Source organism: Strix uralensis, chromosome 13 (assembly GCF_047716275.1).
Source record: "Strix uralensis isolate ZFMK-TIS-50842 chromosome 13, bStrUra1, whole genome shotgun sequence".
Lineage (NCBI taxonomy): Eukaryota > Metazoa > Chordata > Aves > Strigiformes > Strigidae > Strix > Strix uralensis.
The window spans coordinates 10301157-10372952 of NC_133984.1; the positions used below are offsets into that span (position 1 = coordinate 10301157).

The 71796-nt window shown below is 44.0% G+C and overlaps 2 protein-coding genes across 3 annotated transcripts; both read right to left on the minus strand.

Annotated features, from left to right (window-relative positions):
* Positions 1–6985: 6985 nt before the first annotated feature.
* LOC141949166 (protein FAM162B-like) lies at positions 6986–12484 on the minus strand. The gene is made up of 4 exons (XM_074882424.1): positions 12202–12484; positions 10205–10310; positions 8695–8803; positions 6986–8043 (listed from the first exon to the last, which is right to left on the minus strand). Exons 1-4 carry the CDS (start codon positions 12422–12424, stop codon positions 7936–7938), a joined length of 546 nt encoding a protein of 181 aa, XP_074738525.1. The 5' UTR covers positions 12425–12484; the 3' UTR covers positions 6986–7935.
* A 16515-nt stretch (positions 12485–28999) lies between these two features.
* On the minus strand, positions 29000–44822 carry SLC6A14 (solute carrier family 6 member 14). 2 transcript variants are annotated; one of them, XM_074882422.1, is made up of 15 exons: positions 44713–44822; positions 43807–43975; positions 41889–42020; positions 40179–40340; positions 38739–38874; positions 37876–38008; positions 36850–37029; positions 35935–36075; positions 34669–34897; positions 34459–34584; positions 34249–34367; positions 32750–32849; positions 32403–32512; positions 31181–31348; positions 29000–30577 (listed from the first exon to the last, which is right to left on the minus strand). In XM_074882422.1, exons 1-15 carry the CDS (start codon positions 44758–44760, stop codon positions 30428–30430), a joined length of 2103 nt encoding a protein of 700 aa, XP_074738523.1. In that variant the 5' UTR covers positions 44761–44822; the 3' UTR covers positions 29000–30427. The 2 variants fall into 2 exon arrangements, with proteins under 2 accessions (XP_074738523.1, XP_074738524.1); XM_074882423.1 differs by lacking the exon at positions 36850–37029.
* Between the last annotated feature and the right edge of the window lie 26974 nt (positions 44823–71796).

Here is a 71796-nt window from a genome sequence, read left to right on the forward strand (position 1 = left end):
GTGATGAACAGTGCAAACAGTGCCGAACCCTTCCCTACAGGAACCAGGTTTTCCAGGGAAGCTCAGGCTGCAAACAGAGCTCATCTCATGCTCAGCAAAACCTGAACAAATAACAGTGTCAGCCAGCCAAAAACTGCAAGCTGGTGCACCTGAGTCGCCCCAGCCACACAGCATCCAGGGGGATCAGTACTGGGGACTCAGGGACACTAATCGTGGGCTGAAAGCTGGTATACGACACAGCACAGACTCCGGCGAGGGCAGCAAGATGGCAAGTGGGATAATGGAGGATAATAGCTGTACAGTTAGAAATCACAACGGTTCAGCCTACACAGAGGGTCAGTTTCCAAGAGAGCCGTTATCTCAGCTCTGATGCCTGGATGTCAGAGCTCCTATGCCTGTTTTATTGGTTAAGTACACGGTTTTACTGCTGTTTATAGAAGTATGCCCGCATACAGAGTGGCAAGGGAGCACATTAGCCAGGAAGCGCTGAGCTTGCACTGACTGCTGTGTGAGAGCATCCAGACTCCAGCCAAGCCTCCGTGAGAGGGCCGATAAGTTCGTGGCCTTAATTTCCAGGTCATGATTCCTGGCTGATGTGTAAAAGCAACTCAAATCACTTTTCCTTGTTGATGACAATGTTGTTAACAGGGAGAAGGGAATTGGAGGATAGAGGGGGACAGAGCTCCTCCCTTCTCATATGTCATCCCTGGGCTGTTTCCCCATCTCCCCTTCCAGCTTGGTGACTATTTCTGCACTCTGCCACTTTCTATATTAAATATCACCACTCACTGGTGATACCCTTTCTGGTACACTCCTAGGGGAGCCTGACAGGGTCTGGCCACTGCAGCAGGGTCTTGCATAGAGCTCAGCAGCATCTCCAGGCTTCTGGGTGATGGGACAACTCTTTCCAAAACCCCGAACCCCAGCCCTTAAGCTCACTCGTCTTAAGTCCTCTACTCTAAAAGCAAAACAAACCCATAAAAGAATGATACCTATGCCAGCCCGCACTTGGGTTTGCCCCCTCTCAGGGCAGCCCTGCTCCCGGGGATGCAGATTTCCCCATGTCTAAAAGGGATGACATGGCACTGACTGCCTTTGCGGTGTTCTTTGGGAGCTGCTGAGGATGGCAGGGGTTAGATACCCCAGTAGCAGCAGGGAAGTAGAGTCTTGGCTGCCTCTTCTCAGTGCAAAACTTTCAGCTTCTTTCCACAGGGCTGAAAGGAAAATTTGCATCTTTCCTCCTTCAGATGAGACAGCCACACTATTTCACTCTGTCTCAAGGGAAACCTACTTTTGAGATAAAGGTAGGCTGCAGAGATTTTGCTTTCCTTTATGTAAATATATGTGTAAAGGAAAAAACCTGAGGGATACTGCAAATCATTTTCCAGGCTGGTGCATAACTTTCTGCACAGAAGGTGGATCTGGAGATGGGTGACTCAGGCTCACGAGCAGGCACAATTTTGCCAGGATTTTTTAAAATTATTATTATTATTTCTCTCTGGCTAATTGAAGTAAAAAAATATTTGGGCTCAAGCTGCTCTGCTGAACACTCTGTCCTAGTTCTTCCCAAAGAAGACCATCCCTCAGGTAGTCATTGTACATTAAGAACTTCTTAAAAAGAAGGCCAGTATCCCACCTGATGAACACTTCAGATTTCATATGTTGTGGGAAGTCTGGAGGGTGATGAACCACAGCGACTGCCTGTGCTGGTGGCTTGAGTAGAGGAAGGATGTGACAGCAGGGAGGATGCACCACTTCGCTTCCCCCGTAGTTGGCTACCCCGTTCCCAGTCCCATCACCCCATGGGCAGGGACTGCAGCTCTCACCAGTGCTGACTGAGCTGATGCTGCCCTGGGACCCCAGAGCAGCTGGGCTCTCACAGCCTGGCTTTTGGGAGGATGGCACTATCTGCTGCAGAGCACCCAGGTGCCAGGTCAGAGTTTGGCTCCAAGCAAAGGATGCTGCAAGGGAATCAGCCACCTTTGGGGAGCTGTATGAGCGGCTGTCTCTGCTCCTCACCCTGTGCAGTTTCCTCCATGGCTCCCAGAGCCCATCTTGGTAGGACACCTGTGTCCTCCCAGCAGCAGGAAACATTTGCACATCCAGTTGTCACCCATGGAAGTCCACAGACACCTGGACTTCACCTGACATGAGCACAAGATCCCTCCCTGGTGCATTCAGAAAAGGCAACAAAAGGCAACTAGATTAAAAAGTCCTCAAATGCTAAACATCAGCAGCTACAGAGAGGCTGTAGGAACTAGCACATCAGATGCCACAGCTGCACAGTCAGCTCCTTGTCCATTTCTGCAGAGTTTCACTGTGCAGCGCTTGGCAGCCCCATAGCATCCCACTGCCTGTGTGTGGGTTCATGCCACAGCAGTGGGTGCCCAGCAGTCCCCAGCTCACAGCATACCCTGTGCCACCTGCACAATGGCTCTTAGGAAAAGAAAAAAGGAAATGAGTGGGAGAGAACAACATGCAATAGTCATATTTTTGCTTTGCATTAAGGTTTGTTTGTCAAGTAAAATTGCCATCTCATGGGGCTTAGAGCACTGCAATGCTGGGATATTTAACTACCTACCTTTCAAGGTTTACTCCAGCTCCTCAGTACAGTCTGAAACCATTCTGGAGATTGTTCCATCCCCCCTGGAATGGCATTACTTTAATGACATATTTACAGCCCTAATGCATGTCCTTGGTAAAGATTATAGCCCTGCTGTTAGAAATTTGTTGCAGGACAATGCTTAGACAATGATAAAATAGCTACTGGGGAGCTAGGAGTTCAGTGTAACAGTGGTGCAATTCACAGTGCACCACATGAGTTGTTTCCACAGAATGTATGAATGCAAACACAGAAACAGGAACGATTAGGAATGATTATAATTAGCATATGACTAATTCATTGGGCTATTTTGGTTTCCATTTCATTTAGAAAAACTCTTAGGACCATACATCATCTGGGAGAAGTGTATTACAGACCAGCATGCAAATCCCCGAGTTTTCTGGTCTAGTCTCACTGGCAGTTTCTGATAACTCTGTTCATGCTGTAGAGCATACGTAAGCCATGAATGAGCCCAACTCTTTCCTATGAAATCCTGTTCCAGACTGACCTCCTCCTTGTGGCAAGCCCTCACACACGCAGCAGTCTCTGCCCAAATAGCTCAAGGTTTGGGTCCCTTCACTGAGGAACACAGTACTGTAGAGGAAGAGTCAGATCCCAGCTTTAGATTTCCATGTAGAAAGCTGTCTCATGCACTGACAAGGTGCAGAGCTAGTTAGACTAACGTAGTGTTGAGGTTTGTGTCCAGATCTTTCACAGAGCAAAGAAATGAGATGGCCAGGTCCTTTCAGAGCCCTTCAGGAACTACCTACTCATCATATGATTGTCACAGAGGTTTTGCAATAAATCATACAGCACTAACGATCATCAAACGACTTAACCATGGAAAATTTCTTTAATGCTACCTCATGCATTAATGAATGATCCATTAATTAATTCAAATTATTGAACATTGGCCTTGCTTTCCTGCTCAGCTAGAAATGACTTCATGCCAAACCCAAACAGGAGAGTGGTGTTTAAGCCATCTCTGCAATCATGATGGGCATGAGAACCCCAGATACCTGTGGGCCAGCAGCAGCCAGTGCTTACTTGCTGCAATGATGCTGAGCAAAGGAGAAAGCATGAGGCTGTTCCAGGCTGGAAAGATCTTTGTGGTAAGAGGGAGCAGGTCCCTTTACAGATCCAAACCATCATTACATCTCACCCAGAGGAGACCTTCAACCTTGAAGCTCCTTTGAGATGACCCTTGACAGTCCTGGGAACAAAAGCAGATTTTCAACCACTGGCTGGCCCTGCTGCTCCTGCAGGTGCTGATGCCTTCGGCACAGGGGAGAGCAAGTCTCCGATGCATAACCACTGTGCTTTTTAATTTTCCAGGGTAGTCAGTAAAGTCTGGAAAGCTTTTACATCTTTTTTTCAGCAAAAGTACTAGATTATTGATTCTATGCTAAAACAAACAAAAAATCTATTTGGATTGTTGTGAAAAAGCTACTAATGTAATATATTGTTTGATACATGAATAAGTTCACTGTAGTGTCAATCACTTAACTGGTCAGTAAGCCAGTGATACCCACCAAGCAATGGTTAGAGAACTACAGGTGTTTTGAACATAGCAGGAATCAAACTGCAAACAATAGCTGAGGGGCAACTAGTTACAGGAAAGAGTTGAGATGTGATGTTTGATATTCCATATCGAAGACAGCATCCAACGCCTGGAAGCTGAAGCTGGGTGCATTCAGCCTTAAAATAAGCAGCAATTTCCCAGCTTGGTGGGAGACTAAACACTGAAAGAGCAGGGAAACCTTTAAAATGAGATCCTTCCGAATGGCAAGATTTCATCTGCATCCAGAAAAATGTCCTTTACAAGTGCAGGATTGTGTCAGCCTTACTGCATCCCAGGAAAAAAGCTGCACATAGCAGTTGGACAGAAAGAAATTAAGTGTCAGAAAGAGCAGGTCAAAAAGAGAGGTAAAATGAGTAAGTAAGGGGCTGAGATCTGAGCTCAGACTTTCCTATCTCACACCTTTTCTCCAAGGCTCTTGGATGTTCATGATGCAGAGCCTCCCATACGAGTTTGATCTCACCACATTGGCAGAGGAGTGCTCGGTGCACTCAGTTCTGCCCCACAGCAGCCTGCTCCCTAGGGAAGGTGAGCCTCTGGAAATCACTGAAACTTCAAAAAATGGTGGATGATAACCTTAATCCACAGCCAGGAAGAACTGCAGCACTGATTTTAATAGAAGGAGAATTAGATCAACTCCAGCTACTAGGGAAAATCTTCCCCCGTAATTGTCCTTATAATGCAAATCTCTGTGGCACCAACCACCAGCATATTGTTAACCACTTCCATATAGGAGTTCACTAAAATGGCAACAATCCCACAAGGGAGGAAGCATTATTTCCTCCCAGAACAGAGCAGTAAATGAGAAGGTGAGAGTTGAAAGGACTCACCCTTAGTCTTCCTGAGCATCGCAGCAAACGAGCACACTCTCAGCTTCATCCCCTGTCTCGGAAAGGAGTCAGCCCCTTGCATTGTCCTTAGGGCCAGGCTGGGGAAATACAAGGAAGAATAGCTCCTACCTAATAGCAACTCCCATCCCTTTTTTTAAATGACTAGGGGATCAGGTGTGACACCAAAGCAATATAGATGGGAGGGGAAATTAAAAAAAAAAAAACCACCACAAGCGTAAGGTGTTGAAGATTAGCCAATTATACATTCAGGAAGCTGTGTTAATTAGAAGCTTTTCAAGAGAAGAGTCAAAGGACTTTGCAAACACAGATGGAAACCGATTTTAACAAGCGGTGCTAAGTCCCAGTGTTGGAGAGGCATCAGCAACGCAATGTCCTCTGCTGGCATCTCCAGTTACTACAGGGGAGGGCTCCAGCCGAGCCTGTGCTACACCAGGGCCAGCAGCCACCCGCCACTGACCAAGTGCAAGCCAGAGATTAGTTCGATTGATTTTTGGGGGAATATTATGATATTAAAATGATTAATAATGTAGCCGGGACCGGTAAAGGATTATTCCCTACATAACAGTCATAGCTCCTTGTGAGACCTCAAAAGCACCTGGGTCATCTGATCACTCAGAAGTGGCCCATCATCAGTGGCTCAGGGAGGAGGAATTGCTTTTCCCTTTTTCTTAATGACCATATGTAAGGCAGCAGCTTTATGCACTAGTCAATAGAGAACCAGGCAGTTTAAGAGGATTTGATAATAGCTCACACCTGAAGCAGGGTTTTTTTCCGCAGGCAGGGGGAGGTGCAGAGCAGAGAGTGGAACAAGTCACAGATAATTTGCTTGTTCTTTACATATGGTTATAGTAATCTCCTTTCCTGCTTAAGTCAGGGAGGCTCAGAACATGGATGTGGATTTGTTTACGAGTATCAAAATGCGTTCCTTTAAGTGTTACATGTGCCTTCTTGAAAAGGGTACATGGAAACCATTTAAGAATTAAAAAAAAATATATAATCTAAGAGACTGACCAGAGCTGTTTTAGTTTATGGCCAAATGAACGCTAACTTTGAGGTAATTCTTGAGGTTTATTGCACTAACCAAGAAATTATGTAAAATTATGTAAACGATGCAAATGATGTAAAATGAAAGACATCACATGTGCAGGCAAAAGTGCCTTCTCAGCAGAGACTTGTTCACTCTGTAGTTTTCCTAGATCATTATTTTCACTTCCCTGAGATGTGCTTCATGAGGAATACTACAGGGAGAAGACATCACTTTTGGTGAATTGTACTGCACGGGGCTATGAGTTGGAAACAAGGACTACAAACACTGAGCTGTGACAGATGTAACATCCCCCTCACACATGCTCCTCATCCTAAATGGGTATGCAACGTGGAGAAAAGGGCTCCTAAGAAGCATCAGGGGGAAAAAGCTGCCCAACAAACAGGAGATGCAGTCTCAGAGCCCAAGAACTGCTGACCATCTGCCAATGAATGTCCCAGCCTGTCCTTGCCAGCAGCTCATTCATGTAGTTACACACCAGCAATAAGTGGACATGAGTTTTTGACACAATAAACCTCAGAGACCTGAGCAGGAGCTTCCAGACTCCCCTGGAGCACAAGTGCTCTGAGTAATAAACGTTGCAATAAGCCTTGGTGTGATGCTCAGGACACTGCACAGCATTCCCCATCTCCTATGGCAGGCAGGGTGAGATGGCTGCATTTTGTCACTCCATGTCCCTTGGCATCTCATGCAGTACACCCTGCTCCAGCAGCCTGCCTTACGGGTCTTGAAGGGTTATGAATGATACACTGACCATCAGCACCCACAAGTGTGAACTGGGCCCTGTCTTGGAGTTTAATCGCTTCATGAAAATGCAACTTTCAGTATTTCATTAGGATGTCTCCCATCTGTTAAACGTCATCCCAGAGAGTTCTGTGACACTTTAAATGAAGCTGTGAAGAGATGCATTTGTTTTAGATGTAATTGGACAGCTGTTTTATTATGGATTAATGAACTATGATAATTAAAAAGAATCTAATTTTAGCAAACCATATATTAGCAATTACTTCTGACTAAAACCACAACTAAGCAAGTGTTAGAGAACTTTCATGACAATGACTGGAAGCAGAAGATGAAAAAGCAAAACCAGTGAGGTGCATCAGGACAAAAGATGCCTTCAGGCCAGGTTCCGTGCACCAGGCACAGGATCCCCAGGCTGCCCCACAGCAACCAAACCATTCCACGTGCCTATGCTATTACTCCACATCACCACTGTCTCCTCTGGCCCAAAGCTCCTTTTGGTCCATATCAGTCATCAGAGTCTGCTCACAGTCCTCCATCTTCCCAGCCCCTCTTCGTGCTCATGTCCTCACTCTCCCTTGGCCATGGGATCCCAGGAGGGGCTGGGGAGGAAGAGGGGACAGTGATGGCAGCAGGCTCTGAGGCAGAGATAATCAACCTCTTTATGGTTGCAAAACATATTTCAGACTCCTTTTCTCCCTGCCCTGGGTCACTTTGGCCAAGGCTGTTTGCTCTAGAGGCATTGCACAGAATGGAATGCTCTCTGATGTAGGGTTGCATCCTTCCTGGCTGCAAGGAGACAGCCCCATGGCCACACTGAGCACCACAAAAAGCTGATCCTGAGCTGGGGAGTCCTGCATTCATCCTTCCCACACTTTGCAGTTTAGAAGAGGTTTCTGTATTTCAGCAGAACCCAGTGCCAAAGACCAGAGTCCACAGAAAGCAGGTGTTGGAGTTTCCATAGGAGTTTCCCAGTTCATATGGAGCAGTTTTTAAGCAGTGAAGTCCTTGTCCTGAGAGAGTTTCAGTGAAAAAGCTCCAAAGAGTTAAATGAAGACAGGTACATATGCAACGTGTGCAAATCACTTATCTCCTGTTAAAATAAATCTGTTCCCAGTCATTGTGGCTTCTCAACAGCTGCCTCCTGATCTTTTTCCACTTCAGCCCTCCATTTGGCCTTCTTTTCTGTGTTCATCCTCAACAGTGTGTGATCCTTTTTAGCAGCCTTGAAAAGAAATGGTGAAAATCATTGCATGCACACGTTTCCCATCACTAAATTTCCTCACATTTGCACCACTTGCTTTGACACTCTACTGTCCTTTTTGATATTTTGAAGTGACAGAAGTCAATGTGTTTCCTTGTCTTATCAAATTTTCAGCATCTGCAGCTCTGATTAGCAGGAAAATTACACTGTAAATTGTTTACAGGTATGCTGGGACATGCTAGTCAGGCTGGAGACCCTTCTTCCCCACCAGTGGGATGGGAAGAAGCGAGTGTCACAGCTCGTGGTGGCCATGGTGGCACTCAGGACCGCAGGAGCCTTATGACCTGTGGAAACAGGGAAGGACCAGGCACCATTGACATTGTCTGAGCTGCCTCACAACCCTTGGACCGGCCTCTTGCTGAGATACCATGATACAGAGCATTGCATTGCACGAGTTTATTGCAAAGTGGGTCAGAAGTAACACATTAACCAGCAAGTTGTGCTTCCCCATGCCAATCTCTCCTCCAGAGAATGGGGTGATACAGATCCTGTGCAAATATTGCTTATATGGACTTATTCTCAAACCTATCTGTCACCCTCGCACTTGTTTACAAGGAGAGTATACATAGGCCATACATTAAGTAGATCAGTTCACCCAGAAACAATACTCACTTCTTTGCCTGTGATTACCATGGCCAAACAGCCCAGCAAGGTCAGTGCAATCATGATGTAGCAAACCTTTATTCTGACTCTGTTCCTTGCTGCATCAAGGACCTCAGACCTGTGGAGGACAGAACAGAGTTTCCATCCTGAAGCAGCATGTATGAAATGAGATCATGGGGAGCTGGGCAATGGACCCTCAAGTCTTCCAGCAACTGCCTATTGATGTACAATGTGTTTTAACCTTCTCTTTCTGCAAGTGCGTAGACGAGGACTGAAAAAATTAGCCTATGGGGAAAAGATTTAGCCACCCTCCCATGCAGGTGGGGTATTGCTATTCCCAACAGTCATCAGTAACAACAGGAATAACAAGTCCTGCTCTCCCGCCTTCTTTTATTGCATATGAGAGTGAACACTTGAAAAATTACAAGAACAGGAAAGTCTTTCCATTGTGATAATGGAATTATGAGGGGCCCACCTTTGGGTGCTGCTGGGCAGGGCATGGGGTGCTGCACAGCACCAGGAGACACTGGGGTCATGTCATCAGGGCCAGGCAATGCCACCCTCAGTGGAATAAAAGCACATGCATGACATTTTGGCTAAGAGCAATGGAGAGTTTTCACACAGCGAAGAGGCACAGCAAGCGGTGACTGGGTCTGTGGCCACATCCCCATCCCAGCTGCACATGGTGCTTTGCAGCCCTGTCCCTCTGCAGCATGGCCCTCTGCTAGGCAGCTGGCATCAGCATCTGCCCGTGGTGGGAGGCTGAGATGGGTTGGAGCAGATGACCACACCATCCATGCAGACTTGTCTTCCCAAGCAGCTGAACAGCCACAGCCATCGCTGGGAAATCTCCTCCACCTTCCATGGATGACTCATGGCATTTATCCAACAATTCATGCTTGCAAGAGGCTGCAGTGTGGCAATGAGTCATTCATGAAATCGTATCCAGCCATAGATTTACTTACACCTGCAAGGGGAAGGCTGGCTGGAGGAGCCCCCAGGATGTCACAGGTCAGGAAGCTTTAGGTCCCCAAAACGACATGACAATCCTTTAACAAAATACCTCGACAAGGAGGTGAAACCATAGCTCAGATGTGAGGAACTCATTGCAGGTGTCTGTCACCAAACCTGTGTATAGCCCAAACTTCTTTTTAAAATTTATGCAGCATTATTAATTGCTAATCAATAAAAACTAGCAAAGCATGCAAAAATCCAAAGTGGATGATATTTTACCATGGTGACGTCTGAGTTACAAAGCCACTTGTCTTGCAAAAGACACTTCAGCTTAGTCTGTAACTTATGATATCTAAAACAAATGAATCCAGTTTACTCCACAGGACATGACAAAAAGCGTGTGTTCCCTAAAATTCAGATTATTTTTGGACACCAGTAGCAGCAGGCCCTGTCAGCATGGAAGAGCTCTAACCCTCACCATGTAAGCACAGTTCTGGGTAATGCAGACTGGTGTCTCAATCTGTATGTTCACATCCAAAAGCATCATTCACACAGGTCTACTTACGAGATGTACTTGGGAATGTCCTCCTCTTTTTTAAAGCGTCCTGCCCATACTAACACCTTTTTATCAAAATCTGTAGGACTTCTGTCATTTCTGAAAGCTTTGTAACCTGTAAAAGATTTTATAGAAGATGACAATGAGCTAAGCTTAAAGAAGGGAAGAGGAAAAAAGCTGTCATTACAGGGGGAAAAGGATTGAAAGTTCAGATTGGCACTTTACTATTCCATGAGAACCAAATGTTCTTTCTAACGTCAAAAGTACTCAGCATCTGGTGTGAGATGCTTTGTTAAATTTGCAGCTTATTTAATTTGGCTTATTTTTTTTTTCCTTTAGTTTAGGTAGGTTTTAAACTAAAAATCTCTTCTAACCTTCCTCATTAAGGGGGGAAAGGATGCAGGGCTGAAGTTACCCAATTCCACAGCATGCTCTCACCCTTCTAGCATCGTGCTTTTAAATGGCCCAACTAGTGAGTTAAGCAAACTGCCAGCAGCAGTAATAACTCCTTGACAGCATCTCCTTCTAAAAGCACTGATGGAGAGACGAGGTCTGTTAAAATACAGCCTGGTGGGAGACTGGCAGTTGTTCTCATGCAAGCTGGGTGTCACATTACTGTACTCTAATGATGATACATTACACCCCACCAGACTACCACGGTGATGCCATTAGTATGCTGTCACCCTGAGCACAATGAGAAAGGGATTTTGGCTCCTCTTGATGGAAACAAGCCCAATGACAGGCCATGATGAGAGCACTGGCAGGGAGACCCTGCAAAACTAGGGTAAGCAATGGCTAGCTCAAATCCTGGCTTTTGCACTGGCACACCTGTAGATCATCTCAAGGTAGCTGGGACTGCTCACACACCCAGGAAGGTGCACCCAAGATGCTAACCTAATGCTCTGTGCTTGCAAATGTGGGATGGTTTTTAGAAATGCTCCGTGGGTGACCAGGGCCTACAGAAAGGGATGAACATGAAGATGCCCCCAGTCTCGGTGCCCTGCACTCCCTGACTGTTGCAGGATTGCTGGTGCATGGAGGAAATCACTGCCACTACAGCACAGGCCACAGGGAGCACCTCTTCCTGCCTGTGTTGAGATGGTGAAATTACATTAAGTGCCTTTGCCCCATGCCTGCTCATGCATGCCAGGACTTGTGAATGGCTGAAAAATCCCAGGTGTAAATCTTGGCACCCAGTCCCCCAGGTAAACGTAATTTTCTGCTTCTCCTGTTTCTCTTATAGAGTGCTAGTGAGACCAGGAGAGGTACATCTGAAATATCAGCAAGTGCCTGAATCAGATCTGCAGCAAGCAGTAACACGGTTTGCTAAAAGGACAGGCTCCATCCCAGGGAAGACAAGGGCAAAACCCCATGCTGGAGACCCACAGCCATCCCACAGGAGCACAGGCAGCCCCATGCAGCCCAGCCTCACTAATGTAAGGAGCCTGCAAAGGCACTGTCAAGGAGGTGGTGGTGCAGATTCAAAAGAGAAAGTATCTCCATGCCAGGAAGCCTGCCCATGTGGGAGCTGCCCACGCCTGCTGCCTGCCAGATAAACCAGGGCACTGCCTGCTCAAACATGCACAGTTGTGGATGTAATCTGGCAGGGAGTGTCAGGGGGAGCAGAGGGGTGCAAGTCTGCCAGTTGCACCAGCCCTGCACATGCAGGGACGTGCACCGGTCCTCCTCTGGAAACCTGTCAGCTGGGTAGGAGGAGGAACATTTATTTACTTTTTTAATTAACAGATTCACTGACATGGAGTATTGGTTTGTATTTGCTGCCATAGGAGGAGGACTATTTAAAACAAAACTACATCCCTGTGCACTGTGCTGGTCAGAGGTCTCAATTTGCTCCGTGTCTCAGGAGTGTTTGTAACCCAAGGTGAGGCAGCACTGCAGTAGCACAGTCGCAGACAAAAACAAGGAACATTTTCTCACCCTTTCCTTCAGATAACCTTTCCCTCTGTCCTTCAGCACGAAACAGTGACCAAAGCCTTTCTACCCACCTGGATTAGCCAGCTGCAAAGCCTCGTCCTGAGCACCCTTCGCTTTGTCACCCATGGCTCTGGCAGGGCACGGGACCAGCTGAGCCACCCTCCGCCACAGCCTTGGGCTGCGCCCCAGCAGCCGCCCCAGCATCCTGCCCTGGCCAAAGCCTCCCCACCAGCCTGGGAGCACGCAGCAGGACCGGCAGGAGCCCAGAAGGCTGCTTCTAGGAGCTACTAACATAAAACTACCCCTTCCTGTAAGAAGGAAGTAGCATGCATTTCCACCCTGGCTGCCAACAGTTTTCGCTTGCGTCACGATGACTAGTTAAATTTATCGCCCGTGTTTACCAAAATGACACACCTTCCAAGAAAGGCAGGCAGAGATCACCGCTGCGGCAGCTCACGCCCAGCCCAGGCTGTGCCCCAGTCTCTCTCCATCCCAAGGAGCTGCTCAGGAGAGCAATGAGTATCTACGTTATTTTCTCAGTTCTTACTATGGTAGGACTAGAATGGGACAGTGTATTATATTTCCTCAAAGATGGGCTTAGAAACTTAGAATTATCACAGCCAGTTAAGCTGTTAGAGTTCTTGGTTGTTCTCAGCTAAAAAATAATCTTGCGAATCAGTTGCATTAACTTTTTGAAGAGGAGCAGCATTTCCCCTATCTCAGAATAAATGTAGTTTGGCAGAAGGAAACTAAAACCAACGTTTGTGGCTATAAATGCAGATGGGGTGTCCATCTCACATCCAGACTGCAAACTTTTCTGGCAAAGAAATAGATTTCAGATACATTTCAGGTTTAAATCAGTAAGCTAACAAATTTTGTCAAAAACATCAGGTGATGTAGTATTTGTTAGTCAGTAAAATTGTCATTGAAATGTAGCAGTACCTATAAAGTATTTGCCCTCTTTGAATTCAATCTCCACAAAGTCTGGATAGTGCTGGATGTTTTCCATAACATCAGCTATTCTAACCAGAGAATGGACCAAAATCAATGCTATTTTATCATTTTGACATTTCTCTTGCATTTTGCACAAAATTCTCCCTGATGGGTCAGGAAATAGAAATGCAAAATACTTGTCTCATTTGGAGCAGTGGGGTATTTACTCTCCTTAGACAGCCAAGGCTCTAAAGCTGATTTACAACTAGGGAAAAAAAAATCCATTTGAAAGGGAAGAAGCAGTTGCCGAAAGGAAAATTTTCAGAACTATTTAGTAATACTATCAAAGCAATATTGCAGATAATCAAAGTGTGTCTAAGAGCAAGGGGAGGAACTGCAAGGGAATAGAGCTTGGGATGTTGGCAAGGATATTCTTTAAGGGCTGAAAGGATGAAAGATGTGAGACAGATGCAGCTCCAGCCACCCAGCTCCTGGCCCCAAGAAAAAACTCTACCATTTACAGAGATGTTTTATATTTTTTGAGAACACGAAGTTACTGATACTGAGGAAAGAAGACACAGTAATGACAAACATGGTTTTTCCTCTTTCATGAAATCTCCACAATGCATCTGGACATAACACAATGTGTTTAGCTTAATTTGCTTGTAATTTGGTAAAGCAAATTAGATCAATTTCCAGATTAGGAACACATACAGAAAATAAATGGTGGTTTGAGCTTCCAGCTGCAAATGAGACCTGCAAACAAGCAGAAATCAGTGGATGTGATTATGCTGGAAGAAGCAGAAGGGAAACCTGGTAAAGTCACTGATGATATTTGTGTCCTGCTCAGGATTTCTCTGGAGGAAGATGGGAATGAGGAGGAGGAAAGGTACATTCATAGCATGAAGTTCACAAGGCTCAGCACTCCTGAGCATCCCTGCAGGCCCCCTTCTCACCTTGCAGAAATGCTGCTGAGTGGAAAAGAGACAATGTACACCCGGACATCCCTCGCTTCCCAAGCTGGGTGGGCAAGGGGGGCTAGGGGGGCAGTGGATGGGACGTGCTGCCACGATGCTCTTGTGGCACTTGGAGTGGCCAGACCCCTCAGGGCCTCCAGCTGTGCAGAGCATTAGAGCATTTTCCCTTTAACAGGCACTCGCCAAAATGGTTATTGCAGAAGTAATTGTCTTTATGTCATGTCTGATTATGGATTTGAAGAGAAAAATAAAGAACATTTTTATTTTATCTTTTAGTTTCTCAAATGCACAGAAAATCTCAGGTTTTCAGGCCTCCGGTGCTTATCCACCTAGGGGTTGCCAATTGTTTCCTCTAGAAGACAAACTAGATAACAGCTGTATTAATCACATCTGCTGTGAGCAAAAAAGCACTTCAGGATTTATTATGCCAGCATTTAGAAGTCCAAAGACACAGAGGTCCTCATGAAACCACAAAGGCAGTTAGTTGTTCCTGAATTTTATTTGTTTCTTTGGCACTGTGAATGCTTAATGCCGGGGTGAGTTTTACTGCAGTGCATGAAAGCTAATAAAAAGCTATATACACCACTGTGTTAGGAAATCAAACTTTCCCTTGTGCACTGTGGATCTCTCTCTGGCCCAGAGCATCTTGAATCGCTTCCTGAACAGCAGAGAGATGCAGAATGGTCTTGGACCAAGGTAGCCTTATGTGCAGCCTGATGGCCTTAGTCCTCCTTAGAGACGTTTTGTGCCTAGCCCAGTACATGCGCGTCCCTCCCTGCCCAGGTGACAAAACATCCCCGTAAGGCCCATCCATTCACTCCCCGCACCAAGCTATCGCTTGATATACTCATCAGTGACTCATTAGAAGAGTGCAACCATTATTTCATAACCATTAAACTCACAGACTGGGAGTTTATTGTATAGCAGTAACAACTTGTTCAGAGATGCAGAATTAGCAAAACTAGGCTTAAAGCAACATCTTATCCTCCTCCCACGTCCTTCTGCCAGGAGGAGAGCAGGACCCCAGCTCCTCAGTAAGCCCTGGACAGTACAGATAACAGCTCACACACTGACTAAGTGTGCAGACATCCCCCAGGCTTCCTCTGACCCTCGCTGCAAGGGGAGAACACAGATCTGAAGGTTTTCGAGTTACAAAGGAGCAGGCTAGCTCAGAGAGAGCAGAGGATGGTTCGCAGCTGTGGTGGTGCTGCAGACTCTTAACATTTCTGTTTTCTGTGTGAGAGCGACATGTAGTTGTAACACTTGCTGCACACTGGTGCCAACACTGAAGGAGGAAAACAAAACAGAAAACTCACAGAACTCCATTCTGGTTCTGCATCGTCTTCACAGCCTTTCTGCCACCTCGGACTCTGCTCTTGCAGCTGACTCCGCAGTAAGGACTAGCAGCGAGTCATCCTCCCCTCCCTAAATGTACACAAAAACCTTTGCAGAACTGGAACTGAAAGGCCACAATTTAAAGTCAATTGCTCTTTGATTTCTGACTGACTTTATACTGTCATTCCCAGTACCTTAATTCTGATTATTGTCGGCCTATTGCAGCAATAAGAAACTTGGACTCGGGTTCTCTTCACCTGTTCTTTTTCTGCTTTAAACAGCCACAGGAATGAAAGACTTTATTCCTCCAGAAGTCCCAGGTTCCCACACATCTCTTTACATCCCCTCGTTAATTTTCATAAGATCACACAACAATTTTTTTTAGTCATATACACAAAAGAATTCATAGGCGTATTCAATCTAAAGAAGTATTACTCTGTAAAACTGTTTTCATGTGTAGTGTCCTCAAACCCAAATGGCTCTGTTTTGCATGCCATGCAAAATTTTTACACAGGGTCTGTGAGGACAAGCAGAAGGTAATCTTATCTTTGCCTTCCCCCCATCTAATTAAATATGCAGCAGACCTCTGTCTTGGTTCCTAGACAAGATAAACAAGCAATCCTGGATGGGCTTGTGGCTCATGAAATTCTAAGTGAGTCAGGAAATACTCCTCCATGCCACTATGATTTCTACAGCAACACAATTTAACACAGCAAGAGCAGTGAATTGCTTTGAAATGTCTCACTTACCTGCAGATTCCCAGCCCAATAGCCTGTCCCTCCTCTCCAGGGTCCCCAGGAAGCAGCACTCCCAGGGCTTCAGTTCTCTCCAGGTGAGTCACATTCTTCCCCCTATCAGGAAATCGGCTACCCTAAGGAAACTCAAATGCAAATCCCAAAAAACCAAAAGCTCCTTAACTATTTCTCATCAAGGCCAAGTCAAATCAAGGGAACAGTCACAACATCTTACAGCAAAACCAGACTCAGAGGGTTTGTAAAGAGCTCTGAAAACAAGCACCGGTATGAGACTTTATTCACTTCAGGCCACTCAGATTGATTTTTTTATAATCTTGAGTGTTATCAATAAAAGAAAGCATCTGCTAAAAGAGAGCAGTGACAATGAAGGAGTTCTTCCCTTCTCTCTGTGTTAAACTTCAGGTTTGCTTTAAAAAAAATTAGATCAGGATTCCTCTATCCAGTTACTGAAAGGTCCTGCATTTTCTACCAATATTGTTACTATTCCTCCACCAATATTGTTACTATTCCTCCAGATCTGATAGTATCACTACCATCTGAAAAATTTTGCCTAGCAACCATAAATAAGACACGAAACCATAATTACAAAAAAACCAAAAACCAAACCCACAAACTCCCATGACTCTCATAAATCTTGCCTAATTTACACCATATGAGCCTTCTGACATCAGTCTCTTAATAGGGAAGGGTCATTAATGTAACACACATGGTATCTTCTACAACAGGAGCACTTATTTTTGCCAGTTGGAAAAGATCTGAGCTCTTTCTTTATGTCTGACACTAAGACAAGACTTAGTAGGATTTGGCTCTGAGCGTGTCACCTCTCTGCAGAAGTGCCCAACTTGCAAGAATAAGGATCTCGGAATGATCCCTGTCTAGGAAGATTCATCTTCTCTGCCATTAAGCACATTTATTCTTAAGAGAGTTAAACCCCCATTAACATCCTGGATGTTTTGATGCTTAAGGTGTGTTCACCTCTGGAACAGCACAAGAATCCACTCCTACTTCTCCTTATGGTAATTGCAAATGCCTACAAACAAGGGATGTTGCTGTAGCCAAGAAGGCCCATAAGCCACACTTGCTTTGTTCCCTTCCATCGGCTTCAGGCTTTCAGCTAAGGTGAAATATTCTATTTCATCTATTCACTGGACACAGGAACGCAGTTATGAATTGTCTTAATAGGAGCCAGATTCAGTGGAGTTTGTGAGCTGGACCTAGAGTTGCTAACCTCTGCAAACAAGTACTAAAAAGGGACACAGAATGGGTCTGACGTGCCCTTGGTACAAAGTGCAGGGTTTATAACAGCTGGTGTCAGAAGGACAAAGCTCACGGCAGCAAAATAAAACTTAGTCACTGCTCTGGCAAAGCCCCAGTATGACCTTCCCCAGAGTTTAGGATGATCATACAGAGGCAATGAAATGGCATGTTACCTCCAACACAGGGTGACTTGGCACATGCAACAGCCACCTACAATTGGGCTGAAACATGGGGTGGCTGCCTAAGTCCAGTTTCATCATGGAGTAGCAGCCAGATGCAAGCAGCAAAGATCCCAGGACCCCCAGGAAATCCTCCAAGGTGTTCAGTGTGTTGTGATGAAATTGCAGCTTTTATAACCAAGAAAATTAATGCAATGATGAGCTTTGCACCAGGCCACTGATTTCTGGAATAATGCACAACTGGACCATAGAGCAAAAATGTGCAAAACCCCAAAAAGAAAACAAAATCACCAGAATCCTAACAATTTACATTTTGACCCAGTGTTTGGAGAACCATTTAATTTAAACGTTTTCCACACCTGTTTCCCCAGCTGAGCCTGAGAAACACACTGACAAGGACAGACTCATTGTTCACTTGTCATTTAATGACTTTCTTTCCTGAGAAAAATGACATTGTCTTCAAAACCAGACACATTTAGAAATTTTTCAGTCCATTAGTCAATAGTTTAGGAAAAAAAGAAACCTAATTTTAAAAGATTGAACAATTCTTTGTGGAAATGTCTTTTCCCCACAGTTGTTTTAATATAAGGAAGACTTACATTCTTTTCAGCTCCTGTGGAGAAGTCATGTACCATCGATCAGGCCAGTAAACCTGCCAAGATCAGTAGGAGCCCCTGCACTGTGGGGTCAAATTTCCCCTTTTAGTGACTGGCTGAATATGTATGTGATCAATACAAGAGCAAATGTATCCTGGGTAACACAGGGGGAGGCACTACCCTGGGGAAAGTTTGTGCCAGCAGTGCACACCACAGCAGTCCATAAGAGGGCCAGGTGCCTCCTCAAATTTATGAACTGTCTCTTGACAATCCCTTTAAAGAGACCATAAAAGTCTTTCAAACACTCCTGGGTGAGACACAGCCTACCTATAGGATGAGATTTACTCCCAGCAGCTTTTATGTGACCAAAGGGACCATCAGAGAAATGCATCTCCTAGAAGATTCATCGTCCCCCAGGTGCAGTATGGAGAGGGCAGGAGAGTGAAAATCTGTCACACAGGGCTTTGCATAGTGGTCTGGGTGCTTTGGTGAAGCAGCATTGTCTTGGTGCCTTGTTCAAACCACTGGCTACATCTGCCTGCACTCTTAGGGACTAGCTCATGCATGCTGCTGTAGGGCTTAGGCTTGGGCTGGTGACTCCTCTGCTCCTTGTTTGCACAGTGCCTTGCACAAGGGAGTTACTGGTGCTCCTACTGAGTATGGTAAAGAAATAATGAGGAGGAGGGAAATGACACACTTATCATGAAGATATGTGATGATTACAGAGGGGCCAGGACTGCAGAAAAAGAAATTCCATCCTACATAAAGAGGACTTCTTTGACAATAGCACAAAGCTGTCCTGCAGTTTCTGGACTGTGTATGTCATGGAAACACATACACAAAGACATTGCAATGAGTCTTACTGAAAGAGGAATTTGTTCAAGAATAGAACTTATCATAGATATATGACATGTTTCCAGTGTGCTACCCACATTAGGTGGGCAGCTCTCGTTTCCTTAGACTGTAGTAAAACCTTTCTCGCAAGTGCAAATATTATGCTTGGAGAACTGGAGATTTGTAAAAAAAAAAGATAAGTTGGAGAAGGAAGTGTCCAAAGTGGGGATGGTGTGACCAAGCTCACACAGAGGTTGGTGAGAAGACTGTCTAGGAAAACTGGATGACCTCAAGGGCTTGTGTTGTAAAAATGGGACAAAGAGCACACAGTGCAGGGTCATCTCTCTGGGGCTAAGGATGAGGATTTCTGGCTGCATTTGTTTAACTTAGGGTGACTCCAGGGAACCAAGTGGATGCTGCCATGGAAAAAGCAGATGAAATTTTAAGATGTACAAGCAGCATCATTCCAGTAGAGAGAAAACAGTTTTAGTATTCTCATATGTCTGGAATAGCCTGCACTGCCCTGGTTATTCAAGAAAGTTACTCAAGAAGAAAAGGAATAAAGGAAGAAATAAGAGAAATGTGTCTTTTTCTTGGTTAACAAATTACAAATGAAGAAGGATCACGGTAGATATCTCTCTGAGAAACTCAATGCCAGAGAAGAAGGGCAGTTAGGCAGGCTAAATCACAGCGCTGATACCTGAACAAAGGGTATAAGCTGCTCGTGGCAGATGACAAGGGCTGCACCTTTCCTGGTGCTGCTGTTGGTACCTTCCAGCAAAGGGGCAGGGGCTGTCTCCATCCTCATGGTAGCTAAAGAAGCACACATGGTAATACAAACAGCCAGGCCACGCGACTTGCCAGGCATCTTGCAGCGCTGCTGGGCTGGTTTAACTTTGGGCCTTACCTGCACAGTCATTAGTGTTTACAAAACAAGTTTCCAGGGAAGGAAAATTACACACCAAGGAAATAATAAGCAGCAATATAATCAGATGTGAGAGGGAGATCATTTCATTACCTGAACCTGGCCTCATTATTCACCATTTCCCTGGCAAGAGCTGATAAATGCAGGCTAATGAATCTTAGCACTCCAGACGAGTGGGAGGAGTGCTGGCTCAGTGCTGCCACATGCTAAGCAGGACCAGAGAATCCACTTTCAGCTAAAAGTCCAAAAGGTAAAATATGAATTCATCTATTGCAGCACTGCAGTGAGATGAGAGAGGGGCTTTACCCACTGCTGGCTTGGTCTTACGGAGTAACCTGGGCTGTGGGAACACTGTGGCTCCTATCTGGCCCAGGAGCAAACTGAACTCCCAACATCCCAAGAATAACAGGGGATCTGCCACGTGGTCTGCATACATTGGTGATAGGTGCAAGGGCCAGAGTTGGCTCTTTAGGGAAAGCCTTCCAGAATCAACCATATCAGCTGGAGACTTCCCAGACTGTCCTGACAGTTACGTATCATCCTGGGCCTGGTCATGACACAAGGACAACATCAACAGAGAAAGAGCATCCACATGGAAAAACACTGTAGCAGGACCTTTGCCCACTTCTGTGGCACCTTCATTTCATCAACACAGTTACCCATTGGCTACTGTGGACATTCCTCCCTTTATAAAAACAGGGAAACAGAAAATACATCATTCACTGTACACAATTATTAAAAAATCCCCCCAAACTAACAACGAAACCATTAGAAATGAAACCATTAGAAAAGGCAAGCAAACCTCTTTAACATAAACGAGTTCTCAGAGTTGCAAAGATTGTTTCTGTTTTTTCTATACTTTCTGCATACCTCACAAGCAACGTGGCCCCCAGATTTCCTATGAAGAACCAGAACATTTGGCAAGGCTCCTCTGGAAGGAGCTTAGATGCTAACCTCTAACATAAGATGGAAACCTAGAGAGCAACACGCATGTCCTGACATTACAGAGAAATGCTGCCCTCATCTGTCTTCCAGTGACAGATTTTATTTTCCTGCCTACCATGCCTAAACCATTCATCATTCCAGAACAAAAAGGTGACTATTATTGCAACCAACTGCAAGTCTGTGCCTGGACCTGTATTTGCAATGGAACCATTAAGCCATACTGTTGTCCGTAACTGGAGTCAATATGACCAAGTTGCTGCAATGGAGTTTAAATGTAGAAATTTCTTAATTCTCTGTATTGAAGATAGCGTCTTGGCCAAAAGGAAAAAAATGTCTTACACATTCTCTACAAAACTAAAACTGACCAAGGAAAAAATTAATCCCAAAGTACTGAGTACTGGGAGTACTGAGAGGCAGCACTGGTGTTCAGCAAGAGCAGAGCAACCCCTGCTCCTGCAGCAGTTTGCACACTAGTGCAACGGCAGTGATTTGGGGATCTGGATGCCTGCAGCCCAGCCTGTCACAGCCAGCCACAGGGAACAAGGCTGGTTTGCCTCTTTCATCCACATTGATAAAAATCCAGTGCACGCACATATACACTCAGAGTGGAGGCACATTTCAAGCACCATCAGTGGCCCTCAGGAAGGTGAAGTGAAGGAGGAATTGAACATGCATTCATATTTCATACAAGTATAAGCTTTGAAGTTGGAAAATTCAATCTAGCAGATGAAATACAGCACTATCCAGTTCTTTATGGGTTTGGGGTGCAGAGAGAGCATCTGTTAATCCTCTGAGAGACAATGCCGCTGGATAGCCAAGGTCCTCAGAAAGTACTCTGGCTCATGAAAGTGCAGATCACAGTACGTATCCATTACCATTTGCAGAGCTCTGAAGGAGCACAGCTCTCAGAGCAGATGGAGATGCTTCTCTATCAAGGCCTGTGTCTTTTAGTTCTTCTGATGAAGTTAGCTCTGCTGAAACTCCAAGAGGAGCTGGAAAGTCCAATTCCACTGGTTCATGGTTTACTGATATTTCTCCTTGCTTGTGCCTTTCCCCCTAGACTCCCATTCCTTTTGATTATATTTTGTAAATCCTGGATTTAATCAAAGTCTGTGCCTCCAAAATTGAATGTATAGTTGCCCAACATCTTAATGCCTGGAGCATCATCCCAGCACAAGCAGACAGGCCTGGTTTGATGGCACCAAACTGACTCTTTGGAGGCTCAAGGCGGGGATTTAAGATCAGTCGCAGGGTTTGGATTTCAGCTGCATGATTTCAGGTCTGTCACAGTGGTGTGGTCAGCTGTCCCACAGTCAAAGCCTTGAGCCAGCTATGGGCACCATGCAGCCACAAGCTTTGTCCAGCCTGGTGGCCAGGTGATGGGAACAAGGCTGGATGCTGCCTGCCCCACAAACTCCACACTGTAACATCCAGGCTCTTATATCACTGTCCAAGGGCAACAGGCTGGCCCAAGCTTGCCGGAAATACTTTGACCTCTACAGAAATACTCATGGGAACATTTTTAATGAGTTTGTTGGAAAAACCTCAAATTAAGTCTATATCTAATTGCTATCTAGTTTCCTAGATGAAAAATTTCAAAATAATCCTCCCAAACTGATTTTCATGGAAACATCAATCCCAGATGATCATTTCCAAGATCCCAGAAGCAGCAGTGCACTCAGGACTGCCCAGCCTCAGACCCTCCAGCTGGGCCCAGGATCATTCCAGTGACTTCCCCTCCTGCTACCTTCCCCCAGGTCACCAGCTCCAGAGTCTGTCCAATGCCTCAGCAATCAAAGTCTCTCATTACAGCCTTTCTGACTGGCACCTTAATTTGATCTGTCATTTCACAGCCCAGTAGCTCTATCTGAACAGGTGGAATATGGCAGATTCTGCTCATTATTTCAGTCTTTGTCAAATAACCAACATTAATTCATAGTATTCTACATATTTCTAGATTTCCCTTAAGCATTCCCCTTTCTCTGATCAACAGCTGCATCAAATACACCACTATATTACTCCTTCCCACCCTACTGTCTGCCTTCCCAATCTGTCCTGTACGTATGACCAGTGTTTGGTCCTTTTGACTCCTACTTAGTGTTTCCTCCTTTGCTATCAAAGTACTTGGACAATATTCAGCAAAATAAAACTAAGGACCAAAATTCCTGCTGACAATTCACTTGAGTTTAATGATTCTGGTCATGTAACACCTGGGGAAATTGTACCTGTCTTCATGCTGGCAGTATTTTATTAACATATACGTGTGGCTACAAGCTGCCTTGTAGGCTTTTTTTTTGTGGCTGCGTGAAGGGATCTACCCTCTCTGAGCACTGAAGTGAGTAGACCATGCAGCATCAGTGCAATTGCACCCAGCTCCTACTGTAACTGCAGTGCCCTGGCCAGCTGGAGACTCCTCAGTGCTGGGGCAGAACTCACCACCCCCATCCCCACCAGCCACATGCTCCTAGCAGAGTCAAAGCCTCCGCTCATTTGCAAATAGGTTCACTGCATTTCTCATCACCATGAAATGGTGTTTGTCTCACAGCTGTGGGAGTTCTCAGAGGATTGAAGAACCATGTTGGAGGTCACAGCATTTCAGAGAGTTACAAAAAGGGGTTGCATATGTGTCCTGCCCCTTGCTGGAGAGCCTCCCATGCCTGATGTCCCTGGAGGCAGTGACTCTTGTCCAAGACCTGGCTCAGTGACTGGGTGTGCTTCACTCTACAAAGGCAGTGACCTTTTTTTTCTTCTCTGCATCCACTTGAAGTGGTGGTGGTGGTGAACAATAGCTCTCCGATTTCATGCAAGCTCCATGATTCATCTTTTAAAGTGAATTATCTTTCTTTACCTTAGTTTTATTAACACTGGTGGAGAACTGTTATCCTTCCTGGGGAGGGAAACTGGTATCGTTGGTGCTTGCTGCTTGTTTCAAATTGTGGAGCTCAGGCTGCCCATAGCAAAGCTAGTCATGCTTTCCCTGCTTTTTGGTTATAGTAAGAAAGTCTGCACCAGAGGAAGTTCTGCCTTCCGGATTGCTTGAAGAGAACTAATGAAAGTCTAGAACTCAGGAGGTTGTGCACTACAGGGAGATGTCCAGATGAAACTGCGTTCAGGCTCTGTTGAACATGAATCTGTTTATGTCTGGCAGAGCACGCACAAGAGAAGAGAAAATTCAATAGGTTTCTCTTGGCAACAATCTGCATTTTCTTGTAAATGAGTTAAAGTGTGCAAATATGAATCACATAGTTCAAGGTCTGCTCTCCAGGACAGCTGTATGAGATCACACTAAAGGTCTAGGCCAGGACAGCATCTTGTCTCTGAGACCAGCCTGGCATAGACTCCCAGGGAAGAGTGTAAGAGCAGTAGAAGCATTACAGACCCACTTGCCTAGTAGTCTCAAAATCTCCTGAACCAGAGGTAGTGTCTTTCTGAGTTGTTTGGGTTTTTTTTTTCTTTTATTGGTTTTTCCAAATGATTTTGAAGTCATGCAACCATTTAGTACCAAGACCTTTTGGCAAGGAGCTCCACAGATGGACAAAACATTCCTCCATTCACTTTAAAGCTGCCACCTGGTGAGTTCACATCTTTCTTCTGGTTCTACAATTATTTGAAAGAGTGAATAGTCATTCCTTAGTCCCCTTCATCACTCCTCTCATGATTTCCATAGATGGCTATTGGCTCTGCTCTCCAGCCCTGATTTTTGCAAAGCAAAATCCTTGTTCCTGTTGCTTTCTTGCTGAGCAGAGCCTATTCCAACACCAAGGCTGTCTTTTGGCCCATTCTCTGTACCTGTTCAATTCTGCTCTGCCTTTTGGGCAGAGGCAGCTACACATCCCATTCAAGATGCCTACACACTTTTCACCTCCACACTGACTTCATCCTTCAGTGCAGTGCAGTTTTACTCTTTCATAACGGGCTGAGTTATCATACACTGATAAATCAGTTCAAGAAAGTTATCTCAAGCCTTCTTGAGATTGTTTTCTTGAGGAAGAAAACTTTCTTCTAGTACCTGTCGCTGTGCTATCAGTCAGCATGACTTTGATGGAGCAGTGTCAGTCCAGGTAAGGCTGCCATTTCCCACTGCATTTCCTTCAGTGGGAGATTCAGTTTAACCCACTGCTCTGTTTTCCCTTTCACCATACCATAGCTCCTCAGCCCCACCATCACCTGCCTGCCCAGAGGCTGCCATCTGAGTCATCCGATTTCTATGGGTCTATTCTTTAGGGGATCTACTAAGTGATCCTGTGACAAAAACTACCAGCACCATTTATTTTTTGGTTTTTCAAACAAATCATTACACCGAAGTTGTTTAGAGTAAAGTTATTATTTCTCGCATAGCAATAAGCTCAACAGTATTGCTAACCAGGCACCAGAACCAGAACTGGAGGGGTGGTGGGAACAAGGACCTCTGAAACTGAATCTGGCCAAAAGACTCAACATGAAACCACAGCTGCAATCAGCATGAGCTGATGAGCCAGGTTAAGTTCACACTGGAGGAAAATTTCTCACCACATGCGGTTCAAATCACAAGTATTTCATTTCCCTCTGCATCCCCGCTGGGGCAAGAGAGAGGACAAGGAGAACCAGAGCCAGGAGCTAGTGTTCTGCCTGTGCATGCTCTGGACCAGACCAGAGGTTTGGTTGCAACGTTCCATTCATATATCCAGTTAACCCATATTTTTAGAGACAACTCATCTACAAAAATCAATGAAAAACTTACATGGAAACAACTAGTTTTTTATATAGACTTCTTTCCTCGTTCCTTTCATCAAGTGCCACTTACATACAGCCCCTAGATTTCAGTTCATTTTTTCCCCTTGCCTCTACTGTCTACCCAAAAGGCTAATCTACACAGATGATCTGGAGTTTCCCTGGGACTCACAGGAACCTGAGATTAGATGTTGGCTCCCAGAATCCTGTTAACAGAGGGCCAAACATTAACTTTTAAAAAATAACTAATATCATTAGGGTAACATTTTTTTTCTTCTTTAAAGGGTCCTGCCAGCATTTGCCTTATTTGCATCAGAGAGCAAAATTGGAAAAGATTTTCCTCATGCTTCAGACAGTTGTAACAACAATTTCCTCATTCTAATTCAAGAAGTCAAAATGTCAACTTCCTCCTCACTCCCCTCCAAAGCAGCTCAGACTGAGAAAATAATTTCTTAAATTTCAAGAGGTGTTTGTTAAACTTAGTATTTTTCTTCTTTGGTACTTTGTGGCCTGTATTTACCAACCTTCCAAAACAAAGACCATTTGGACTAAAAAGCAAACAACATCAAAATCACTGAAACCAGGTTCTTCCAACAATGTAAAGCCTTTTTCCCCAGTAATTTCTTTAAGGTCAGCAGACATTATCTTGTTTCAAAACCAGTTTCAGTTTGATCATTTTGGGATTTTCTGCTGGATCGGGTTTTGTGGAACATTCCCAACACTTCCAAAGGTGACTCACAGGAAATAGGTGATTTTGCCCTCAACAGATCGACTGTGCAATCACCTCCTCACTCCTGTGCAGCTCCCCAGCAAGTCAGCTCTACTCACACAATGGTACCTCTTGCTTCTCATTCACCCCTCTCCAAACAGCCTTGCTACAACTGTGTGGCAGATGCCTCATCCCTTGGAGCCTGACTGCAGTGCCATGGTGCCCCACACCAAACACAGCCACGGCCACTCATCTGAAGCCAAATGACAACACAAAGCCCTGCCATAGACCCACAGAATGATGGAAAATTAGATTTAAAGATGAAACAAGAAAATAAAGCCTTCTATTAAAGACATGCATGCTGCTTCTGGGTCTATGCTTCTTACAAAAGAATAATTAAAAAAAAAAAAAACACCAAGAAGGGGACACCTCTGCAAGGCCACATCATCCACAGGCATGGAGAATGAGAACAAGGGCTCAGCTGAGCTGAGCTCTGGAGACTTGGGAGTGGGAGGGCACAAGGTGTCACAAAATTGCGATGTGGGGCTGGAAAGGTCCACTTACTGGGACAACTGATATGCCAAGATAACCCGTGGTCAACTCTAGCCTGCAGAGACCAGAGTGGCTTTAACAGGGCAGCCGTACTGCTACGGTAACGCTCGGCTTGAAGCCACAGAGGAGCTCAACGAGAGCAGCAGCTATCTCTTTCACACACCTGGAACTGTATAAAAGAAGACCTTTCGATACGGCCAGTCTGATCCAAAGCTCGGATGCCATTCAACAGCCACCAGCCAGGCAGGAGCAAGTGCCAGATGACGCAGCTTTACCGCTGCTGCTTGACAATGCCGTCTCTGGAGCCACGGACCCGTGGGCGAGCGGCCGGGCACCCCGGGCTGAGCTGGGTGGGCTGGGGGGCCGCGGCGACCCCTCGCAGGTTCCCACTCCCCAGGGCGGGAGCGGAGCAGAAGACACGAGCACAGGCTGCTCTCTGCTGGTTAGCACACCGCCACGCAGCCCCGGCTGGGAAATGGCCTGTTGCAAATAGATGATGGGATAGAAATTAAATTAAATTCTTTCTTTTTAGTTTGTCTTCATCCTTATGAACAGTCTCTGCAATAGAAATAACTTTGGGGTTTTAAATTTGCTTTCATAAGCTTGGACCCTAACTAATCGCTTTTCATACATATAGAAATGCCAGTTGAAATACCTCTTTATAAATGTTTCCACATTATAGATGTGGCTTTTTGGAACTGCACACCTCTGTGTGCTCTTTCCTGACTGAAAACATAGTTGCATTTTGAGCCCATCCAAAGCAAATGTCCTCCTTTTGCATGTCTAATTTTCTCTTTCCGAGAGATTTCCTTTCACTCCTGTTTAGCTGGATCCAAAGCAGAACCATTTTCTTTTTTTTCCTCAGAAAAAAAGAAAAAAACACCAACCAAACCACAGGCATTTTGACCACCTGCTCAGCACAGAGCATCCTCCCTTACCAGGAATGCTGCACTGGTTGGCACTGTTGATTTTTCAACCCAGAAAACACCAGAACTTTGGGCACCAGCCTGCCTGGGTGAGGAATACACCCAGGTCTGCTGGGCCCAGCCTGCCCCCAGAGCCATGCTGAGGGACACCACTTCTTCAGGGGCTGTTGAACAACCTTAGCTGCTGGCCCAGAGCTGTGATGGGTGAGAAATATGAATGCCAACTCCTAAATACTCTTTGAGACTTCTTAGCAGATGCCAGCAGTCAGCAACAGAAGGAGTAAATCAGCTCATCCAAAGAGAGCAACAGAAACTGGATGTACCAGCAACATGTCAGACATTCACATGCAGAGAGGGATCCCAGCTCTGCCAGGGCCAGGCAAGCAAACCTCGCCTTCAGAACTGGGGGATTCTCTTACCTTGGAGAATGGAGAAAGCACCAAAACTGGATCCCCAGCCCCTGAGAAATTGTATTCTGTCACTCTTCTGGGAGCCTTTGATAGTGCAACATCATGAAAACTACTCCTAGAAGCCCATAAGACAAGTCCAGAGCAGAAGCAGCCTCCAAGGAGCACTGTGTGCAGCAGGAGGGTCTTCCCCTTCCCACAGGGCAGTAGATGGCTGTTGTTAGCCTTCAGCATCTCTTTTGCCAAAACTTTCCTGGATTCCTTCTGAAGCTGGTTTGGCCAGCCTGCTTGCCCACTATCTCTTGGATCATTCTCACTCGTTATTTGACTAACTTGTGTCTCTTTCCCAGAGCTTGTCCCTTTCCGGGTATGAACTGCTGCCCACTGTGGCAGCTCCAATGGATGGTGCACTGGGCGATGAGCACCACAGCTTTGCAGCTCAGCCTCCATCCTGCTCCCAGCCTCTCCACACATCAGGGCCAGCAACAGCACTGTTTTCTGCTGGTTCGTGACTAGACAAACTCTAGAGCAGCTGGAGTGCAGGAATGGGGTCCTCTTCACCAGTTTCCGTTAGAGGCTCTAATTCCACTGTCCTTTTTATAAATTCTCACTCAATTACTTTCTGTATTTTCTGAGCCCATTCCAAGAGAGGGTTATTGCACTAGATCCTAACTTCTGTAAGAGGTGGCTCCCTGGAGGTTGAATCTTACCAGTTCAATCTCCCAAAGGCTTAGGATCATAGAAGAGTTGGTGGTACTTCCCTTCGCACCAACTGGTCCCCCCAAGTTCATACAAAAGGCTAAAAACTCATTTTCCAGCTCCAAAGCCATTAAAAACAGAAAATCACATTTTATTTCCATGAAGTGTTGATTTGTCACAAACACACCAATATAAAACATACACCAAGGTATGCAGCTTGGGCAGCAAGCCACTATCCACACTCCTTCATGTCCAGAAACAGCGACAAAGCCCTGAGGAAGTGACAGCTAGAAACCCTGCTGCATTGTTCCCAAGGAACCATTATCGCAGTAGGAGAGATGTTCTTCAGCACACAAAATGTATTCATCAATCCATAGGTCTTTTATCCTTTAACAGGAATTCACTTGTATTACAAGTGAAGTCAGGTTCTCTTAACCTAACCCACCTGTGCCTAGGTAGAAGCATAAGTCTGTGTTCCCAAATGCATTACAAACTTCCTAACTTTTCCATAACCTCATTATTTCAGCAAATTTTGGAGTGACAGCATTACAAGGCAGTTGCAACCTTCACTTGGGGTAAAGTTCTGCTGCTTTTGGCTCTACTGCAACACTGATAACACTGAATCTTTAAAAAGCACTTTGGGTCTCCTTTGGAAGGCAAAACCCAAGACTGGGTGAAAGATGCAGAGAACTAACTGAGAGGTAAAGCCTTGGTGAGTGTAGGGAGGGCAGACACACCAGAAATCAACAGTTACTATTTCATTCTGCAGAGCCTAGAGGACAGAATATGGAAGCATGGGATTTTTAGACAGATGAATGCTGAGCATGGGGCATGACACAGAAGATGGCTCTTTGGGAATCCCAAGGGGAATAATGAGAAGTAGAAAGCAGCCTGCTTTTCACCAGGTTTAAGGCCTTATTTCCTGTGATGGCAATTTTTTCACTCAATATTTAGATGCACAGGCAAAACACACACACACACTGTAGTCAACATCAAACCCTGAGCAGCCTCACATCAGTGAACAAGGCTTAGACAGAGAAAAATTATTTCTGTTCCCTGAGCTACAGTGCCAGGCAGCAGCACACCCAGTCACCTCTCTGCCAACTGCACACCACTGTGGATGGCAAGGCACAGCAGAAGGTAGAAACTGCCGTAGCACATCGGGGCATGCAAGCACAGCACCTTTTGGCTCAAATTTCCTGTAGCTGGGGAGCACCAGAATGTGTCTTTGTTCTCTTCCACACCTGTATCTGCAGTCCAGCTGGATACCGGTTGGATGGGGTTTAGCATGCCCCGTGCATTAGCCTGGGGAGCCTGCAATGCATTTTCCTGCCCTCTCAACCTAAATATCTGGGGAGATCTCAGTGTCTAATTTACCTGTGCCTCCCCAGACATACAACACTAAAAATAAATAATATGTCTCACTTTCATTTGGGGGCTGGGTTTTGAAGGGCGGAGCATCGATCTGGTTTTTGATGTTGTTTTGCATTCTTACTTTCTAATAGGTAAAGAAAAAAACCCACACATATGTTAAAAATTTGTCATCCAAGTGGCCATCTCATTGTTGAATATATACGAAGCCAGACACAGTAGGAATCTCATGTTCCTTTTCCCTTTTGGGATCTACAACATGGCTGTATCTTTCTCCTCGGTGACATGCCAGGTAGGGACCCCAGTTTGCAGTGGGCCTGCAGCAGCTCACAATGCGCTGGAAAGCAAAAACAAGAGGTATTTAATGTCTCACCCTAGTCTGAGCTATTGTTAAAGTTCAGTAAAGTTGTAACTCTAGATATGCCCTGTAACTCAAATGGCAAACAAATCACCAAAGTTTTTAAAAATCATTCCAGATGTCTTTGGGTCCAGTGGATTCCGGACACTGAAGTCAAACAAGCAGGGAAAGCTGTGACCAACAGGACTGTCTGGCAAAGCATGACAAGAAGAACACACCTCAGATCTTGCACTTGCTCATTTCTGTGAGGAATGGGAGGCAGAACTCCAGAAAATGATATGGGGATAGAAAACGATAGAAATTCTTCAGAAAATTTAAAGCAGCTGGAGTGACAACAGAAACCATGAAAATCACTCCTGAACATGTGGGTGCACTCCCAGAGAACTAAACTTTATCATCTTATCAGAACACAGTCGGGTAAATTTGCCTCCGATGCAACTACCAGAGGTGTGTTTTGGTCTAAAGATCCAATTAACAAACACCTCAAGGTACTGAACATGTGTTGGCGAAGAAACACAGGCATTCTTGATAATGCCAAGGAAAGCAAGGTTTGAGGCTAAGACAGCTTTTCTGTGCCCTTACCTGACAAAGGTTTCCTTCAGCTTTAACTATTTTTAGAATAGCGACGACAGGAATCCAGATGACACAGAAGATAATCATGCACCAGCCAACAGCGGTTCCCCAGGCTGGATATAACACTGAGCCATAAGTGGGAGGTGAAAACGTGACCAAAGACCAGACCAAAATTGCCTATAAAAAATAGCAAAAAAGATTAAGAGAGAAAAGCAGATTTCCAGCTAACTTGAACTTGCACTGTATTTCCAAGTTGGTTAAAAACAAAAAACCAAAAGGGCAGAAAGGGCTATCTACAGATTCTGCACAGTTCCCTCTTGCTTTTTGAGTGCAAGAATGGTTGTGCAGGATTTGGTGTTCAGTCATGGCCAAGCAGTAAGACTGAAGGACAGGACTGAAACACCACACTGATATGCACCCTACCACTTCAAGTATATCTGTGTTTAAACAGAACTTATCTCTGGGTTCTGTTGAAATCTCATGTTGAAGAATATATAAGTTGCTGGATGAGCCCAGTACCTTTCTCTGTATGTTTTATATGCTCCTATATTTACAGGAATATGTGAAAGAATCTAAGATTAACTGTTGGCCAATATTGCTGCAGAAATAAGATCTTTTAGAAGCAGCATTTTCTAAACTGTAGTCCAGACAGATTAAAGGTAATGTGCTGGCCAGAGTGACTGGCCACTGCTCCTGGTTTTGGGCTGTTAATTAATTCTCTCATAGTAACATAAATCAGCCATCACCACTCACAATTAGAAGTACAGGAGTAATGCAAAACTGACACACACATAACAGGACATAAAAAAAAGTCTCAGACACGGGAACAACTGGACATCCAAAGAGCAAACCCAAGACAACGATCTGTCCGAAAAATGGGATTTCCCTCAAAGATGAAAAATGCAGGTTTTCAAAACATTTTCTCACAGTCTGAAATGAAGATAATCCAGCTGCTAAAATGGGCAATCTGGTTTCTCTGTTACTCCTCAGAGTGTAGACCCAGCTCCCTAGCAACTGATCTGAAGGTCCATCCTCTCCTGGAGAGGACCCAAGGAGGAGCGGTATGTATCAGAAAGCACAGATAGCATGCAGTTTGCTTCACTGGCACAGCCATACCCTGTCTTTATACATAGTACCTGGGCATTCAGCCCTGCACCTTCACATGGAAACTTCTTCAGTATCCAGTTAATAAATTCTGTCACACTAACACAATCCAGTCATCTACACTCACCATTAACAGCACAGGAGTAATGAAAAACCAGCACATTCTCCACCACAGCCAGAACAAACGGCTCTTCTTTCCAATCATCATTTCAATGTCTTCAATGAACCTGTTTCCTCCTGTTGAAAGACAAACGTAGGGTGCATGGTAAAGCAGGTGCCTCCCTTGCAGGTGTGGTTACTCAAAAGGGACAGAAGAAAGGCAGTAGTCAAGGACAGTTTCTCCAGTTCAGTGGAAACTGTTAAAGCTTTTCAGCCAGTTAAGTTACAAATGCCTTACTGGGGTAATTAATGTTTAACATACACTCTGCCTGGGACTGCATAGCCAAATCATGGATTTTCAATGCAAATAATTACCGTAAATGTAGATGATGCCTATTATCTCCAGGACAGCTGCAATAAGGATTCCCCATCCAGCACAAAAGTGATCTATTAGGTTAACCCAGTAAATTCCTGCCTGTAGAACAAACCATAAAGAGGTAAAAATGTACCCAGTTCCAGTCACGTTTTTATGCAAATAAAATAAGTTGCATTGTTCAAGCCAATTTAACTAATCACCACTCTGAGTTTTTTAAATTCCCAGTTCTCCAGGTTAAGTACACATTTGTGAACACTATTTCATTTAAATATCTCTATGTCAAGTTGAAAAGCACATCTGATGAAATGCTGTAGATCTGTATATTAATAACATCATATATGTATGTTTGGAATGGATTGCCCAGGGAGGTGGTGGAGTCCCCATCCCTGGAGGTGTTTAAGAGTAGGGTCAACATAGCACTGAGAGATATGGTGTAGATGGGAACTGGCAGTGTTTGGTTAATGGTTGGACTAGATGATCTTCAAGGTCCTTTCCAACCTAGTTGATTCTGTGATTCTGTATATGCAGAGTATATATAAACAGCTGAGAATAAGATTTAAATTTGGAACTTACTTTATTAAAGCTGATCTGAAGTTTTAGTACTGAGGTACAGCAACAGCTGTACCAGTTATCAGTTCTGGTAGGCTTGTATATTCCTACACGTACAAGTTTTCCACGTGGGTTAAACACAGCTTTAAACACCCCCACGTACTAGCAGGACCATAGAGCAGAAAACAAGCTTTAAGCCATTTCACACTCTTGCACACAAAGTCATTTGCAAGCTTCCCTGCCATCATGTCTCATAATTTACGTGCTTTGCTTGACCATACAAGTGTCTGTTCACCCCAATTATCTTCTTCACATTCTCAGTCTAATTGCATACATAAATCTACATTTCTAGATGGAGTAATTGCAATGGAAATTTATATTCTTAAAAGCAGCTGCCTTAAGAAATTTTACCCAGTGTACTGAAAATTCCTTTTATGTGTACACACACACACACACATATATATACACACACATACGCACGCACAGGAGAAGTAACCATACAATCTACAGATGCTTGTGAGCTAATAGGTTCTTATAATGTGAACAGGTCATTTCCCAAATCCTGTCCTGTTTGGTAGTCAGTTCTGAACAAAAAGATCCCATCGGCATCTATTAGCGGTACCCACAGTGCTACAGACACTCTGTATGCATATGCTTGAGATTACACAAATAACCTCCTGAACTGGGAAAAACAGTGAACCAAGTTGATGGTTCACAGGCTCTGTACAGGCCTTCTATTTAAAAGCACACCTCCATTCAATAATCACAGAAACCCTTAGGTTCTTCAAAGCTTCCCTCTGGGAATATCTTATTTGCATGTCAAGGCACACTGGCAGAATTCAAGTCTCTCAGATCAATCCATGCAAACAGGAACATTTGGAAAGGACATTTTGACTTATCGCTTGCAGCAAAATTAAAGCCACTGTCAAAAAAGAATTTAATGTCTTACCTGGGTAACACAAGTAAGACCAAGAAGGAAGAGCAATATGCACACAGCCAGGGTTATAGGGATTCTTAACTTTTTCATCGCTTTGGGATATATATCTTGTATGGTGGTTGTAAGTGTTTCTGCAAAGGAAGAAGTGTGGGTTTTGAGCAGCACAATTAAGAAAGATAAGGTTCATTTGAAAAGCCATGGGTTACTTAAAAAAACACTCACCTATGGTGGCAAACTGAGAGTCAAGGCCCAAGAGCAGGAGCATGAAGAAAAACAAGAAGGACCACAGAGGAGAAACTGGTAACTTGGAGAGAGCCTCTGGATAGGCTACAAATGCCAGATCAAATCCTGCAAAGTAGTAGAAGGAAGGAGGTTATGGTAATGCCTTTGTCAAAGCAAGTCCCGATACCGAAAGCACAACAATCAGCCTACCTGAGTCCACGACCTCCGAGACAGGTCTCTCGGACACAAATGCCATATGTCCCAAGATGGAGAATATTGCAAACCCAGCAAATACGCTGGTGAGGCAGTTGGTTACACAAACTAAAATAGCATCTGAGTAGCAGTTGTTGTGGAACTTATTGTATGAAGACAAAGCAACAAGCCCGCCCCATGCCACAGACAGGGAGTAGAATATCTGAGTGGCTGCATCTTTCCAAACCTACCAAAAATAAGAACATGGGAATTACTGTATTACTTACAGTATGTAGCATAAGCATTTAAGTCTGCCCTCTTGTGGAAGCTCCAGGGGTTTTCTACATTTAGTCTGAATATCTAATTCTATGAGTAGGTAACACACTGATGACTTTGCAGTCTCAAGTACAAACAATATCTTCTATGATGTCCAAAGATCACATCCCAAGTATGTTGCCAAATAGCTAAGTCCTTTTGGGCTAGCCTTGAAGAAGAGATTCAATTCATTCACAAATGTGAGTTGTTGAGATATGAATCTTGTCACAGTGCCAAGGAGTAAGGAAAACCAGGACAGGGTTGCAGGAGTGAGAACTTCCATGTGCTCTCCCACTTGCTCTTCTCACACCATGACCCAGACAAACCCCTTCTGCCTCTGCTGCAGTCCCTCAGTTAGCGCCAAATGTTCACATAAAACACCACAAATAAATATTGCAGTGAGTATTTGCTTTTGGTAAAAATGAAGTAATGCTTGTGTAAGCCAGAGAAAAAAAATCCAGACTTCCTTTGCACAAGGTCCCCAGTCCACCTAATTTCCCAAGCTAATTTCCTGGGCAAGGCACAGCCTGAATTTCAAAGTCAGAGGTCCCTTTAACCTTCTGATAAAGTCCCTTGAAGTTATCAGTAACCAAAGCAAGTGGAGCTCATGCAATTAGAGCAACACTTGATCCCACAGCAAGAACTTTCTCAGCAGGCCTTGCTAAGATGAAACTTCAGCAGGACCCCCAAGAGCTGCTCAGAGGCAATACCATACTTATCATCACCGTCTGGTGTGGCAGGGAAGGGGCAGAAGGTAGCTAGTTTCTAGATGGAGAGTATCTAGAATAGGGGCTAGACATGTGATAGAGCTGGGTGTTACTGAAAAGACAGAACCCAGCTGCATATACAAAATGCAGGGAAGGACACGAAGAAGCACCTGACTGAATAAAAAAGAAGTTGCTCTGTAAGTGACAGCCCCATAGAACCACAGAAGTGTGTCACGCTTCCGGGGCTGACACTACCTCTCACCTCTGCCTCCATCAGCTTGGTGATGTTGGACTGTTTCCCAATGTAGTACTCGATGCCATCCAGAGCACCTTCCAAGGTGGCACCTCGCACGAGCAAGATGAGCAGGATGACATATGGGAATAGTGCAGTAAAGTAAACGACCTGCAGAAAGAAGGGCAGGGATACACATTAGAAGTGAGGCGATGCACAGACCTCCGTGCAGAAGGAATGGCCAGGTTTTGGGCTAAGGTCTGTTGGTACAAATGAAAAACAGGCAACCAGGGAAGTGAACTCACACCAAGCGCTAAACCATCTGGCTTAGCCGGTTCTGGAGCTGCATTCCAGCAGAAGGCCCAAGCCACATACCCACTTTTCAGATAGCACTTGACCAGTTTCAGAAATGTGTTTTCTGACATGATTTACTGCTGTAGCAAGGCCTGGACTCAACTACCCCAGAGGTCTCTTGCTATGTGATGCTTCTAGCAAGTGTGAACTGAAAGCCAGTCAAAAACTAGGTGACCAGGATGGAATTATCTCCTGCTGAGACTGAAAAGCAAAAAAAAAAAAAAAAAAAAAGCAGCCATGCTGGAAGCTTTCTTTACTGGGAACAAGGACTTTTAGGTTCTCTCAGACACAGATTTTTTTCTGTTGTCTACACATTTTCTAGCACAATGGGCTCCAGGCCAGAAGCAGTGCTATTATCATGCAGGCTAAGTTCAACAATACTCTTGTTTCTCGAGTCTTAGTTTCAGTGTTACGCAGACAGATAATTGAGCCGGTACTGCTGGTTACACCAAGCCATAGCATTGCACAATCATATGGCAAGACCTCCTTCGTATTTGCCCAGAATAGTCAATTCTCTCCGCTCTTCGTCTTGCCTTGTTCCTGCCCAGCTAGATTCTTCTGAGTCTTACCTTACTCCTCAGAGAGGCTTACCTTCGTGCCAGAAGAGAGGTGACAACAGGAAGAGCCAATTGCCAGGAACGCAAAGAATGCGAGTTTAAGAGGAGCCATGTGGCAGAACAACTGTGGCTGGGAAAGCATAGATTCTCCACCCTGAAGTGCTGAGGCGGAAGGCAGAAAGCTCCAAATGAAAGGAGAATAGGAGACATCAGACTGAGGAAAGTAAGAAAGGCAGTGAGGAACCATGGAAAGACACAGTGACATTAGAAATAGAAAGGGGGGGAAAAAAATCAGTGCAAGAAAGGGTGAGAGAAAGAATGAAGGCTAACGAGACTGAAGAAGTAGTGTTGGAGATGCAAATTGGAGGTAAGAAAGGAGTATGGGAATGAAGGAACTAAACTAGGAGAAGGGCCTCAGGCAGGGAAGAATGATATTCAGCCTGCCTGAAGTCTGGAGAGGAGCCGACCTAGCCCAAGGAAAACTCCAGCAGCCGTGCTCCCACACGTGGAAATGGGAGCTCAGCAGAAACAGAGTCTGAAAACAAGCACCTATGAACCTGGTCCCTAAAAACAGCTTGAGATCTTGAGTACAAACAACATTTCACAACCTGGCGGGAACCTGCACACGCACATTTATTTGCTGCACTTGACCTGTATTGTCCAAACATTTCAACTATTCTGGAGGTGCAAGTAATTACCGGGTGTTCCCAGGGTGTGTGCACATGTGTGCAGTCACATGCACATGTCCGTCATGACAGGCCGGGTGACTGTCTAGACTCAGCTGGAATCACCCGCATGACAGCAAGATCCCCAAATACATGGCAGCCCTGGTGGAGCTAAGAAACCCATGTGTTAAGTAATTGCTGTGTAATCAGCACCTTACTCATGTTTTATGTAACAGTTATGAAGCCAAGAAGCAGAAAGAAAGTCTAATGCTGAGTCCAGCATAGGGTAGTGAGTTAGGACTGCATCCTGCCTTGCGCTAACCTTCCCTGAGGCCAACTGACATTGGAAGGGCAGGATCAGGCCAAAAGTTTGCTACTTGCTCTTCCTAACTTACCTTTCCAGAAGATTTTATTCCTTTAAACAACACAGCTCCAACAATCATCCAGGACAGGAGAAGGCAGAGAGCCAGGTACCACACGATGTTACCGGTCTCGTCCAACCCGCTCGAGCGCTGAAGAGCCACTTTACTGAAAGCACAAAATGCTGCAATGAGAAGAGAGCAACAGCAGCACATCCTCTTCAGCTACTTCTTAAAGGAAAGTGAGCTGGTTTCTGCAGATATTACAAGGCCCTGCAGCAGTTTCCATGAGTGCGCAGTTATAACTGCATGATTGGCATTGAAAAACTGAAGATGTAACAGCATTTTCCCTTCTTTTTAAAGTCTACCAGCCCTCAGCTCTCCATACAGCTCCCATCAGGCCTACCTCAGCTCCTTCATGTTAACCATGAAATTCTGATGGCAAGAGAAGAGCCAATAAGAAGAATCAGTTCCTGAGAACCCAAGGAACATGAGGCAAATTGAAACCATGTGGCTAAAGGAATGGCAATTTCAGAGCAGGCACAGATTCAGAACAAGGTGAATCTATTTTGCGCGGTAACTCTTGAAAAAAAGTATATGCCTTACATAAAGAGGCTAAGTAGTCCCTACCAGGACTCCAGAGAAGAGGACTTCTTTAAGATGGACTATATTTCAGTTTGCTACAGGTTGACTCACATGCTTCTCTATAATTTAATTTTTTTTATAAGTGCCCAGACTCATCAATTAAATTTGAAGTCCCCTCTGCATAGATTTGCATGCCCACTCCCCTTGACTAGATTGTTTCTGGACAGCAAGATAAGACAAAAATAGAAGATACATTCAAAACCACAATGCATAATAAATGCATAAATTTTTAGCAATTTCTTTAGAATATTTACTTCCAGTACTGCTCACTGGGAAACTGCACTGGTTTGTAGTTCATGGTGCCATTCATACATGTGAGATTGTTGCTTGTGATGAATGAGTAGTTCGCATGAATGATTTCTCCATCTAAGGTTGCATTGCAGTCACTTACTGAAAGAAAGCAAGTAAGCAAGAAGGGATCGTTAACACAGTGATGAATATTACAAAAAAACAGATTATTATAGCAAATACGTTTTCTAAACAGTTACAGCTTCAGTTTGCCTACTAACAATATTTAAAACCAAACCCAAACTATCACTTGCAGCTGGGACTTTGTTACTTTGACTGTAAATCAGAACACCAAGAATCTGGTGTGCTCAGCTCCACCTTTCACTTATCATCAAGAATACTTGCAAAAATCAGAACTGAGGATGATTAAGACTGTAGCTTTGGTCACTCTATGAAAACCTTTGTCCCAAGCCAAGGTTACACACAGATCATCCTTGAGCTACTTCATCTTATTATGGCAGAAGGCTTACTAGACATTTTTAAACATTTTCCTTGAAGGAGTGGGAGGTGGATGTTTGGGGGTTTTTGGGTTGGGATTTTTTTGCCAGAACATACAGTAAAGAACACTGTATCACCACGTACTGGAAAAGTCCTGTTGAAGCCTATTTCAGAACAGTTGCTTCAGTTCAGTTTTGTATTCCTCCGGCACTTACAAATTTTGAGCTAAAATATTTTTCTTTAGCCCATAAGCAAGCATCAACATTTTGTTAAATAAAGCATCTCAACTTCATTTTATGAAAACTATGAATCTTAGAAGAGATTTTCAGGTATCTGGTTGAGAGTTACAATTACATTAACACTTGGCAATACATTTCCAGCTACTAACTACTAATTATCTCACCAACTTCACCTTTTGCCTTAAGCTGGTCTGATCCGGAAACTGCTGAGATAACAAGTATTTGGCTGTACATGGGCTGCCAAACATCAAGAACAATAGCATGGAGATAATGTTCTAAAGAGTTAATAAAGAGTGAAACCAGTGCCTCAGTGGTGCTCAGGATTACCATAGCCACAGGGGAGGCAAGGGGCAATGAAGGAACCCCAGATAAAAGCTAAAGCAGTACTCTTGCTTGATGTAAGGAAGGTATGTGCTTTGCCAGGAAACCTGATGAAATGGGAATGCAGTATTTCCAGGGAGTGTATGTACTAGAAGAAACCTTTTAAAGAAGAAAAAAGGATCCAGCAAGGAGGTTTCAGCCCAGCTCTCTCTAGATTCCCCAAGTTCTCAGAACTGGTGGCAGGGAAGCAGACAAGCATCACTCCCCTGTGTTCAGAGACAAAACTCCAGGAAGGATTTTTTTCAAGCCACACATATCTGTCTTGCTCCTGTAATTTCTCCCAGAAAACAGTACAAAGTACAAGTATCCAAAACAGTAATATTAAGCCCTATCTGTTAAGTACGGTACCTAAGCGCGTTTTGCTGCAGAACTCATCTGCCCAGGAAAAGCAGTCTGACCATGGTAGCACTTTTTGAAAAGAGGCAAATAAGTAGTAGAGTGCATAAGCAATGATAACATTGTAGTAGATCGCCACGAATGTTGAGATGATGACCATCGTGATGCCCACTCCTAGGAAAGAGAAAGACACAATATCTTAACCTGAAACTTGGGTTGAAAAAAAAAAAAAAATGGCCTTCACTTGACTTTTAAAAGGCTACTTGGGAAAAAGTTGAGGTTGTTTTTTGTTTGTTTTTTTAAATAATTTTGAACAGCAACCAACCCAGAAAAAGGTAAAGCCATGAAATGAGGGATATGATACAAACTGACCATCTCAACATGGTTTTGACAGAGTTTGAATCAGGCCCACAGAAAACTTGGACTAGTTGCTAAGTCCAAGTCTAAAGGAGAAATGCAATATTTTGTGCTCTCCCAGTTCAGTGGGAAGCTTTGATTCCTAGTAAAATAAAAGAAACTATACTAGGGCTGACCAAGGCACTTTGAAGATCCTATTGTAATGAATGGTTTTGTCAATAAATGAGAAGCAACACAGAAGAGTAAATCTGTGCCAATAATAATGTTCTCCTCCTTTGTTAAAATGAACTTTGTTCTGTGAGTTTGGGAAAGTCTGCCAAACTGTCCTAATCATCTCAGAGACTATATTTAAGGTTATATCTTCACAGATACATAAAAGATTTGCTGTGTCTATAGACTTTTGCTTTAAAGTTAAATTTACTGCTCTTGTGAAAGGTTGCTTGTGCTACAGAGCAGAGACTGGCAAAAAGAGTAAGCATTTAGGCAACAAGCCAGACTGTAATCCCTTTTGTTTCTGTAGAAGGTGGCAAGTGAAATTCTTATTGCATCAGAAAGAAACTTCCTTGTTCCTACATTAATTCCTCTGGTAGATATAGAGGACAAACAAGACCAATTATGAAGTCCTTTACACCCATTGGTACAGGACCTGGATGGATAGGAGTGAGTAAAGCACATGGTTAGTTGTTTTCAAACACATAAATCTCCCTATGAAATTTAAACCCTCAGAGAGACAGGTAAACTACCACTACACAGTGCAACTACTTCTCTTATCACAAGAGGCACTGCACCTTACAAAGCCAGAGCCTAGCCTGTTTTATCACACCAGCAGATGACTCTCAAGGCAGTGAGTTGGATGAATGCATTCCATAAAGCAATTAGACCCACGTGCCTGTGCCAGCGCTGGCAGCCAAATACAGAATTAGCCATCCATATGGAACTGCCTTGCAAGCTACATAGGATGTAAAGTGTAAAGAAACAGAGATAAAGTTAACTTCTAAAAATTATTTTCAGTCTGTTGCACACAGTGTCAGGTGTTTAACTGAGGTTTTCCCCTCACGCAGCAAACAGGGTGATTTCCTTCTTCCTGTACAGTTGCAGTAAGGGTGATGTGCTGTGTAACACCAGGAGAATCATTGATAAAACCTCTCATAATCGACAACCTTTTTGAGGAAATCTTTAACCCACATCTCTTTATTAATTGATTAATAAGGAAGATATACCTGGGAATATAATACTGACATTGTAACATTGGGAATATACACGGAAACTGGCTTCTCAGAATTAGTAACTTGGTGAAGAAATGATTCATTCACATCTGTTTATTGCTAAAATAAAAAAGATCTAAGGAAACATAACAATACCAACCTTGAAACAATGGTAATATTCTCCAGACAGAAATTGGCCCTAGACTAGCAAACTGCCCAAGGGAACATTCCATGAAAAATAAGGGCAACCCAGCTAAAGCCAACATCAGGGTGTATGGGATTAGAAAAGCACCTGAGGGGAGAGAGGGAAAAAAAACACAGACATACGTACAGAGAAAACAGTTAATCTTCCATTATTCAATACTGTTCTATCACATTTTATACTCCCCTTTTTCCCCTGCCTCAAATATCCCACTGTGGGTTTTTTTGCTTTTTGCAGAATAGAGAGATTTGTTTGTAAATGCTGTTTTCTGTAAGACTAAATAGTACCTGTGATGAAGAGACAGATTACCACGAGAACTGGTGATTTACATGGGATGGCTTCTCTTACAGAATTAAAAGGATTTTACAAAAACTATCAAAGACATACTATTATCATACAAGCAGGAACACTGGTCAGCTGTAGGCACCATCAGCTTTGTCTGCTTTCTAGTTCATCTTCCAGCTTTTAATTTAAAAAGGTACAGAGCCATTCCTTCATGTACTTGGCTGTGATTTGCAACTGCCCTGTTAGAGTAGCGACTGGACATCAAAGCATGAAAGTTATTTTCTATGGTTGGCTGCCTCCTGTGTCAAACAGCATCTCAGCATGGCTCTTGTTCGAGGCCATTTTAAAGTGCACATTAACCTGATATCAATGAGAGCCCTGTTCTGCAAAAGGGACTGGCACGTCTTTGTGCGCACACAGAAGACAGGGAAAGTGAGAGCACAGGTTTCCTAAACACGACCTTATAACCCAGCAGAAATCTGTCCTCTTCACTCTCAGTGAACTTAAAGCAACCGGGGACCCAGTTCTGCAAGGAACTGCAAATACCTGCTGTAATTTAAGGAAGTAAATATTCCCACAGAATTAACTGGATTACCCCTGTGTTTCAAAACAAGGATGTAACGGTTGTCTTTATCAATCATGGGCAAGGGACACAGAGCAGAATACAAGCAGCAGCACAAATATGCTTTAAATGCAAAGCTTTCTGCTGTGGCAGATAAGAAAAAAAAAAAAAGGTCTAGTGGAAAGGCCGATGTCATGACTTCTTCTGTTTTCACAATTTTCTTCATTAACCATAAGCAATACAAGCCAGCCAAGCTCACTCCAGTAAAACTTCTGTACCAAGAATGCCACCTTGTGTTCCATGCACAGCTGTATGGGGCTGTGCTGCATTTACAGTCCAGGATTTGACTTCCATCAACTGTTACTCAGAGCAAATAAGTACATACAAGTAAGTCCTCTGCAGTTACTTGGCATTTACGCTCTCTTTAATTACAAGTGGTTGCCTGGCAGGTAGGCAAAGCTCTGGAATAGCAGCCGGGGAAGCCAGTCCGTCCATTTGGCTTTGCCACTACTTCATTGTGTAAGCAGGTAGAGGCTCTCTCTGCCTCGCGCTTCCCAAGTATCTGATGGGAATAATTATTGAGCTCAGATAATTATTCCAGCTTAGCTTGTTTGCCTGGCAAAACAAAGGTGCAGAGGGGATCCAATTGCTCTCTATAAACATATCAGGGAGGTAAGCACTGGGGAGGGAGAACAGCTATCTAGGTCAGTAGAAGATATTGGCATATTGACAAAAAGATGCATGTTGGTCACAAGTAAATCAGAAGAGTTCTGGAATTCTCAGGTGGAAGTCTGCAAGTAAAACTAAATACTATTTCCCTCCTCAGCTGGTACCCCAAAAGCACAGAAATCCCTCTTATTTCTGTTCCCATTCCCATCAGCAGGCACTATCCCACTTTCCAGGGTGATGCTCATATCCAGCTTTGACAAAACATGCCCAGCCTCAGAGCTGGCCCTTGGAGCTGGCCCTCCTCGCTCTCTTGGGGATAGCAAGGTGTGCCCACCCAACACTGCCACTCAATACAGGTACCTCCGCCGTTCTGGTAGGTGAGGTAGGGAAACCGCCAGACGTTGCCAAGGCCCACAGCATAGCCCACCATGGAGAGCAGGTAGTCGCCTTTGTTTGACCAGTTGCCACGCTCCGAGTTCTCATCACTGTCACTGGCATGGGCGTCTTTTTCATTTGACAAACTGAAGTCCTTGGAAGAAAAGTAGAAGGAAGGCTCAAGATCGCCCCATAGGCAAGCAGGGCAGTCATATCCTCACTTCTCTGTCCAGAACAGCACCTTGACATCGCTGGGCAGGGCAGCTAGACAGGGTGGGCAGAGCCAGGTGGGCTGCCAGTCCAGCTGATCCCTGGCAGGACAGCATGGACCTGTTAGAGAGGCTCCCACCAGAGAGCCCAACAACCTTCTTGGCCAGTCTTGCCCTGCTCCTACCTTAGTCCCCTGTGCTGTCAGCTCCTGGGGGCAGCACCTCCAGGGGACTCCCCTACTCTGCCCCTGCACATGCCCAGATACCCCCATACCTGTTCAGACCTTCACCCCAGCACATACCTGTATTGCCCACTTTAAAAACACCTGCCCAGGTGCCCCCATACCTGCCCAGGTCTCATGCCATCTCATCCCTCTTTACCTACCCCAGTGCCCCCATATTCCTGTACCTGTCTGGATCTCCCCTGCCCAGACAATTTCATACCTGCCCAGGTACCTACCTCACCTGCCCAGTGCTCCCATAGCTGCGCAGGTACGTGCACCCTACTTGCCCGAGTGTCCCTCTGCCTACCTGGGCACCTCCATACCCTACCTGCTCCAAACACCCGCACCTGCCCGTGTTCTCCCACACCTGCCCAGGTACCCCCTTAGGTACCCCCGATACCCCACCTGCCCAGGTGCCCCCTTCCCGGGGAACCCAGCCACCCCGCCGGCCGCCTCACCTTCTTCTTCCCGCAGGAGAGGAAGCCCGGCAGGTTGAGCATCCCCATCGCCGACGCTGCCGGAGCCGCTCCGTTCTGCCCGCGCCGGCCGCCGCCCGGCCCTTTATCGGAGCCGCCTCCCGCCCGCCCGCCCCCCGCCGCCCTGCCGGGAACCGCGGCCCCTGGGCTTCCCCGCGGCCCGGGCGGGGCCGCCGCCGGTGCGGTACCCCCCTCCCCCGGGGCACCCCCTCGCCGCCCGCCCCAGCCCCCTGCCCGCTTCCCCGCCCGCTGACCCTCCTCCCGCCCCGCGCCCACTTCCTTGGGAACACCCACCCACCTGCCTAACCCTGCCCGGCCCCTGCCCACTTCCCCTCCTAACCACCCCCTGCCCTCCACACGCCCTCCGCTCCTGCCTTACCCTGACCCACTTCCCCTGCCACGCACCCGCCTGCGCTCGCTCCCTCAGCCCGGGCTCTCCAGCCCTCCTTGCCCCCCACCTTCCCCTTCTAACGTGCCCCCCACTCCTTGCCCTTCTTCCCCCTCTGCCAGTACCTGCCCACGTACCCACCCCCTTGTCTTCTACCGCCAGGGCTGCCAGCTCCCCCTCCCACCCCGACCCTCTCCTGAGCACCACAGCCTGCCTGAAGAGCGGACCCCAGCACCTCCCCGCTCCTCCCCACTGCCCACCTGCCTCACCCACATGCACTCACCCGGAGACCCTGCTCATGGCTCCCTCCCCACCCGTCCCTGCCTCTCCTTCCTTCTTAACCTGCTCCATCCTGGAGTCTGGGCTCAGGAGACGCACGACAGCAAAGGGCACAAGGAGGTTAAACAGTGTGGAAATTTCAGCTCCTAAACACACCTTCCACATACACATGACAGGCACAGAAAGGGCAGGTCACAAAAGCAGTGCCATCGCCAGGGGAGGAATTTAACGAGCAACGACTTAAAGACCTTTCCTGAAGCACTCCCCTGCACTCACCCACCAAAGTGACCTTCCCCAGGCATCCCCTAAGGACAAGCAGGAGGACACTGGCCAAAGCACACTCCACGTACAGGGACAAGGGGACAGTGGTTGACTGACAGCTTAATTGCTCTTCCTCTATTTCCACCTGCTCTTTTCCATGGCTCTTTCAGATCCACACTGTGACAAACACACTTTCTGACTTCAGTGAGTGAGACTTTTTCTTGAGTAAAGCACTACCTGGCATGGCTTGATCTAGCCACAACTAAGAGGTATACCAGGAGTGAGCACTGGGTGCGACAGCCTCTGAAAAGTAGGAAGGTAAAATCAGATTGTATTTTAAACACCAGTCCCAGCACTAACCCATGAGGAACGCCACTCATTGCTGGTTTCCACTTGGACATCGAGCCGTTGACTGCAACTCTTTGAGTGTGACCATCCAGCCAATTCCTTATCCACCGAGTGGTCCATCTGTCAAATCCATGTCTCTCTGATTTAGAGACAAGGATGTCATGCGAGACAACGTCGAATGCTTTCCACAAGTCCAGATAGATGATGTCAGTTGCTCTTCCCTTATCCACCAGCGCTGTAATCCCGTTAAAAAAGTCCACTAAATTTGTCAGGCACAATTTGCCCTTAGTGAAGTGTCCTGGTTTCGGCTGGGATAGAGTTAATTATTCTTCTTGGTAGCTAGAATAGTGCTGTCTTTTTGGATTCAGTATGGGATTTGATAGGAGAAGAATGCTGATAATACACTGATGTTTTCAGTTGTTGCTAAGAGATCGATCAAGGACTCTCCAACTCCCCATGTCCTGCCCATGTACAGGTGTACAAGAAGCTGGGAGGGAGCACGGCCAGAGCACCAGACCCAAATTAGCCACTGAAATATTCCATGTCATGTAACATCATGCTCAGTATGTAAAGGAGGGTTGGCTGGGAAGGAGGGGGTTCTCTCTTGCTTCCGGGATTGTGACTGCGGGATCTTTTTTTTTTGGGATTGCTAGCCAGGAATGGGCTGGGTATCAGTTGGCAGGTGGTGAGCAATCACATCGTGCATTACGTGTTTGTACTTTCTATTATTGTTTTATTTTATTACAATTATTAAACTGTTTTTATCTCAACCTACGAGTTTCCCTTTAGCTCTCCAATTTCTTTCCCCATCCCCTGGGCAGGGGGAGAGTGAGTGAGAAGCTGCCTGGTGTTTAGCTGCCAACTGGGTTCAAACTATCTCATGAAGCCATGTTGGCTGTCACCAATCACCTCCTTAATTTCCATGTGCCCTAGCCTAGTTTCCAGGAGGATCCACTCTATGATCTTGCCAGGCACAGAAGTGAGACTGACTGGCTTGTAGTTCCCCAGGTCTTCCTTTTTTCCCTTTTTAAAAATGGGGGTTATGTTTCCCCTTTTCCAGTCAGTGGGAACTTCATCGGACTGCCATGACTCCTCAAATATGATGGATAGTGGCTTTGCCACTTCATCCACCAGTTCCCTCAGGACCCACGGGTGCATCTCATCAGGTCCCATGGACTTGTGCACCTTCAGGTTCCTTAGATGGTCTCAAACCTGAAATTCTCCTACAGTGGGTGGTTCTTCACTCTCCCAGTCCCTGCCTTCACCTTCTGCATCTTGGGTGGTGTGACTGGAGCACTTGTCAGTGAAGACTGAGGCAAGAGAGGGCTCACATTTTCCCTAGTCTTCCTTTCATCACCAAAGTACCTATAGGAGCTTTTTTTATTGCCCTTGATGTCCCTGGGCCAGATTTAATTCTATCAGGGCTTTGACCTTCCTAACCTGATCCCTGGCCACTCAGACAATTTCTCTGTATTCCTTCCAGGCTACTTGTCCTTGCTTCCACCCTCTGTAGGCTTCCTTTTTGTGTTTGAGCTTGCCCAGGAGCTTCTTGTTCATCCATGAAGGCCCCCTGGTGTTCTTACCTGACTGCCACTTTGTTGGGATGCATCATTCCTGAGCTTGGAGGAGGTGATCCTTGAATATTAACCAGCTTTTTTGGGCCCCTCTTCCCTCTGGGGCTTTACCCCATGGTCCTCTGCCAAGCAAATTCCTGAAGAGGCCCATGTCTACTCTCCTGAAGGCCAGGGTAGCGAGCTTGCTGTACACCCTCCTCGCTGCCCTAAGGATCTTGAACTCACCATTTCATGGTCACTGCAGCCAAGGCTGCCCTTGAGCTTCACACTCCCCACCAGCCCCTCCTTGTTGGTGAGGACAAGGTCCAGCATAGCACCTCTCCTTGTCGGCTCCTCTATCACTTGGACAAGGAAGTTATCATCAACACATTCCAGGAACTTCCTGGATTGCTTATGCCCTGCTGTGTGTCCCTCCAACAGATATCAGGGTGGTTGAAGTCCCCCATGAGGACCAGGGCTTGTGAACGTGAGGCTGCTCCTATCTATCTATAGAGGACCTCATCCACCCAGTCTTCCTGGTTGGGTGGCCTGTAGCAGACCCCCACTATAACGTCTCCTGTCCCTGCCTTCCCTTTAATCTTGACCCATAAGGTCTTGGCTGGCTCCTCATCCATCCCCAGGCAGAGCTCCAGGCACTGTAGCTGGTCACTGACATGGAGGGTGACACCCCTCCTTGTCTCCCCTGCCTGTCCTTCCTAAGGGGCCTGTCTCCTTCCATTCCAACACTCCACTCATAGGAGATGTGCCACCATGTCTCTGTGATGCCAATAAGATCGTAGCCCTGCAGTCGTGCGCACGTCTCTAACTCCTCTTGTTTATTCCCCATGCCATGTGTGTTTGCACAGAGGCATTTAAGTTGGACCCCTGATGAAGCTGACTTACCACCTGGACTTTATCGCCCTGAGCAGCAGTTTCTCTAGGAGACTTTTATTTTAGAAACTGGAAAGATGCCAGAATATGCTATCTTTGAAACCAAAAGTCCAAGTGTAGTGTCCTGGCAGGACAGAGGCTTTGAGGAGAATCAATAAATAAAAATTTGAGAAAACACTCCTTCACAGGCTGCCCGGGAATTCTGGACTCAAGTGGCCAAGCCACAGTGCCAAATACAAACCTTCAGGCTGGTTCTGTATGAAATGGTACAAAACCCACCGACACCGAGGATACGCTGAGAAATCAGTCAATATTCTTCCAAAGCCTATCTGAACTCTACATAAACTAAATGAACCTTTTTGACAATCCTGATCCGAGTTATGAATTAGAAATAAAATGAGATAGCATGGCTTTTGTTTGGATTCACTATCTCCCCAGAGGGAAACAAAAATGCTCCTGTAAACAATGTTGGGCCTGACAAAAGCACCAAGTTCTCTTCCAAACTTGTGATTCAGAACTGGTTATCAGTTTGTTTAGAAATTAAATGAGATGAAAAACAACCTGTTAGCCACAGCCTCTCCCTTCTTATTAAGATTAAGTGCATGTTGTAATGTTGCAGAGTCACTGACTGTGGCATTCTCTCTGTGTAACTCAAGATGACTAAAAGTAGAAATATACTGGAGGTACCACTCCTGGGATGCATTCTGTTTACAACCACGTGAAAGTTTCATTTCTAATGCATTTTCTGTGTTTAAAGAGGAAAACAAAAATCACAGCACAGTCAAAATTCCAGGGGTGAGCAGTAAAGAGAGAAGAATCATTAAAGAGAGAATTGCGCCTCAAGCAGGGCTTTATTTTGCCTCTGTGTTAGCTATGCAGCTGAATAGCACAGCAGTTTGATTTGCATTCACTAGGGGTTGAGTCCATCAGGTTGATCCCTGAAGGCTGGTTCCTCACAAGTAGCATAGCCACCCATCAGCCAAGCACCCTGAGAGCCACTTACTGCTGGAATGTCTCAGCTAGAAATACAGAGATAACAACCAGCAAACCAAAGTCAGTTTGGCTCTGCCATAGATGAGATATCCCATCTCCTGACCAGCAGCACAACTGAGGTATCTCAGTCACCTTTTTTCTTTAGAAAGCATCCCTGGGTTACTAGGAATTCCACTTACTGAACACTCTCTTAATCCAATGGGGGGAAAAAAAAAAGGAAAAAAAACCCCAAACCTGACCATTAATGATAACCTTAGCACGCTGACAACACAGCAAACAATTCTGACATTTCCTAGGAGCAGTGAGATATCCATGTTTTCCATTCAGTTGCACCAGTGCTATTATCAAATGTTGGGTATTGCCCTTAGCTAACACAAACAAAACTATGGCAATGAAGTAGATGTGTTTGGTGTGCTTATTTAAGAATACGATGAGTAAATTCTGTCTTAATCTATATCTTCTGTGATAGCAGTGCTTACTAACAGTGGCACCTGGCATACACATTCAAAACTGATTCAGTAGACAAAGCCAGGGCTCATTTACCTCTTCCACTCCCAATTGGCAGGAGCTAAAGACCAGAAAACCCACTCTGCAAATAGGACCAATGAATTTAGAATAGCACTAAACCTGGCATTAAAGTGGTAAAAGGAAATCACTGGTGTGTCTACAAGGCAGACAGTCATCTCTAGGATGAAGTGATCCAGAAGAGGAGCAAGAATGAATGCAAGAGATGCCTGCAGCCTTGCCACCTCTAACATGCCTGAGTCCTGGAAAAACAGTCAGGAATCATAGAATGGTTTGGGTTGGAAGGGACCTTAAAGACCATCTAGTTCCAACCCCCCTGCCACGGGTAGGGACACCTTCCACTAGCCCAGGTTGCTCAAAGCCCCGTCCAACCTGGCCTTGAACACTGCCAGGGAGGGGGCAGCCACAGCTTCTCTGGGCAACCTGTGCCAGTGTCTCACCACCCTCACAGGGAAGAACTTCTTCCTTACGTCTAATCTAAATCTACCCTCTTCCAGTTTAAAACCATTATCCCTTGTCCTATCACTACACTCCTTGATAAAGAGTCCCTCCCCAGCTTTCCTGTAGCCCCCTTTAAGTACTGGAAGGCGACTATAAGCTCTCCCTGAAGCCTTTTCTTCTCCAGGCTGAACAACCCCAACTCTCTCAGCCTGTCCTCATAAGAAAGGTGTTCCATCCCTCTGATCATCTTTGTAGCCTCCTCTGGACTCACTCCAACAGGTCCATGTCTTTCTTGTTCTGAAAACTCCAGAGCTGGACAGAGCACTCCCAGGTGGGGCCTCATGAGAGCGGAGTAGAGGAAGAGAATCATCTCCCTCAACCTGCTGGCCACACTTCTCCTGATGCAGCCCAGGACATGGTTGGCTTTCTGAGCTGCGAGTGCACATTGCTGGCTCATAGTCACTTTTCCATCCACTAATACCCCCAATTCCGTCTCCACAGGGCTGCTCTCAGTCCACTCACCGCCCAGCCTGTATTTGTGCTTGGGATTGCTCTGACCCATGTGCAGGACCATGCACTTGCCTTTGTTGAACTCCATGAGGTTTGCACAGACCCACCTCTCCAGCCTGTCCAGGTCCCTCTGAATGGCACATCCCTTTCCTCCAGCGTGCTGACAGCACCACACAGCTTGGTGTCATTGGTGAGCTTGCTGAGGGTGCACTCAATACCAAAAAACAGATTAATCTCAAAAGAAATTAAGTTTTCTCCCATCCAGAGAAGATCAAAGCAGTGCTGGCAGCTGCATGTGGAAGTGTCCACCTACCAGTCGTGAATCATGTCATTAAAAATAACGTCTGCCCTAGCTGAGATCCCAAAATAATCAAGAGCCCAAGTGCAGGAATAATTATTGGTGTTCTGCAAGGCTAACAATCAAATCCACCAGCAGCACAAAAGGATGCTACATGAAAAGCTGATGGAGCTGGGCCTGGCTGCCTACAGATCAACACATTTTCTCTGTTTAGATCTCTGCCACAGGAATCAAACTACACACAGCTGCCATTCTAGTATGACACTTGCTTCATGGTACCCAGTGCAGCATTATGAACCTGCTCCACACCCCAGAACAACAAGGCATGTGCCAGGGTGTATTGGATGGTACCTTCCCAGAAAGCCAAACATGGCAGTGAGGGACTACATAGCCGTACTTGCTGGCTGACAGAAACAGCCTCCTCATATTTTGTTCCAGCATCAGCACAGCAGCTTCCCTACAACTACAGACAAACATCAGGTAACCAAACAGCAGTAAACCAAGCAACCAGAAATAATAAAAAAAAAAAAAAAGCACCCCACAAACAAACAAAACTGTCCCACCATGTTGGCCTTCAGGAGGAAGGTGACCTAAACCATCTCACCATCCCTCAACAGCAGGTAATTACTGTTATCCATAACTCCATAGCCACATTGCACTCCCTCTTTAGAAGAGAGGCTCAGAAAGATAGAAAGGGACTGCTAAAAACTGACAGATGAAGCAAAGGTAGAAAATTTAGGATGTTGGTTCCTGCAGCAGCAGGAATTATCCTCTCCTCTACAAGTGAACAGAATCAATCCCTACACTTCGCATTTAAGTTAATTCTTTCTACTTAAGAAAGCATCAGCCTTGGTTTAAAGACTAAGTGGTAATGAGTGAGCCAGTTTTCTTGGTGGTGAACTGAACTGCAGGTGATCTAGGACAAATCTTTACTACTAACTTAAAAAAAAACCCCAACTAACAACAACAACGAAAATCAATCTTTGGTCAAGTAATCCATGACAGCAAGGCAGCATTCTCTATCTGGTGAGAAATGTATTATTTCACTGTGTGTCAGGTGTAAGCAAGGTGGAAGTGTATCTAGAAAGAAGATGTAGCAAGAAGTGGCCCTCCTGCTCAGAAGACAGGCCAAAGAGTCAATTATGGTATTATCAAGAACACAGGCAGTGCAAATTACAGAGACAAAGGCAATTGTTTCTGAAGTAGCCATCTGCATCTTCAGAGAGGTACTTATGGAAGCAGACTGTTAGGGTTTATAGCAAAACACAAAGAGAGTGGAAAATAATTACTTAAGAGGCCTCGTGCCAATACTGGCTTGCCTAGTTCTGATGGCCCCCATCCAACAGTTTGTGTGACTCAGACAGCTGAAATATGAGTCAGATTCTGCTTCCAACCCTGCTGATCCCTTCAGGGTGAGGGGTGACATTTTGCTCACAGAAAAAGGAGATGATCTTTTATACATCCTTCTTCCTAGATCTTTCCTTCTTTATTAGTTTTGTGCCTTTTCTGCATAACTGGGATGTTCACTGCTGCTGTTCAACAGGCCATCAGGAAGCACGCATCTACTCCATGCAGATCTCAAGTCACGAGTTCATTCATTAAAGGTTTAATGGAATGGAAATTCTAAGAAATTTTGATCCAAAAACTTAGGGGTCATTGAAAGTTTCCAGTAATGCCTGAAGAATTTGGTTCACTAATGTAATACTAAATAATACACTTTATTATGCATTATGTACTCATATTAAAGAACTGTATTGGCCTAATCTCAACGATTGGTGCTTAATCAGATTTGTCCCCAACTTCAGCACTTTTGGATTCATCTATGTGGCTGTTTCAGAGGCGAGAAGTGCAGCAAGGTCACTCTGCTGAGCTACTTGCCTCTACGGACGGTCTGTTATCATAACCCAAAAGAGGCAGCTGAAAGCTCATTTATTCATTTATCTTATCACAACAGAACAGTTGGAGGAGAAGTGCTGCAAATGCAAAATGCATAAGCCATCTAAGTCACAGTCCTAGGAAAAGCCCTTTTTTATATTTGAGGGTGGAGACTTGAAACCATATAGAAAGCAAATTTGCCTTCAGGCAGTTTTAGCAGGCTGGAACCTGCACTTAACATAATACATCACTAATCAGGTTAGTGATGGGGCAGTTTTACATATGCATGTGGGAAAAAATTATAAGGCAGAAATAAACTCGCTCAAATATACGAATAAAACTGAAAGGCTCTACAGTAGTGCTCTACTACACTGAGTCTGGAAGAAGGTTTTACTGTTGCAGTTACACAAAAGGGAGCCACAAGTCTCCATCCAAAAAATTAATCAATGTGTTTTCAAGACTATTTGCAAGATTTTCAGTTTTGAATCTATGGTAGTTGATCTCCATATTAGTTGATTTTATTATTTTTGACTTTTAATTGAAGAGAACCTGAGAAGAGACTCAAGTCTCTTCAGGAACTGTCGGACAGAATGTGCTCCTCAAATCCTTTGCTCTCTCGGATGAAAGCTCTTTTCAGGATAGCATGGCCTTCCTTGTAGCACTGGCTGTCTTCAGTCCCTGAGAACTTGTCGATTTGTCAGATGTTACTAAACTTACCATATGGGAATATATAGTAATTCTCAAACATAGAGCTCCATCTAGAATAAGGAGCAAAGCAACCAAAAAAGGACTAAGGTTTTTGAAGAAGGATTAAATAGAGGCTAGGTGCTTATATCAACTGTGCAAACCTCTGAAAATCTCCGCTAAAATACTGACTTGCATGAGAGTTACCAAAGCGCAGTGAACAAATGCATTTGGGGCCCAGGGCTTCTAATTCCACCACTTCTGCTTCCGTGTGTGGTCCAGAGCATCTCAATTTTCCCTGGACAAAGCAGCCGGGTGCCAAAAATCATCCAAGACTGTCCAAGACACAACAGGCAAGTCTCATTCCACCTGCCTCCTCCCTGACCATCCTAGAGGCATGACCCAAACATGTTCAACCTGCCTTTGAGCAACTGAAACACTGTGTAAATGCAAAATCTCAGGTATCGTATCATGGGAGATATAACAACAGATGCAACTAATAAAAGGGAAGAGATAAGCTACAAGAGAACTAAAACCTGGGAGCGTGCGATTATCAAAACTTAATGATCGGGGAGTGCATAGGTGTTGGAATATAATGACTTGCCTCTTGGGAAATATTTCAGAGGTGTGGCCAGTAGAAACTAAGGAGTCATTTTTAATTGAGTAACATAAAGCCTAGGCATGAGTACAATACTAATTTTCAAATATGCTAAACTGAGTTCATCAATCTCATTAACAGTTTAATTTTCAAATTCTTCCCCAGTTTCGTGCCAATATTTGCAGAGTTCAGCAAAGCCAGGAGATGCTGGAAGGTGTATTTTTTTTTTTAGTTCTATACCTTCTCACTAGTTACACGCAAACAGCTTTTCACAGAAGATGGCATAAATACATATTCTTGAGAAGGTTTTGTCTAACAGTAAGGCCTTGAAATACAGCCATTGACTACCACACAGCAAAAAGAAGACCTTTCAGCTTAGTCCACCTTTCACTGACGTAATTTTATATATTAACATTCAGCCCTGCTATGTGATCTCCAGGAGAATTATCCTTGTGATTGTCCTCCTTCACAACAGGATAAAAGCCAGGCTGTTAGCCCTGCCTGACATCTTAGGCAGGGAAATAAATACCTCCATCAACACTTTCCTTTGTGTGATACCTGTTCCTGCAGGTTAGCAATTGCTCTCAGAAATAGCTCATCCAAGTCAGTGGGACTTCTCACCTAAGCAAAAGCAACCCCACATCAAGTAATAACACCATAAAATCACCAGTTACAATAACACAATTCTAAGTCTAAAAGGAAAAAGCAGGATTCGTACATTAATACCCACTGCAATATAGTATTGCTCCATGCCCCCAAGCAAACAATGTTACAGAGACACTAGAACAACAATTACATAGCTGAACACCTTCAGAATTACAAAAAAAAAGACATTCAAAAGAATATGAATGATAGAGGTATTATTATTATTCCTACTGCTATCTAGTTCTTCTACAGCTCTTTCCATCACTAGACTTAGAAATCCTTTATAAAGGAAATAAATCTTTTTACACTCTTTTTACAAAGAGGAGAGCAGAGGTAGGGTTGCTCAAGTATTTTATGCAGCACCTGTTTAGCAGAAAACATGTGAACTGCAGTGGATGCAAAGACTGGACCCCATTAATCCCAGAACCTATAGTTTCCTTTATCCTCACCACAGGACCTCCTCCTCCCCTCTAAAGCCAGGGAGTGCGTTTTTATTCCCCTCAAGCAGGGAAGAAAGCTGACCACCCCCCAGATAACCCATAACTGATTGGAAAAAGCTTTAACTACAAACACCCTAAGTTATTTTAACACCCACAGCGCACACCCTGGTTGCCACAACCCTGGCCACTCCTCTGGCTTTCCTTTCCAGGCCCTGAGGCTCTCTCCCTCTGGCTCAGGCTCTTCTGAGCAGTCCATCCTCACAGCCCAGTACCTCCTCTTCTCCAGCAGCATTAGGAACAGCCATATCCGGCCCCAAAAGTTCAGTGAAAGGGCCAGAGCCTTGGCTGAGTGAAAAGGGCGTGAAGGCAACTCCCCCCTTCACATGGCCATGCCATTAGCAAGGTGGCAGTAGCAACACCTGCTTGGAGGTGCATCCTCTTAGCACAGTCCCAGAGCACCTGCCCCGACAGCAGAAGGGATGCCATTTTCTGATGAAACACTGATTTTAATCAAGCCATTCAGAGTTGCCAACACTGAGAAACTTCAGGGTCTTCCAGGCTGCCTGACTTCCCACACTTAAACTCAGGGTCCACAGTGTTTAAACACACTAGGGGTAGGCAGCATCCCAGCATGAGGCTTCTAGGGTTACAGTTTTGGTTTACTGTTCCACCTAATTGCTACTTTGGGCTGATGATTTATTTTGGGGAAGGGCCAAAGTCTCTATCAGGCTTCAAGGAGTCTCAGTACAGAAAGGTAAGGAGTACAGTCCTGTTGTGAGGTCTCAGTGCAGATGTGCATCTGAAAGGAATTTCTCAGAAGATATTTTGCTATTAGTTATGCAGAGTAAAAACTCATCTTTCCTGGCAGCTCAACGCATTTACATCTCATTTCAGCATTTTAGTGTCCATGATTTATGTGGGATCAGGGCTCCAGATGAACAGAGTTTTATCTCTTCTCCCTCCATGGCAAGCATCGCTGCACAACGAACAGAGAAAGCTTTTTTTATCTTTATTACTTCAGATATAAGAAGAGACTGAAAGATGTAGTTCTGCTACAATTAGCAGAAAAAATGTACATCTACCATTCCTAAGTTGAGGGAAAAGTTTACAAGAATTCTGTCACTTTCTGCTCTGCTGAATTGCTAAAAGTATTAGTATACCCAGTGTTAACAACCTGCTTCCACCGGCTTACAGCTGCTCTGCAGTGTAAAGGATGCCCACTTCTACAAATGTTTTACTCCAGAGGATAAAAAAAAATACACTCCTCTTTCCTCAAAGCTGAAAAGGTTCTATTTTCTTCATAACATGTTGAGTTTTACAGTGTTATTTTTTTATTCTCAAAGAACCTGCATTTTCTGTAGCTGGTTTTAACTTTCAAGTGAAAAATATGTTACTGAGGCACATTTTTCTCTTCAAGCTGGAGCAATTACAAAACATCTGATGGCACTCATTGAGATACTTATGGATTGTGAAGCTTTGCAAACTTTTCTTCAGTCATGAGTTTCTTTGCATAATCTTGGTCTGGCAATCCTGTAATCTTCCGCACTCCTCATTACAAACCTCTCCTTGACTGGCAAGCAAGGAAGTAAAGTTTGCACAGGAGTGCAGGAATGCAAAGTAAGAAACTGCACTGACGTCCCTTCCATGCAATGAAGCAAGACAAGAACCTGCACTTATGCACCTGGCAGGGAACACCAGGACACATCACAGCAGCAGGAACTACTGAAAAAAGGGAATTGAGCAGCCCCTGGAAAGTTAACATATAATCTGTGATGGATAGTAAACACTGATCCATAGAAGACTAGCTGTGAGAAGTGCTCCGATTTATAGTGAAAATCCGGTTGTGATGGCTGTACATCGTTCACTTTCTTATTGTCAAAGGCTCATCTTCTCTCTGGGTTTTTTTACAAACAGTTGTAAAAGCTGAAGGAGAGAACCAGATTTTCTGTCCATGATGGGAAAGTCGGCAGGACTGTTGCATGCAGCACTGAGCGTATGTAACTGCTTTTAGGACCATGTAAAGAGACCATACAGATTTATTGCTGAGTCCCGGTAGCCAGTAAGAAACTAAAAATAGTAACAAGCCCCAGAGTTTACAGTTACTACTTCAAAACCAAGAAATGGGCGCAGAGATTGTATTGGTTTGTAAATTCAGACACATGCTTTGCAGCCATACCTACCACATCAGCGTAAGTAGGCATATTTGTCATATTGTAGCAGCCTGAGGTATGCAGTTAAAACACATTATATTTTCAGGCTATCAAAAGGAGACAACATGCCTCGTTTAAAGCATCTAAATATGCGATGCGATTAGATGCTTTAATCAAAGCAGGTCCTGTCCTACTGAAAATCACGTAACACGATCGTTTTCCTAATTGCACAGTGCAGTGCCAGGAGGCCTGGGAAACTTCCCTCCATTATTCCATCTGATTCCAAGAACATTTGAGCTGATACTCCAAGACTTAGTACAAACACTCCAGAGCTTTTGCAGAACAGAGAAATTAGATTCATTTGAAACAATAATGTTTGAGTGTTAATTTTAATTTAAAAGTTGATGATTCATGTCCAGACTCTAAGATTCTATGTTTATTGATCATAGTTTTGCAGAATTTCATTAACTAATCCCGTATCATTTTGTTCTACAGATGTTTCAAGGTAGCATGTCATTTAAACCATTCTAGTGGTAGATATCAATCAAATGGTAACCTTACAAGCATTGTTTCCAGTGGTGCTTGTCTAGTGCCAGCAACACCTGGTTTGGGGAAGACACGCCAGTCTTGCTTATACAAGATTCTGTGAGTAGGAGACACTCAAGTAAGGCAGAGCTTTGTTAGTTACATGAAAAATTGCTTTCTGCTTTGGAGGGAGGAGTTTTTTTGCTGTTGTTGGTTTTTATTTGCTCCCTGGAAAATGAGCTTTGATTTTGCAATGTGGTTCCAGAAAGAAGGAATTGTTCAGTATGTAACTTGGTCACTTCTGTTCTGACATGTGTGCATGGAAATAGAACAAGACGTTACCTGAATCTTCCTACGGTGTAAATCATGGTTGCCTTCTTTACTGGGACACTGAGGAAGGGCTCCAGGTATGTGTGCGGCATTGATACTAAACTAGGCAGTGGTAGCAGAAAAGGCAACACATGAATGTGAGTCTTTCCAACAAGGTGTTAATATTGGCTGGCTTTCTCTTTCAGATGTTTCAGTGCTTCCCATTTCTTGGCTTTTGCCCATATATAGTGTTGCTTTACAGGCTAAATTACATAGTTTTGTGTCCAAACTTATTTAACTAGTGTCCTTCCTAGCTAAGTGAATGTTGAAGGGGTGGGGGAGGAAACACTGCGGTAGAAAATAAGACCAAACAATGAGGGCTGCGTTTACCCACTTGCTTAACCGTTGAGAAGACAACCATTGAAATGACATGCACTTGGGGCTTATGCTGGGTGTGTGTGAGGTAACTGGCTGAGACACTAAGCAAATAGATGTTCTCATTTGTTAACCTCAGCAAGATTACAAGGAAGTTGATGGTGTTGTAAAAGAAACATTTTCCCATCAAAGACTAGAAGAGTATTGGTGATACCAATTCAATCAGAAATTCTAGTACATTTATCTTGACTGTTTCCTAAGGCTTTTCAGGGTTCACTGCATCGAATGACAATGAATATGCTTTCTCCATGGGTATGCATTGGCTGATAAAGTGAGTGTGGATGGTGGAGAGGAAACTGAACCGTAGAGAAGAGTTCAATCTGCCACACTGGCGTACAGATTTACTGCTTTGTTGCTGGTTGTTTATATAAAGATCGACGTCCATTCCTTCCTTATCTGCCTAAATCAAGGCCAGATAACATCTCCACTAGTTTGAATATTTCAAGCACAATATTTAATGACATGGACACCTGCCTTTCATTCAGAAAGATAAAGATTGCAAACACAAGAATACAGTCACCACGTGGCACTCTGAACAAGGTCAGGGCTTTCACAGGCACACTAAGGTCACAAACGATAAAACTGACTGCTAATGGCTGACTTGCTAGCTTTGCTCCAAAATAGTATGGATATTTTACAAACTTGGCACTTTGATCTGCTTCTTTACCAAAAGAAGGTATCAAGGATCCTTAGTGCAGGTCAGAAAAAAAAAAAAAAAGTAAACATTTCCATAAAGATTTGTTAGAATGGATGATCTGTCAGGATTTATCCTAGTCAGCTCTTTAGAAGGAAGGGTCACTGTGGTGTCAGAAGACACAAAGCAGGAGTTTTGGGAAAGGCAGATCTAGGTCATGCAATCCAATATGCTACGGACAGTAGTGACATTCCATTTCCCTCTCAAAATGATCAAACCTCAATTTAACCAGTTAAGGTTTTCCCTCTGCTACTCCAGATAAAGCATTGTTTCACAATCTGACACCTTTGAAGATCAAACGAACTTTTTTTAACAACTGTACTTGTGCTTAATTAGCATTGTTTTCCTCCTTTGCTGCTATCCCCCCCTTCCACTTCATTCCTCCCATCTTTCCTTTTGCCCTTGTCTATTGAGACCTATCATATCTCTTCTCAGTCTTTGGTATTTCTAAGGTAAATAAACCAAATTCCTCTAGTCACATCTCAGTTCCTCTGGTCATTCCGACAGCCCTTCTCTGCATCTTTTCCCATCTGGATTAAGCTTCTTTGAACATGGGTAACTACAGGCAGGGACAAAGAGCAGGGAGCTTGTCCTCCAAGGATGCAACCTTTGAAGACAATCTAAGCATCATGTTTACATGAAAGCCCAAACAGAATAGGCACATTCTCCAGTCATTTGAAAAGCTGTTGATCCTAACAGGTTGTTTCTTTGGTTAATGTTTGAAGGTAGTTTCCCACTGGAGACAAAAAAAGCTAAACTATATTTGCAGAAGATTAGATGATATTTGTCTGTTTCATAATGAGAAAAGTGTCTGGGAGGAAGTCACTGGAAGTGGGACACATGTCTTTGTTAAATACCAAATTCAACACAACTGATTTTCAAAAGGACTAAATAGTCTCAAACTGAGAAAAGAAAAAAAAAAAAAAAGCTAAGATGTTGTAACATTTTTTTTTAACTTTTCAAAACAATTTATAAACTTTGTTGTAATCGCCATTTTTTTTCTTTCAAATTAACCTGGACATTTTTATTAGTTCTGCCACAGAAATGAGAAATACACTATTTAGAATGACAGAACAATTTGGGCTGGAAGGTACTTCTAGTCCAACCTCCTGCTTATGAGGTGAACAGGCTTTTTGCTTTTTTCATATGAAATGACGTAAACCTCTGCAGCTGGAATATTGTTATGCCACTGAAGAGGATGGAGATCTAGGCTGAAGCAAGGACTCAGGTCTTGCTTTATCTGGCCCTTCTGCTGAAACTGTTTTTTGCTTTAAAAGCTAGTCAAGAGAAATATCCTTTTCTCAGACTGAACAGAGGCAGTCAGAGGTGACCTGTTTTAATATTGTTACAATAAACATCTCTGCTGAAAGTCCTGAGATCTACTTTAATGAACACCAATAGTAATACAAGTGAGACTCCTGAAAAAAAAAATTCAGAAAAATTTTCACTGCTTAAGACATCAACACCAAAGCAAAAGCCTGCTGGAGATGAGAGAAAGAAATAACAGTGAAATAGAACAACTAAAAGCTTCTAACACCTTCAAATCATTTAAAGTTATGGAAAAAAAAATAAAACAAGGCTTGGACAGCCATAGAGAAGCAATTAAACAGGAGAAGGCAGATAAAAGATACTCACATTTCTGAAGCCTGGAGATGCAGTTTGAGTATAGCATGGCACTTCACAGACTCAACAGGTAGAAAGCAGTACATGGGTCATCTCCTCAGGCCTGTGAAACACAAATTCTTGTCAGACTAATGCCAGGCAAATAGAATATACTTTTCTTCTGAGAAGAAAACAAACCCAATAAAGAACCCAAGCATTTTCCCCCTTCAACTCTGCTGCCTAGATGGCATTTGAGATGACATGGGAAATGGAAGACTTGACAGGAGCCATTAAAACAAGAAATCACAGCAACTATTAGCTCCAGAGTCACTGAGATCTATCCCATGCCTAGACAATATGGTGGGCCCATCACATACACAAATGTCATGATGACACTATGAAACCTTACAGTAATGAAATAATAGAACTCTGTGATGTCATCCAAATCCTGCAGTTGTCCTCTACAAATATTAATCTATGAGTCAATCTGCTGTATCTATCCTCATTGGATTTAAACATATTTCAAAATCTCTTTTGTGAGATCGTAATATCTAGTTTCTCAGCTTTATTGAAATCTGCCAGCCTCTAAGGTTTTTGACCACACTTTATTTTGTGTCATGAGTGAAGAATTGGCAGATGCAGTAGATAAGGTGTGTTTGTGTGTATGTTGGCTATTTCCTTTCCTCTCTTAAACCAATTCCTTGTGTATCTGCTCCTGTTTCTTCCAGTTTGGACTGACTGATATGTAACCCAGACACCATTTAACCAACATACACAAAACCTAAGCCACATGCAATCACAACAGAAATTCCAATTTCACAGCAGGATGGTGAGAAAGAGACAAAGCTCAAGCTTAATTGTGGAAGAAAGATAACAAGTGTAACTTGTTTGTTTGATTAACACTACCTCCATTCCCCACCCCTCTAATGAGATGCCAGGCTTAGCTTTTATACATGCAAAGCTGAGATGAGCATGAGCCTTGGAGCTTGTGTCAGTCACATTGATCAAAGACACTCAGATGACCTCCGACCCATTTCTAAAAATACCTACTTCTGCCTCTTCCAGAAGCTCCATGACAACTATTATCTATAGAAGGATTACTTGTGTTTACAGTTTTTTTTAACAGTACTGAAACACACTGGGCTGGTTTTCCTGTTGACGGGACCAGTCTTTGTCCTTGGCCAAGTTTTCAAACCTCAGCAATGATCTGGGACCTTCTTTCTTAGGCATCTGACTTGAAAAAACTTGCAAGGGAGCTTTCTTTAAGGATTGCAGTAACCTCCTGGCAAGCTAAGCCAAATATTTTAGGTTGCAAATTGGGAGGCTAATGTCTTTTCCTTGTTTTTCAAATAATTGTATTCCTGACTCTGTCAGCAAGTCCTGAATGCAACAAAACTTAAAAGCCTCCTCCCCTGCAAGTCCATGCTGAGCTAAATGAATCATAGAATCAGAATATCTCAAGTTGGAAGGGACCCATAAGGATCATCAAGTCCAACTCCCTGCTCCTCCTAAATCTAAACCATATGACTAAGAGTTTCGTCCAGATGCTCCTCAAATTCTGACAGGCTTGGTGCTGTGACCATTTCCTTGGGAAACCTGTTCTAGTGATCGACCACCCCCTCAGTGAAGAAGCTTTTCCTAATGTCCAGTCAGAACTTCCCCTGACGCAGCTTCATTCCATTTCTTCATGCCCTATCACTGGTCACCAGAGAAAGGAGATCAGCAGCTCCTCCCCCACTGCCCCCTTGAGGAAGTTGTAGACTCACCCCTCAGCCTTCTCTTCTCCAAGATGAATGAACCAAGTGCCCTCAGCTGCTCCTCAGAAGTCTTGCTCTTGAGGCCTTACACCATCTTGGTCGCCCTCCTCTGGACACACTCTAATAGTCTGATGTCCTTATAGTGAGATGCCCAAAACTGCACCCAGTACTGGTGGTGGGGCAGCACTAGTGCAGTGCAGAGTGGAACAATCCCCTCTCAGCTGGCTGTGCTGTGCGTGATGCACCCCAGGACATGGTTGAACCTTTTGGCTGCCAGGGCACACTGTTAACTCATATTCAACTTGTCATCAACCAAAACCGCAAGATCTCTTTCTGTGTGGCTGCTCTCCAGCCTCTCGTCCCCCAATTTGCATGTACAACCAGGATTACCCTGTCCCAGGAGGAGAATCCAACTTTTGCTCTTGTTAGATTTCATATGGTGGTTTCCCACCTCTCTAGTCTATCCAGATCTCTCTGTAAGGCCTCTCTACCCTCCAGGGAGTCCACAGCTCCTTGTAGTTTAGTATCATCAGCAAACTTACATTTGATTCCTGTGTCCAGATAATTTAGAAGAACATTAAAGAGCTCTGGCCCTAAAACTGAGCCCTGGGGAACCCCACTGGTGACTGGCTGCCAGCCTGATATAACCCCATTTAACTTTGAGCCTAACACATCAGCCAATTGATGAAATGTAGGAGGCTTTAATACCTGTCATGGAGCTGTGTAAAGAGGCAACTCCCAGGTATTATCAATCGTTTGTCTCTGTTTTTTGTTTTTTTTTTTTTTTCTGGCCAGTTTCTTTCAAAGGTGTGAGGTTTATTTTTTAAAACTTTCCTTAAAGTTACTTGGCCTGGAATTGAGAAAGGTAATTTATTTACATAGAAGTGGCTGGAGTTTAGACACAAAGATAACCCAAGATAACCTTCCGTTCTCTGTTTTACCCAAAAGGAGTTTACTTAAAGCCTTTATCGAACCCTTTCCTCCCATAGACTTGCAAGCAGGAAGATGGCATAAATGGATTAGTGCATAGTTCCACCTGCTGCAGTCACAGAGTAAAGGCCAACCAGTGAAAAGTTCAAGAAAGTAGGTAACATGGTTATAAAAGGTCTGCAGATCAGGTCAACAGAGCCTTGTGAAACACACATGCACAAGCATGGGGCTGGCCCAGCCTTTGAAGTAAAAAGCCGATAACAAGATTAAGTCTGACACTGCAATGAGAGGAAATACTCAAGGTCCTTAAGGAGAAATGTTCTTTATTTCTAACTGCAAGGTTTTATTGTACATCTCCCTTCCAGTAATAGCACAAGTAGGACCCAGGAGGGTTGGGTCTGTTCACACCCTTGGCACAAGAGGCAGTTCTTGGCCCTTCAGTTCTCTGTTTAAGCCTCTGCCATAGCTCTGGGTGACAGAGGCTGTGAAGAGGTCTGTATTGTACCACTTTGTACCAGTTTGTACTCTTGGTGACCTTGGACAGGTAAAGAATTTCCAAGTCTCTTTTCCTAAGGCAAAAATATTGGACATTTGTTTAAAAAAAACACTGAAAAACTTTAGCTTTGAATTAAAATTCATAATTTTTTTAAGCTAAAAATTGTCATTCAAGCAAACAAACAAAAGAAATCAAAAGCAGTGGCAATGCTAGTTCAACTGGCAGTGAAAATTGTTTTCAGGTCTCCTGTGTGAAAAACAGAAAAATTAAATTCTCCACTGAATTTTGAGATGACGTTTTCCACCAGAAAACATCTTTGGCTACCTTGAAAGCTGTCTGAGCAAGCCTGTATTAACTATTCTTGTTTATTGGTCACTCCTGATGTTAAATAATTTCACGTTTCCTTCTAATGATCATGAAGTTAAAAAAACTACAACACCAAGCTTGTCTTTGTTAGACTTGAACTCTGTTTTTGTCTGGTAACCTCCCGGGGCAAGCTGGTATGATCATCCGCTTCTAATTTGTAGCATGTCTTAAGTTATAGTTTCATCTGTCATATTCATTAATACTTCTACCACTCCAGAAGTATTGAGCTAGTGTAGTTAGTCTGTGTCTTGCTTTATCTGACTTTTTTTTTCCTTTGCTGACTTTCCATTATATTTTCCGATGTCCAACGGAATTTTTTTGGTGCTCAGTTTCAGTTATTTTATATTAATGCCATTTTCAAAATCATAAAATCTTTACAGCCCCTTGTTCAAAGGCAGTCTCCTGTTTTAATGTGGCATCTTTCTGCAGTAAAGATACTCTGCATGTGAAGAACAGCATCATAACAACAATTACTGCAGAAGGCCATTATTTCATCCTGCTCAGAGACATAACCTCACCAGGGCTAAGCTATAGTTATAGTAACAAAGGTGAAAATGTGTATGTCTCTCACAGCTCATTCTGTGTGTATTTAGCACTCCAATATAAACTTGCTTCTAGTTCTCTGTAGCTTAGTGGTATTCACTGCTGCATTTTTCTTCAAAAAGGGGCAAAAAGATCATGTCTAAATTTGAGTCAAATAGAAATGACAGTGCTGAGAATTAGATTCAACTTTGTATAATTGGAAGCTCGTACCAACACTCCCAGTCTGAAAGCAAGACTGAAAATCAGTCATTTTTCAGTTTGGATTCTGCTCAGGAGAATCTAGGCAGACAATCCCACAATATAAATAAATTTTTGACAACATTATGAGCATCTTTAACAACTTGATTATCTTTCTACAGCGCTCTCTTTCAGACACCAAACTGCAATATATTCTTGTAATAAGTCCCACTGCCTAAAGTAAAATGCTTCCAGTGTCAGCAGAAACATGCTGAAGGATCTGAGAGAAGTAACTGTTTGGGTTTTTTTTTTTCCCAAACAGGATCTAATTGGTATTTTATGAAGATTCAGGATATAGAAGTTTCAAACTCACTAACTTCCCACCAGCCTAGAAAATCCTGTGCATTTATGGAAACAACACACACAGAGAGTAGGATACTCTGTCAACTTAAGCAAGGTGGGACTTCACCTACTGCTCAGGTCTGTCTTTCTTGCAATTTCCTTCTCTTCAGATAAGAGGAAGCTCCTGTATTGATTAACACGAGGAATTATGTATCACAGCTGCAAAGAAATCTCTGCTTGTGCTCCATCCAGCAGCCTTCTCTTCCCACCCAGTACTGTCTTAAAGACCTGCAATGTCTTCCACAAGTGCCAGCAGCAGGGTTCAACCATCTTTCAGTTTCATTTTGGTCTGTCCTTCTCTTACAGCCTTTACTATGGCCTGATCTGGTCCTAGGATTTACCACAATTAAAATCTGTTTCTTTTTGTAACTGGCCTACAATATTAACTTAACTACTGCTGCTAGAGGAAGACTGTGTATTGAAAAATAACATGTCCAAAATCATACTGAACACAGAAGTCACATGCTTTGCAATACAGACACCACTGAAGATACTATTTCACATTTACAGTCAGTCTGGACTTGGACACCTTGGCAACGAGTGCACAGGAGCTGGACTGGACAGCAGCTGCTGCCTGAGCGTGCTGAGAAGTTGGCACCTGGTAGAAGAAATTTAGTATCTGGCACAAAACACTCCTTTGTCTTGGCTTCGGAGCAGTCATCCCTTTCCCTGCAGATCCCTTTATTTGCATAGATAAAAACTTTCCATGCATGTGTTTCTGCAGTGCCTGCAACACTGACCTAAAAAACCCAATAATATCATGGTGACAAACAGCACGTGAGCACATAGCGAAATGCTGTTTACACCAGACAGAGCACACAGCCACGGCTAGAATCCCTGGAAGGAAAAGGGACCACAAGATCATGACTAACCAAGGAGCAAGAACCTCTGGAGTATGAATCTTCATCTTCCAAAGTACCCAAATCAGAACAATGTTAGGTATGGGATATACACACTGAGATGAGAGATCCAAGCCACACTTCCCTGGCCAGAGCAACGCAAGGCTTATTTGTTACACCTTCATGCACAGCAAACATGTAAAACCCAGGGAAAAGTACACAGGACTCTCTCCTGCAGTAGCTCCCCCGCTCTGACATGTCTCCCTCAGAAAACCTCCCCATCCTGTTCTTCACATATGCTATTCCCTGCCCAGTTATTTGCCACTAATTCATGCAGGTTATTAGAAGACTTATATTCAGGCAACTCCAGCTACAAAGAAGTATGGGTAGGATTTCACCATTTTATTTTATTGATGTTTGATTGGTATGATAACGGTGGTTAAAGAGACTCAGCCCATATGCCAGATGTACTGCGGGACAGTCCTGGTCCCCAAGAGCTTGCTGGACATGTTGATTAAAGGCAGACAGATACTGAGAAACAGACCCACACAGGAAAACTGATTTGAGGCAGAGTGGTGGTTCAACTGGGAGAGAGAGAATAAAATCCAGGGGAAGGAGATAGTTACTTTTGCAAAACACTTTCAAAAAGGAAGGTAATGTACAACTACTGAAGTGCCTTACTCCCAGCTCCTGCTGGGTTCTTAAACTGGTCAATAAAAGATACTTTCCAGTCAAAAAAAAAGTTATCCTGAACTTCTCAGAAGAAAGCTTACTCTCACAAGAACTGCAGCCCAATTATCATTTAAGGACATAAGGACTTTGAAAGGACATAAATGTTTTGGGGTTCTTATTGCCTATTTTTTAGAAAATGCTGATAAATAAATGTATAATGCATTATCAATTCCTGCCTTCTCTGACACATCTGCGGTGGCACTGCAGTTGATGAAACAAAAGGCATTCTTGTAAGAAGGAAAAATATCTTTGTGTTTGTGCTGCTAAAGAAATATGGACAGCAGGAGCAGATTCACCACAGAAATACAGAGGCTGTAGGACCATCTGGCAGTGTTCAGCGTCAGCTCCTGTGGGAGCGGCACCCATTCTTGTACTGCCTTTGATCACCATCATTGTGGCATTCAGGTCAAGGTTGGTATGCATCTCGATCTTGTCTTACTAAATGTAGCAATATCAGTTACAGGAGTTTAATTGTTTGCTCTTTTCTGCTTCTGACATTGATTTTTGTTTGTACTGTATGTACATATAAGAGGAAAAGCATTAAATGGTGATGTCAATGCAAATACAAAGATAGTTTGTTTGAAGTACCATAAAAATGATATGAGGTCACAGACACACACACTGTTGAGAGTATAATGTGTAAACAAAAGGAAATGTCTTATATAAGCTGCTACAGCGTTCTTATTCAGGAAGTTTTCATTGCCGTCAAGCTTAGCTAGTCATTAAGTTCACTGTTAATTATAACCCTCCCAAATTTTATTCCATAGGATTCTCAAGATATACGCTTTCTGACTGGGACAATCTCTGTCAGTAACACCATCAGAAATAAACTTCTGAGGTAGAAGACCCTGACCATATCATGAGGTACATGAAGGTCAGCCCCATTAGCCAGGTACAACTCACTGTGGACTGGGAATCTATCAACGATTGACTTCATAGGTAAAGGTTCCAACTGCTCCTAGTAATTTCAATTTTAGTATCTTGTTCTAATGCAAAGTTACTGCTTCATATTATTTGTAAATCTTATTATTTGTAAGACAGATGAAAATTCTTAAGATTAATAAAACTTTAAAATGATATTTCACTTTTGCTGAAGGTACAGGAAGCTAAACTAGGAAATGGGACGGGGCATTCACATTACGCAATGAACAATTTGTTCAAGCAATGATTTACAGTCTGTGAAAACTCTTCTATATTGTGCAAAACACTAATGAAAACCCCTTCTTTTCTGTGATGCAACATCCATGCTTCTGCCTAGGTCTTACATGCATATAGACCTTTTGGTTGCTGATTACAGTGAAGACTGCCCGCATTTCAGCTTTCAGGCTGAAGTGTACTTTGCCACTGAGTACTTGCTTTTCATGTAAAGATAGTGCGATGATTTGTGAGTATATTGTAAAGACATTTTATACTCATTATTAATACAGCAGTATTTCCATACTTTGAACATCTTCTGAAAGGCTATTTGTATAGTTTTCTTAGTTAAATAATGTTAAAAAAATAAATCCATCACTGTTCCAAAGTTTATTGAGTAAAGAATTTGTTGTTGCTTATGTGCAATGCTCCCTTTTCCTCTTGAAAGCACTCCAATAAATGTTCAGATTCATTAGGATGGCTGTCTGGATTATAAAGTTAAGCTTTGGATTCAAAAGCTGGTTTTGGAACTGCACACAGAGGAAAGACATTAAGCTCCCTTATCCTTTGAAAGGCTGAAATGCTGTAAGAAAGCCAGTCTATTTGAACAACTAGGAAACAAAATCAAGTTTGGAGTCACGGGACAAATTCAGAACCAGAGCTCTAAACTGCAACCCAGAGTTTGGGGCTGAGTTTCAATCTGTCTTAGGCAAAATACCGTGTTTTGCCACCGAATATGTTGATTAGATTAGAAATCTCATAGGGAGACATGTTTGAGCAAGAATATTGTACATAGTCTGCCAGTGTACACAGTCATGGGCAGAAAGCAGCTTAAAACAAAACTGATAATCACTACTGACTGTTTAAAATGCTGCACTGACTGAAGAAGTTGTTACTGAACTGGTAAGGAGAATTTGGTGTGGCTTTTGGCAAGGAAATACTTCTACAGGTCACAGATAATCACAGGATGAATGCCAAAGGGAGAGGGCAAGGTGAGGTGTTCCAAGAAAGAAATGGGGAAAAGACTAGAAATAACTGTCAGGTCAGAACAATTTGTTCTCCAGAGAACTAGAATTCCCCAGTGTAGTAATAACCTGACCTGATTTGGTGGAAATTACTTAAAGGCTGGGGAATGGCAACCAAAAGCACACACCAGAAAGCTGAAAACAGAACTGGCACTGCAGGATCAGGATTTCGTCACCTCCAGGAAAAGACAGTCTCAGCATTCCCATGGGGAAGTCCAAAACAGTTCCTCCTGCCCTACAGGTGCATGACTGGATCCAGAGCAATTGCAGAGGACAAGTGCTGTAGAGAAACTAATCATCAGCCCTTCCGTAAGGGGCACAGTCAGCTCTCAGTAACACCATGCCCACGGTAGTTTCAAGGGTGAATTCAGAAACTGCTCTAAAAATAATTGTCAGTTGCCAAACTAAATCCTCCAAACTAAATGTTCTACTTGCTTCATAATTTTATGGCTGCATTTACCACATTTCTATGAAAAGCTGTGACACTTCTCATCAAAAGACGCCCCTAATTCTATGTCCCTATAAAAATTATTTGACTTAGAGACTTAGGAATGATGGAAAAAGCTCACTCTTCTCACTATTGCAACTGCTTTAGAACTGGCTGGAAATTTACCCACAGAACAATTCTCCAAAAGACCAGTAACTTGGTAGAGTTGTGTAATGGGTCTTTGGCAGCATTAATTTTGTATCCATTCTCTACAGAAGTATTTTGTTTCAGCTTATATTAATTCAATTTTAATATTCTTTTCAGTCCAATAGAATTAAAAATCCTGGTTTTAACATTGCTGCAATGATAAAGTCATAAAACGCCTTGATCTAGTAAAAAAATTTATTTTAATCAGGTTGTTTTGATCTTTTAGAGTTAAAATCTACCAGAAAAAATTTATTGTAGTAAACTAAAAGAACTCAGCTTTTCATAATGATTCCAAAGAAAAGAATTCTCAGAATTTCTAGACAGACAAATTTTCCTTTTTTTATTACATTGTAAAAGCAGGTGAGATAAATAGAATTACTGGCCACTTTCTCATGGCTTGTAGTGCATTCTTACAAATTTTAAAGCAGAGACACTATAGCTTGCCAGACAGAACAGGGAACTCGAAACTACGAACATCCATCCTGAGTCTGACACAGACTCATGCTGACCAGCTTCCACCTTCTTTCTCACCCACAGCTGTCAGGGAGCCTTGTAGGAGGCTGGGATATGCCTGGAATGCAGACACACAGCTTGAGAGGGCAATTTTAACTTTCTGTTTTCTCTTAAATAAAACTGGGATAACTACTAAACTACAGATCTAACCTAAGATTATCCTTGCGTAGCATTTTGTAGTGCAGAGCAACTCAAGACTTTGCACCTGTTTGATTTATCAGCAAGACTGGCAGAGTATTAAAAATTATGTGTGGTTATTCCAGAAAGCTACATGTATAGATATGTGTGTTCCTCAGCCCTGATAGCTGATGTGCCTCAACACGGGCAGAGCCCAGAGCCCTTGCTACATCCCTTCCAGAATCTGAGTGCAGTGAGAAAAGAGGCAGATGTTCTCCATCATACAACCAAAACCCCTCACCCACGAGCCAATCTGCCCTGGAATTTGTGATTTCAGGCCCTGACTGGGAGCAGATACCCAATCAGCTGTGGGATGCTGGCACGCATTTGCAGAACATTGTCTGAAAGCAAAGCTTGAGCAGCTGCCAGCTGGCTCCATGATGTCTGCTCGAGGATCACACTGGGGGTAGAAATATCAAGACCATGTACAAGGGGAATGTCCATGGACTCTGCAGTTCCTCAAGACAACAAAGCTGAACTTCTGGCAGCCTCTCAGAAGCTGATAGCAGACCCAGACTGAGGAGGAGTACTAGCGACAGAAGGTGCTGTCTAATCTTTCATTAAATTATCATGATACCAGCAGGTGACATGCTATTAAGTCTTAGGACAGTGTAGGCTCTAAGAGCTATATTTGGGTGTGGGAGAGGGGTGTTTTTCTCTCTCCCAAAACTGATGTACACATTCCTCAGCTACAGTGACCTCACTGAAAGGGTGGAGGAAGGGGAGGAGTACTTCACCTCAAGATAAAGGTGTTTTTGCTTGTCCTGGTTTCGGCTGGGATAGAGTTAATTTTCTTCCTAGTAGCTGGTATAGTGTTGTGTTTTGGATTTAGTATGAGAATAAAGTTGATAACACACTGATGTTTTAAGTTGCTGCTAAGTAGTGTTTATTCTAAGT

Bases quoted from the DNA above. Each gene is read 5' to 3' on its own strand.
- LOC141949166 (XM_074882424.1), bottom strand. From the start codon at position 12,424: ATGTTAGTAGCTCCTAGAAGCAGCCTTCTGGGCTCCTGCCGGTCCTGC. The intron at 10,311-12,201 runs GTGGGTAGAAAG...AATCTTTTACAG, and splicing joins TTTGCAGCTGGCTAATCCAG to GTTACAAAGCTTTCAGAAAT. The intron at 8,804-10,204 runs GTAAGTAGACCT...TGTCCTCCACAG, and splicing joins GACATTCCCAAGTACATCTC to GTCTGAGGTCCTTGATGCAG.
- SLC6A14 (XM_074882422.1), bottom strand. From the start codon at position 44,760: ATGGGGATGCTCAACCTGCCGGGCTTCCTCTCCTGCGGGAAGAAGAAG. The intron at 42,021-43,806 runs GTACCTGTATTG...CTCTCCCCTCAG, and splicing joins CACCTACCAGAACGGCGGAG to GTGCTTTTCTAATCCCATAC. The intron at 34,898-35,934 runs GTGAGAGGTAGT...TATTTTTGGTAG, and splicing joins CCAAGCTGATGGAGGCAGAG to GTTTGGAAAGATGCAGCCAC.